The 60,036-nt window shown below is 44.5% G+C and overlaps 2 protein-coding genes across 2 annotated transcripts; both read right to left on the minus strand.

The window, feature by feature from the left end:
* Nucleotides 1–14,101: 14,101 nt before the first annotated feature.
* On the minus strand, nt 14,102–22,229 carry LOC308490771 (putative BPIFA4P protein; the record flags this gene model as incomplete). Its single annotated transcript, XM_081033366.1, has 6 exons — nt 14,102–14,185; nt 16,023–16,101; nt 17,879–18,028; nt 18,915–19,019; nt 20,838–20,970; nt 22,145–22,229. The coding sequence occupies 6 exons, from the start codon at nt 22,227–22,229 to the stop codon at nt 14,102–14,104; spliced, it is 636 nt and encodes a 211-aa protein (XP_080889492.1).
* A 13,562-nt stretch (nt 22,230–35,791) lies between these two features.
* Nucleotides 35,792–44,582, minus strand: BPIFA2 (BPI fold containing family A member 2; the record flags this gene model as incomplete). The annotated part of the gene is made up of 8 exons (XM_081033825.1): nt 35,792–35,915; nt 36,525–36,605; nt 37,476–37,539; nt 38,684–38,765; nt 40,823–40,975; nt 41,878–41,985; nt 42,630–42,774; nt 44,426–44,582. 7 exons carry the CDS (start codon nt 44,580–44,582, stop codon nt 36,565–36,567), a joined length of 750 nt encoding a protein of 249 aa, XP_080889951.1. The 3' UTR covers nt 35,792–35,915; nt 36,525–36,564.
* Nucleotides 44,583–60,036: the final 15,454 nt, after the last annotated feature.

Here is a 60,036-nt window from a genome sequence, read left to right on the forward strand (position 1 = left end):
TGTTTCCTTAGGAAGATAGAGCTACCAGATACCCCAAACCTCATTCATTACCAATCCTCTTTGCTATTTCAAATAATTTTCCTTAAAATAAGCTTCTTTACCTTTGGGCGGGGGGCCATTTTGAAAATGAGACGAAAACTTTGGTTTGTCTGTTCAGAAAAAAAAAAAAAGTACTTAGTTAAAAAATGTTTCTCACAGTAGCAGGGTTCCCATGGTCCTCCTAAGGTGTGCCCACTGACACAGGGTAAGACCCCTGCTCTTCTAGTGAATTGGCTTCCAAGTAGTGTGGCTTGGCTGAATATTTATTAACCATTTATTCAACCATTCTTTCCCGAGCGCCTTCTGTGTGCCAGGCACTATGCTTGGCTCTAGACACTAACAGATGCCCTCCTTCTCTAGCAGCTTACAGTCTGGTGAGAAAATCAGAGCAAGATGAAATAAACAATACAAGAAATAATTACAAATTGTATTAAGGGGAAAAGTGGAATGAGATTAGGAAAAGCAAGGAGGCCACTCTAGACAGGGTTGGGGAAGGTCTCTCGAGAAGGTGACATTTGAGCAGAGTCCAGGAGGAAGAGATGGAGTTGGCCTTGGGTGTATTATAGGTAGAGGGAGGGTGTGCCTGGCAGAGGGAACCACAGAGGCTAAGGCCCGGAGGTGAGAAAGAGTTTGGCAGGTTAGAGGAACAAATGTGATGTGGCTGTGTTTACTGGGTGAGAAGTCCCCGTAGACACCCCAGGTCATGTCCATGGTTCCTGGGAACGGAAGTCCAGCACTGTGGAAACAAGGAGGCAGGAGCCTCCCCTGGCCACATTGAAGACTGTTCAGTTTTCTGCACACGAGCGCCCTCCATGGGGCTGGCAGTTTCGCTCCCTCTCTGGGCTTTAAGGCACTCCTGGTCCCCAGCCAAAGGCCAGAGGTTCTCAAACTCCAGTGGACAGCAGAATGGGTAAAAGCATAAAATTCAGATTCCTGCCCCAGATTTAGTAGGGTCTGGGGCCGGCTTGAGCATGCCTCTTCTCGGGAATGGGGTTCATTATTCTTTTAAGCATTTATTTATCCCATCCTTAGTAGAAATATATAACAATCATAGAGGACTAGAGACTGGAACTTTAACCCAAAGACAAATGTCGTTAAAAGCGGCAGTGGGGTGAGAGACGCATGGGGTCCCTTTCTACCTGGAATATTGGGTTTGACAAAAGATGATGAGGACACCTTGTCTGGGTCCTGGGTTGGCCTGGAGAGGGTGAAGGGAAAGTGGAAAAGCAGGAGCTTCTGGGGCATTGCAGTGTTTTGGAGGAGATGGGTAGTGCTTGTAAAAATGCAGATTCCTGGGCCATCCCTGAACAGTTGAGTGAGAGTTTCTGGAGGTGGGACCTGGGAATAAGCTTAAGGGTGATTCTGCTGCATGTGGTGCATGAGGACAACTTAGCTGAAATAACAATAACGATATCAGCTAATGTTTGTTGAGGGGTAACTCTGCTCAAGAGTCAGTCTAAGTGCTTTACTTGTAATCATTTGTTTAATCGTCCACAGAGACCTTTGAGACAGGTACTGTTATTATTGGCCTCCCTTTGCAGAGGCACAGAGAGGTTGAATAGTATCCTTAAAGTCACCCAGATGGGGCAGGGTGGGCTGCGGCGGGAGCCAGGCAGCCAGACCCGCAGGACAGAGATCAGAACTATTGCCCATTCTCTATCAACCTCCCATCCCACACCCCATTCCACTCCCTAACACCATCCCTCGCCCTCTGCAGACATTGCAAAGAGAGGCAGGAGGGCCAGCAACAGTATACGTGTGCCAGGCTCTAGATTAACTGGATTCATTCTCCCAGTTACCCTGGAGGGTTGTGTTGTTACTGCCACGTTTCATAAATGCAAAACCTGAGACTCAGAGAGATGGAGACACCTGCCCAAGGGCGCACAACTGGTAAGGATTCAAAGCCATGCTCTCTGTCTCTGTGGGCTCTACCTTGTCTCTGGGTAGGTTCACCCACAGCCCTTCCCTTGCCTTTCATCCTGGGCTTTGAGAGCCTGCCTTATCCAGTGGCATTTCCTCTCCTACTCTACGGAGGCAACTAAAGACACTATCGAACATCCAAGGCAAGCATCAAAGATTTTCATGGTGATCACTTCTTTGGCATAGGGGATATAATCAACAATATGGTAATAATTGTATTACCGTATAGTGCCAGATGGGCACTGTTGAATAACTGTGATGTACACCTGAAACTAATATAATATTGTATTTTAGCTATATATATATATTTTTAAATTAAAGTTTATTGGGGTGACAATTGTTAGTCAAGTTACATAAATTTCAGGTGTACAACTCTGTAATACATTGTCTATATCTCACATGGTGTGTTCACCACCCAGAGTCAGTTCTCTTTCCATCACAAATATTAGACCTCATTTACCCTCTTCCAGACACCCCTTCCCCCCTTACCCTCTGGTTACCCCTAAACTATTGTCTATGTCTATGAGTTTTTGTTCCTTCATTTGTTTGTCTTTTTAAAAAATTTATTGGGGTGACAATTGTTAGTGAAATTACATAGACTTCAGGTGTACAATTCTGTATTCCATCATCTATAAATCCCATTGTGTGCTCACCTCCCAGAATCAGTTCTCCTTCCATCACCATATATTTCGTCCCCCTTACCCTCATCTCCCACCCCCCGCCCCCCTTACCCTCTGGTAACCACTAAACTATTGTCTGTGTCTATGAGTTCTTGTTTCTCATTTGTTTGTCTTGTTCTTTTGTTGTTTCTGGTTTATATACCACATATCAGTGAAATCATAGGGTTCTCTGCTTTTTCTGTCTGACTTATTTCGCTTAGCATTATACTCTCAAGATCCATCCATGTTGTCACAAATGGTCCTATTTCATCTTTTCTTACCGCCGAATAGTATTCCATTGTGTATATATACCACTACTTCTTTGTCCATTCATCTATCGAAGGACATTTTGGTTGTTTCCATGTCTTGGCCACCGTAAACAAAGCTGCAATGAACATTGGAGCACACGTGTCTTTATGTATAAATGTTTTCAGATTTTTTGGGTAGATACCCAGAAAAGGGATCACTGGGTCACATGGTAATTCTGTTCTTACACACTGCCTTCCATAGCGGCTGCACCAGTCTGCATTCCCACCAACAGTGTATGAGGGTTCCTTTTGCTCCACAGCCTCTCCAACACTTGTTACTATTTGTTTTGTTGATGACAGCCATTCTAACTGGGGTGAGGTGATATCTCATTGTGGTTTTTATTTGCATTTCTCTGATGATTGGTGATGTTGAGCATTTATTCATATGTCTATTTGCCATTTGTTTGTCCTCTTTGGAGAAATGTCTCTTCAGGTCCTCTGCCCATTTTTCAATTGGGTTGTTTGTTTTTTTGTTGTTGAGTTGTATGAGTTCCTTGTATATTTTGGATATTAGCCCCTTATCAGAGGAACTGTTTGCGAAAATCTTCTCCCATTCAGTTGGTTACCTCTTTATTTTGTCGATGGTTTCCTTTGCTGTGCAGAAGCTTTTAAGTTTGATATAGTCCCATTCATTTATTTTAGCTTTTACTTCCCTTGCCTTTGGAGTCAAATTCATAAAATGCTCTTTGAATCCAAGGTCCATAAGTTTAGTACCTATGTTTTCTTCTATGTTGTTTATTGTTTCAGGTTAGCTGTATTTTAATAAAAATCTTTAAAAAACAAATTCTTTTTTGGGGGTAAGCTGTAATGGATCCACCAGGGGGAGTGAAGACTGCAGTTCTCACCATAACCATGAACGCTCTGGACCACAAGGGGGCAGGCACTGGCTCTATCAAGCCCAGGATTCTACCTACAGCTAGAAGAGATGTCCTCAGGAGTAAAGGAGGCAGGCAGGTCATTCCCAACGACCAATCATTCAGAGCCACACCTGTCTTAAATGTCAGCCAGTAGGGAGGCGGAAGTGTGCTTGAGTTCTCCTTACTATGTATGCACAGCAGACCAGAAGCCATCATAACATACTAGAACAAGAAGAGTCAACAAAACCCAACACAAGCAGAAGCAAGGAAGTAATAAAGCTCTAGTAGAAATTAATGAAATAAAAATAGAAAAACAGAATCCATCATAACATACTAGAACAAGAAGAGTCAACAAAACCCAACACAAGCAGAAGCAAGGACTAGAAATTAATGAAATAAAAATAGAAATAAAAATAATGAAATAAAAATAGAGAAAATCAATGAAATAAAAAGCTGGTTCTTTTAGGAGATTAATACAATTGAAAAAACTCTAGACACACAGATTAGGAAAAAGAGAGAGAAGATACAAACGACCAATATGAGGAATGAGAAGGATGACAGTGTTATAGATTTTATAGATATTTAAAAAAGGAAACACTATAAACAACTTTATGTCAATAAATTCTACAACGTAGATAAAAGGAACAAATTCCTTGAAAACACAAACTATCAAAGTGTCTTAAGTAGAAATAGAAAACCTGAAAAGCCCTATATCTGTGAAAGAAATTGAATTTGTACGTAAAAACCTTAGCACACAGAATATTTTAGGCCCAGAATGCTTCACCACCAAAATACTGCATTATACCCAAGATATTCCGGAAAATTGAAGAGGCGGGACTACTTATCAGGTCCTTCTATGAGGCCAGCCTTACCCTAATAATAAAACCAGATTAAGGCCAAATATTACAGATCAATATCCATCATGAACATAGAGACAAAAATTCTCAAAAAATATTAGTGATTTAAGTGTTTTATGCAACAATGTATAAAAAGTATAATGCATCATGACTATGTGGAAGTCTATCTCAAGAATGCAAGATTGGTTTAGCTTTTGAAAATCAATGTAACTCATCATATTAACAAACTAAAAAAGAAAAATTGTATGATCATCTCAATAGGTGCAGAAAAAGCATTTGATAAATTTTCAACATTTAACTTTGTTAATAACTTGCATCCAACAAGAACAGAAGGGAATTTCATCAACCTGATAAAGGGCACCTACACAAAAACTACAACTAACATCATACTTAATAAATGAAAGACTGAATATTTTTCCCCTAAGTTCAGGAACAAGGCAAGAATGTTTACTCTCACCACTTCTGTTCAACATTGTTCTGGAGGTTCAATCTAGACAAGAAAAGGAATTAAAAAACATCTGGATTGGAAAGAAAGACGTACACTATCTGTAATCATAGATGACATCATCACCTACATAAAAAGTTTGATGGCATCTACAAAAATGTTACTAGATAATATAAGTGAGTTTAGCAAAGTTGTAGGATATAAGGTCAATAAACAAAATCAATTGTATTTCTTTACGCTAGCAATGAACACTTTGAAATTGAAATTAAATCTATCATTTTTGATAACAGTAAAAATAATAAATACTTTCAGATAAATATGGCAGAAAAGGTTTAAGAGCTGCATACTGAAAACTACCAAATGTTGCTGAAAGAAATTGTAAAAGACAGAGTTTAGCCAGGGCAGAGTGTGATGGGGAACAGCTCTGCCTGTGAGGAGTGCTGGGGTTTTATATTTTTCCATGCAGGACGTAGGATGTTTGTCAGCTTTCAGGGGGGCTGCTGGATTGTCTTCTCCTGGAAACTGTTCTGTTCCCATCTACGATGGATGTCAGCTTGCAGGGGGTTGTTGTTGCGACTGGGAACTGTTCTGTTCCCATCCATGACGGGTGTTTGTTAGTGTGCAGGGGGTTGCTGTTGCAACTGGAAACTGTTGTGTTCCTACCTATGGTGGATGTAAGGCGCTTGTCAGCTTGCAGGTGCAGTGCTAGTCAGGGGATTCAGAACCGCACCGTTAATGTTTAAGCTTGTTCCTGCCAGTTTACAAGTTCACTTCTGTTAACTCTTTGTCTGGCCCATCCTTCCAGCTCTCAAGCCCACTCCTGTTAACTCTTTATTTGTCTCATCAGCTAGCTTGATACCAGCCCCTGGTAGACACCAGTGTCTGATCATGGGCTATCAAATAGCTGTGTGGCCACAACTACTCCTCATGAGCTGGGAACTGCCAGAGCCAGCATATAAGCCAAAAAAGTCAGGTGAGCCCAGGAGCAATCATCATAAATTGGAAGTGTTTGTGTTCCTCTGAAATTTATATGTTGAAACATACCCCCCCCCGCCCCCGTCGCGATGTGATGGTATTTGGAGGTGAGACCTTTGGGAAGTGATTAAGTCATAAAGGTAGAGCCCTCATGAATGGGATTAGTGCCCTGGTAAAGGATACCCCAGAGACTTGCTCGTTCCACCCTATGAGGACACAGTGAAAAGATGGCCGTCTATAAATCAAGAAGCTGGCCCTCACGGACATTGAATCTGATGTTGTCTTGATTTTGGGCTTCCCAGCCTCCAGAACTGTGAGAAATAAATTTCTGTTGTTATAAGCCACCCAGTGTACGGTATTTTGTTATAGCAGCTTGAACAGATTGAGACATATGCAAAGGGTGTGAATCTTTGTATTGCAGACTAATGCCCACCAGAGAGCATTTACTCAGAAGAGGCACAAAAAACCGACTGTCTGGGGTGACTGTGCTAATAGATGTCAGCCAGCTTCTGTCCTCAGCCAATGAAGTCTCTTCATCGAAGAAAAATATCTCCACTTATGCCAGACCTGGTCTTCACCCCACCCATATTTACACTAGACAATTGGTCCCCGGTATTAAAGTGGCCACTACTCTTTGGTTACCTGTGAAGGGCGTGTCCATCTTGAATTTAGTTGACTTAAACATCTTTGCATCTACCGCCTTCAATGACCTTAAGGAAAAGTATGGATTTTCACTAATCAAAGTGGAAACCCTTTTGCTGTACCATTAGAAAAAAAATCAGAAGCAATATGATTTGGGATACCACAGTGGCGAATAAGGTATTCTGTTGGTCCACAGATGGTAGAATCATTAGGGACAAAGAAGGCAAGTCCATATCAAGAATATGTGTCTGTTACGTGTCTATTACGATGATTAGATATTACGGATTCTCTACCAACCAGCCATTACCTGGCTGAATGGTCTTCTGTCTTCCCCAGGAGTGGTGGTATATTAGGGGTTCATCACTGGTCTTCGCTGTTGAAGATTCGGCACTCAGCAATGACAATGGGCGTATCAGCCTTAGTGAGGAGAAGCCCATGTTGCTGAGTTTCTTTACAGCCTCCATCCCCGTCATCTCCATCCCTGTGACCCTGTCATGACCACTTAGTACATGGACTCATTGAACAAGCACCAGTGTTGCTCGGAAGAGAGGATCACTGACCTTCACAGATATGTTATCTTGTTTGCCTGCTAATTGAGAGCTTCTTCTGCAATGGATGCCCGGTGCTGTCCATTTAGGTGAGCTGTAAATATCTTTGCATGGTGCCCATTCCAAGAGATCCACCCATATACCTCTTCCCCAGACCTCCTCGTTACCAGTCTTCCTGTCCTGTTCTTTTTAAATCCCTCACCAAATTGTCAGACTGTTCGTCCCCGCCCATGAATCAGCTGGATCCATACTTCTGGTCAGGTTCTGTTCCCAGTCATGTGGACAACCAAATGCACTGCTCAAATTCTTCCCAATGGGAGAATTTTACTTTACCCTTGCCTCTCATGGATACTCTGGCTAGGGGTTGAAATGCTGTATTCTAAACCTACTTCATTTTGTATCCATCATAATGTGCAGAACCACCTGTAAAATAAGCCCAATATTTTCTTCTTCTCAGTCAACTATCATTAGGAACAGCCACATGAAGCCAAAGATATGTGCTGAGGGATAAGAAGCAATGAAATAAGGAGTGTGATATTGTGATTTATTTTATATATATACATACATATGTGTATATATATATAATATGTGTATATACATACATATGTGTATATATATAATATGTGTATACACATATATATGTGTATTTATATATATGCTCTTTGTCTACTGTCTGGGCACATAACTCCTAAAATTCCTATAATTTCCTATTTAAGAACCATAGGGCTGACTCTGGGTGGTGAACACACAATGGGATTTATAGATGATGTAATACAGAATTGTACACCTGAAATCTGTGTAACTTTACTAACAGTTGTCACCCCAATAAATTTTAATTTTAAAAAAAGAACTAAGGGGCATCTTTTGCTATAATACTTGGTCTTTTACCATTGGTTCCTGAAATAGTTCCAGAGCCATAGAGGTGATAGAGGTATCTTACAACACACAACTAAGTTTACATTAATGAGGTGACTTTGGGAAAGCCCCTAAGGATGGGGGATGTTTGCTGGGGAAACCAGCCATGTGATAAGAGGGTTGGAACTTTCAGTCTCACTTTCCTGATTTCTGGGAATGGGACAGATGCTGGAGGTCAAATCAATCACCAGTGGTCAATGACTTATTCAATTATGCTTATGTAGTGGAGTTTCCATAAAAACCCAGAAGGAGAGGGTTGGAGAGCTTCTGGGTTGGTGGATATATGGAGGTGCAGGGAGAGTGGTGGACTCAGAGGAGGCATGGAAGCTCTGCATCCCTTCCCACATACCTTGCCCTATGCATCTCTTCCATCTGGCTGTTCCTGAGTTATATCCTTTTATAATAAACTGCTAATCTAGTGAGTAAACTGTTTTCCTTAGTTCTATGAGCTGCTGTTGAAAATTAATTGGACCAAAGAAGGGGAACATGGGAACCTCTGATGTATAGCCTGCCAATCAGAACCACAGGTAACAACCTGGATTTGTGATTAGCATCTAATCAAGACTGAGGGAGCGGTCTTGTAGGACTGAGCCCTTAACCTATGGGGTCTGATGCTGTCTCCAGATAGGTAGTGTCAGAACTGAGTTAAATTGTAGGACATCCAGCTGGTGTCACAGGATTGCTTGGTGCATGGAACACATACAGTTGGTGTCAGAAGTGTCAGAATTAGTGTTGCAGTATTGAAGGAGCATTGTGTGTATATAAATAAAAACAATAATGTGTCTTTTCTTCACAAGGAGTCAAATACACATGAGTCACCTACTCATACAAATTACTTGTGACTTCAGGACCTGCTCAGGTCCAATCTCTTCTCTTCCAGTAGATGAAGGATTGCTGCTGTGCATGCCCAATATTAAGGCTTCATAGATCAGATTACACGTAGTCCATGAAGGATATCTCAGGTTGCGTAATTATTTGATGTTCCTTGGTTAGATATTCATCTCTACCAGACATCACTTTGCAAAGAAACTGCCCCAGCTGAAGTTATTACAGAGTAATCAAGAAATGGAAGGCTAGTCTCCTCGGAACTGGGAGGGTGGGAGACCTGTGTTGGCAATGCAAACTCAGAGTCACTCTGGAATTCAAGATTCTGAGCTGTGTTTGAATTCACCCAGATGTTCCAATTTCAAGTCTTACCACCCCAATCCTTCCCAATTAATGCTTACCTTTTACAGTAACAACTTGGTGAGGACATGGATTTAACTTACACTGTAATGATATAACCCCATAACTAAATTTTATTTCTGATTTTCTGTAAGACCAGCCTTGCAACTACAAGAAACAAATAATTATTTTAGATTCACCATAGAAACACTCTGCTTGTCTGAGCGCCATGCAGATTTATCCTTTGATTTCTGTAAGTACTCCAGTTCACTCAGAAGCAGCCATCCCATCCCACAGTTCTTGTGGGCATCATGAATGCCATAATGGCTAAGTGCAGCAGCCACCAAGTTTCCTAAAACAATTGCTTCAGAAAAGCACTTTATCACAATTCAATCAGAGGTGCTAATTTAATTACTAGTGATGCCACTGCATGCCACGAATCACTATCATTTCATTTTTTACTGGGGAAAAAAATCTGAACATTGCATTCAAGCCCAAGGATATAACCAAACTAATTTTGGAATGCCTCCTTTGAGGGCCTGGTTCTTGGAATTGCTCTTGGGACCAAGTACTGTATCAGTCAGGGTCTGGTAAAACAAAACAAAACAAAACAAAAGCCCACATATTTATTTTAAGAAATAATTTAATATGAAGAAATAGTTAAATAGTAGTAGAGGACTGAAAAGGCAACAACGCTGAATTATTACATAGATAGTAGCTGTAAGGAGTAGCTAGCTATCAACTCTAGGGCTTGGGAGCAAAGAGGCGATAAGAGTATACAAACTTTTAGAAAGCAAACTGAGGAGATTAGCTTCGGACTTCCAAGGAGGAGACACTGCTCAGCTGGTTCTGGTATCATAGGATCTTGGAGCCCAGTGCAGTATTCTGAAGGGGCATGCTAAGGCTGGACTGGGGAGTGTTAAAAAAGAACAACCACATAAATTCAAACCAACTTTCCCTGATTGAGTGAAGTACCATTGTTTGTTGATGCTTAGAAGAATAGTTAGCAAACAGGAAAGAGGGGCTTTCTTTTCTCCTCCTTTCACCTTGCAATCTCCCTCTAGTACTCCCTATTGGCAGACCCTAAGAAAGAGCAAACCAGCAAAGAAGATGTGTGGTATGCAGAGTCCCAGATCCAACGTCACAAAGTAGAGTACAGAAGGACGGATTTGGAACCAAGAGACAAAAGCTTTAACCAACACAATTTATTTAAAAAAGTAAGTGATGTATATGTGAAATGCACAGAAAAGTGCTAGGCGTGAATTAAGGTAGTGATGAGAAAGAAAGAGAGGAGGCAGAGCAGGTGGGGAGTAGGGTTGGAGTAATATCCAAAGTGTTCATTGCTAATGACTTGAGGAACATGAGCACTGAATAAGGGTTTATTGGTGTTGGCTATGAAGGAAGGCATAGATAACACAGGGCAAGTTATTTGGGACAGTTGGAGGAAGAAGCCAGATTATCCCAAGCTGAGCAATATATGAGGGTGAGGAAGTAGAGGCAGTGAATATCAATGTCTTTTGAGAAGTTTGGTGGTAAAGGTAAGACAAATGGGATTACCAGGGTCAAGATAAGCTTTCTCCCATAAACCACAACTATGTAGACTGCTCTTGCCTGAGGCACTTAGATGATGAGGTCAATATTCTCACTTCACAATCTGGTCAAGAGTGGGGAGCTACCCAAAGTCACAGAAACACTTCAGACAAGACAGGAAGCCTTGTTCCTTAGCTTTCGGTAAAATCTAGGCCAGAGTGTTCAGGTATTTTAAAAGTGAAATTAACCCAAGCATCCTACCCCACCTTCCAAACTTTCGTCATCCTGACCAGACTCACCACTCTGGCTATTTTTGCCTCTACCCACATGGAGCTATGGAAGCAGGACAGTCCACAGTTCAGAGAATCAAAAATTTATTGTGGGAAGATTATGGGGAATCAGCAGGTAGATTCTGGTGATTTACAAGCCTCCATACCCAGAGAACTAGGGGATCTTGGGGACCAGGGTGGGTAAGGAAATTCTAGGCAGCAGCTGAATAATCAACATGAACATCTACATAGGTGATGGCCTGGAGTGTGGAGGACATTCCAGAGAGGAGACCAGCAAGCAGGACCTGATTCTGTGTGAGATAATCAAGATATTAGTGAACTTCATCCCCTTGGCTAAGGAGGCAGTAAGCCAGAGCAGAGCACCTTTTCATTCTCTGCATTGTACGTCCCACTGGCACTGCTGTCCACTATCCATGGTGCTGAACCAAATTCTTCCCTGTACACCCATCCACTGCCTATTCCTGGATAACAATTTCTGGACTCCCTCTCATCAACTAAGATGGATCTTCCTCCTCATCTTGAACTACTTCATAACACAGGGAGGCAAAATATTGCCAGGTGCCCTGGTTGATCAAAATACATATTTCTTACTTTAATATTGGCAACTCATTTACATTTATAAAAAGGCTGAACCAAACATGTCGTGGGAATTCTGTGATCGATAGCAGCATAGATGTATTAGTAGGAATAAAATGAGAAGCTCTAAGTCTTTCAAGATTTTGCAAATAGCAGTAAATTAGCTTTGTTGGAGCTGTACTATCCAATATGGCAGGCCCTAGCTACTTGTGAATACTGAGCACTTGAAATGCAGCTAGTCCAAACTAAAATGTGCTGTATGTATGAAATACACACCAGATGCCAAAGACTTAGGACAAAAAAATAGGATGTAAAATATTTCATTAGTAATGTTTATATTGATTACATGTTGACATGATATTTTGGATCTATTGGGTAAGTAAAATATATTACTCAAAATAATCTGCTTTTTTTTTTCCTTTTAAAATTGTCATTACTAGAAAACTGAAAATCACATGTGTGTTTCATGTGATATGTCCATTGGATAGCATTGATTTAGAGTATTACATAACTCATCAACCCAAGGATATAGATTCAATTACGATGTTGGCCACTCAATTTTTTTTATGTTCTCTGTCATGGACTGTACCTTCCTGGTGGCTCAGTCCATCACATGCAACCTTGTCCTCAGAAATCCTGTGCACAGTTCACTGCAGAGGAGGACACCTCCATCTCCCAGGAAGCCTATGACCAGTCATATAGAGCTTCTCCCCAGTGTCCAGAGCACTAGGTGTTTTCCTACTCTTGTTTATTTGCATGTGCTGCATCCTCTGCTTTTAATGCATTCTATGACAAAGAAACTCTTAAGCATTCTTCAACATCCAGTTTAAATCCTGCCTCTTCTTTGAAGCCCTCCTGGAAGTCCCCTGTCAGGGCTGCTGAGTCCTGCCTCTCTACTTCCACTGAACCTCAACCAGAGCACCTCCATGCATATGAGGTCAGACAATTAAATTCGTAAACTTGTTGCAACGCTGTTGCTAACCTTTTTCAATATCAGAGGGATTATTCATTATGAATTTGTACCAACTGGACAAACAGTTAACCAAGTTTACTATTCTGAAGTGCTGAAAAGGCTGTGTGAAAATGTTAGATGACCCGAACTTTTCACCAATAATTCATAGCTCTTGCATCAGCTCACACGGCACTGTCTGTGAGGGAGTTTTTAGCCAGTTGATAAATAACTGTATTGGAACACCCTCTCTACTCACCTGATCTGCCCCCAATGACTTCTTTCTTTACCTGAAGATAAAGGAAATATTGAAAGGAAGCCATTTTGATGACATTCAGGACATCAAGGGTAATACGACGACAGCTCTGACGGCCGTTCCAGAAAAAGAGTTCCAAAATTGCTTTAAAGGGTGGACTGGGCACTGGCATTGGTGCATAGCTTCCCAAGGGGAGTACTTCAAAGGTGACCATAGTGATATTCAGCAATGAGGTATGTAGCACTTTTTCTAGGATGAGTTCACGAACTTAATTGTCCAACCTCGTATAAAATTACCTATTTATTTGTCCTATCACTTACTAGGCTGGGGGCTCTTGTGGTCAGGGGCCAGGTGTGATTCATCTTTGTAATTGTGGCAACTGGGATAAAACAGGGAATGAGATAAAGGCCTTGCCTTCCTGACGTCTGCACTCTAGTAAGAGAGACAGAAAAGAAACAAGGGAGTCAGGTAGTAATGAATGCTGTGAAGACAAATGAAGCAGGGAAGAGCGTGGCGGATGTGCCTTTTTGGAGAGACCTGAGATGGTCACACTTGAGCAGAGTATTCAGCAAAGAATAGTTGCAAATAAATACCTGAAAAATGAATAATAGCATCTCCTTTTACAGAATCCCCTGTCCTTTTCTTCACCAGATATCACCCTTGTAAATGTACCTCTTACAATTGAGCCCCTTCCATACTCTAACCACAATGCCCTCCTTTCTTTGCTTTGAAAAGGAGAGCTCATCCCTGCCTCAGGACTTTTGCACATGCTCATTCTCCTGCTTGTGATTTTCTTTTCTTGGGTCTTGGCACAACTTCTGCCTTATCATTCAGGACTCAGCTGAAATGTCTCCTTCTCAAAAAGCCTCTGCCTGCTTATACCCTCTTAATTTGATGCCTCCCTCCCTGCGCCACCCCAGTTACTCTCTCTCAGATCCTCCTATTTTGTTATTTTTATAACACCCACCCCTTATGGAATGTAGTTGACTGTGCTTAGTTCCTGGCTCATTGTAAAGCAGAGGTTTTGTGTTGCTCATGGCTGTCTCCCCAGAACCTAGCACATTGTAGATGCTTCACTGAAATTTAAATGAGTGAATGAATGAGTGACACATTTACAATGATGCTAAAGGCTAAGTGCCATCACTAAGAAATAGAAATATACTCTGGTCTCTCACCGGATTGGTACTGATGTGGCTCCTTCGCCTTGAGGATATTTAGACGGTGACTTGGAATGTGCCTGGCTGTAGTATCTCACCTAGAAGGCAAAACAGATCCGTTAGACCATGGTAATGAAGGAGGATCAGAGAGACCAAAGGAGTTTTCCCTGCTCCAATTGAGGGGGTTGGGGAACAAGCTTGGAGAAAAGAGGCTGGCCTGAAGGCTCTGCTTTGTCATTAGTTGTCTCCGATCACTTCAGTGATAGTTCTGGGTCCTGGCTTATTCACCCTTAAATTGGGAACAACTACTTCTCCCAAGCTAATCACTTAAGAGCTATACTCTGAAATGAGATAGTGAGGAAGTTGCATTATAACAGCCAGAGTCCCCATGCCATGCCAACTCTCCAAAGTGGTGGTGCAACATTGGCAGAGCAAAGGTGTTGGTCAAGCTACCCAACTCCCATTTACTTTAAGTGAGGCTGGGAACCGATCTTTGGGAGCTTCAAGACTCATCCAGAGGAACTGCCTCAAGCTTCCCATATCATAAGTAGTGAGCTTCCTGTCAATGGAGGTGTGTGAGCAGAAAATTGCTTGCTGGGAGAGTCATTTTAGAAACTCTAGCATCTAGCATTTGATAGACCTAGTGCAAATTCAGTAAATGAAAGAAGAGTCCCTTCAACCCAGAAATTCTATTGGTTTTCAGATTCCTGCTGGGGGCCTGAGTGGCCAAGATTCAATCTTGCATTCATTGCTTTGGGTTCTGGCAGACTTGGAAACTTTGGGTGCTTGGTGGTAGAGAATAGTGAAGGAGACAGTTTTTGTCTGGGCCAAAATCAAGCCAATTTTGTGCTCCTAATGCAACATTATACAATTTAGGAGGAGGGTAAAGAAGGTATTGGGCAGTTTTCTACCACAGGGAAGCTTCCATTTACATCTCAGCTTCTCTAGGCTTTGAGGACCAGAATAGAATTGAAACTGGCACGTACTTAGTTAGTGGTGGAGCTTTAACGGCTAGTGTAGACAGTGTTTACCCCTGGGCTTGGTGCACAGGACCCCATCAGTAAACTGGAGCTGAGTTTATTCGGATTGTTATTGTTAGGGACCATTCTTCCTCAGCAGGGAGGGAAGGGATTTTTGGTCTGGGAGAAGTAATGCAATCAAAGGGTGATGGAGGAGTCTGAACTTTCTCCTAGCGTTCCTGTCCCTTCCCAACTCCAGCACTTACTAATCAGTGTGTTAGTCAATTGTGGATTCAGGTCTTTGAGCCATGAATTAATGAACTGACACATCTGAAAGACAAAAAAAAAAAAAGAGTCAAGAGGAGGACTTTCCCAATGAAGCCTGGATGGGGTGATTAAGGCAAGTTCTCCTAAGCCAATCCATTCTAGGGAACAACCAGGTGGAGGGGTTTTGGGGTCAGACTGCCCTGGGGTCACATGTCAGCTGAGCCATTGCCAGCAATGTGACTTGGGTAAGCCACTGACCCTCCCTGGAACTTTTTCTTAAATCTGGAAAAGAAAAAAAAAAACACTGGAAAATGAAGATACTATTGTTACCTAGAGTATGAGATTGTTTGGAGGATAAGAAAATTCATGTAAGATACTTAGCACAGTGCCTGTGTGCTTAATGAGTGTTAGCTGTGAATTTTATGATAACTTATACTTATTTTACAGATAAAGAAACTGAGTCTTGAAGACTCAGTTACTAACTCAGCACCGATCTCACAAATGCTGATTTTCACTTGAAGAATTAAATAATGTCTGTGAAGTACTTCACCAGTATATGGTTACAAGTGGGAGCTTAATAAATGCCATTTCTTCACTCCCTAACTTGCCTCCTTGAAAGATTTCCTTCCGGGTTAATTAAGAAGATCCAACCCACCAAGCTCTGACTTAAGACTCAAAAAAATGAAGTAATCTGGTTTTGTATACTTACAAAAGCTCCCAACTTATTGACTATCAGGATTTTCATTTTTCTCTGCATGTTTTCCATAATAAATTTTGTGGCTGGGACTCTAAATGAAAAATGAAAAAGGTTTGTCGAATAACCGAATTTGTCCCAAACTCTTTTTTCTTCATATCACTTCTTTGCTCAATTGACCCCAAATTTCTTAGAGTTTACTCTGTTTCCACAATGCTCTATGACCCAGTCCTGCCCTTCTGCTCTGGTCTACCTCTTACAGCTCCTTAAAATTAATCCTTCCATTTAAATCACCTTGCCCTCATCCCTGTTCCCTCTCAGTCCCCATTCTGTGCCTATTTTGTTTCTCTTTCCTGGAATGACTTCTTTGGCTTCTACCACCCTTTGAGGTCCAACCAACTGGCTTCCTCCAGAAATCCCTCCCTGACTGTTCTAGCCAACTCTGACTTCTCTCTTTCATACACTTTTCCGTTTTTCTGATTACCTAATACTCCAATAGAACTTATCTCCTCAACCAGATGGTCATGTCTTCTTGGAAGGAATAGTATAATGTCACTCTTCAGTTGGGGGAGATGAGAAAGTATCAGGAAATAGCAGTGTAAAGGTGTCTTTGTCCCCAGTCCCCAATCCTTATAGATGGGGGTTAATCTGTCTAATTCCCAGGCAAAGTGTTTTTATTCTATAAAAAGCTTTCATATAAATCAGTTGATCTACCACTTCCAGCCTGAGGTCCCAGATTTCCCATAAAGGAAAGACTTGTTTTCTTCAACATATCAGAAGACATGGGAGCCATATTCACAGAGTTTTCCTAGGGGCAGATGACTAAGTCATGGATGCCATATCTGGCCTGGTTCTCACTTATGTTGGAACACGATAGCAGGACATAATCAGACCTGTAAGGGCTCAGAAAAGATTCCACACCCCGATCTTTCTTGAAATGGTGAGCAATTGAGAGATGAATCAAATTAAATAATTCATGAATTAAAAAGACAGGTATAAAATAGATTGGTGATGACCATTGGATTCAGTTAATCATACATGTCAGCCTAAAGTTTTTTTTAAAAATCTTACAAAAGAAGATTGTAATAAAGAAGCTTATAAATTTGGAAGAAAACACTAAAACGCTAATTAACAAAAGGGCAAACTTCTGAAGAGGAAATGTCACAGGCTAATAAAGAAATGATGACATCCTTGTTCTACTGGTAATAAGAAAGAGAAAAGGAGAGAGAGACAGAGACAGAGAAAGGGAGAGAGAGAGACAGAGAGACAGAGAGAGAGAAAAGAATGGCATCTGTGGAATTCTCTGCCTACGGAAGAGAAAAGTTGTGAAAATGAGAATAAATGGTAACGGTTGGGTATGGGATGAAACTGACCAACGCCTGCTAGAATCATGTCACGTAGCTCAGTTCTATTGGCGAACTGTTTGGTAAGTGATTTGGAATGCCTTAAAATAATCATATGCCTTAAAATTTAAAAGTTGTAAAACTGTTTATGCTTTTTCAATAATTTTAGGAATCTACAATAAGGAAACGATTCTATTTTGGGAAAAACTTCCAGTACCAAAAGGTTTCAGAGTATTTATAATAGCAAAAATCTCAGAAATAACCTACATGTCAACCAATAATCAAATGATCTTGCTTTCTTTGTCCTCAGTACCGTTTAGTGAACCTCTTTTCATGTCAATGAAGTTATTATTTTTATAATACACAAAATCTTAACGCAAAGGTCTATTTATAAGATACACATCCCCATATACACAAAAGGCTAATTTTAGAACGTATTGTTTTGCTGGTGACATCTTTCAAGTGAAGCCTCATTGTCGGCTTCATCATAAGCAGCTGGACCCAGAGAGAGGAAGATGGAGAACTCACGAACTTTCAGATTGGATCCATAGAGATTCAGGTATGAAACCGCAATGCTCAAAGGTAAGTCGGTAGCTGCCGTCTGTATTCTTTTCCAAATAAAGCTCGATTTTCACATCCATCCCCATGTGAAATTCGAGGGGATTAAAACCTGGGAGTCTGTGGGAAGGAAGAGTTAAGGCTGGTGGGAAAGAACCCCAGAGCTTACTACACCCCCATTTACTTCTAGAATGAGCGCTCACCATGTTTGCATAAGACCCTCAAAATTACCCTTAAAATCATTTCCTCATTTTTCAAAAGAGGTAATTCAAGATTACAGAATGGGAATGGCTTCTTCCAAGTTGTGCATCCAACTAGTGGCTAAGCCAGATAGGTCTGCATTCAAGGTATATGACTGATACCCACTACCTCTGGCTCAGGGGATAGTTGATTCTAAGTGTGGCAGCTAATCAAAACTGAGAAAATGTGACCTTGGAAAGTACTCTTCTAGAGGTCGCAATCTCCACTGCCTTTAGGGCCAGGCCTGAGATGGAAATGAATGAAGTAGATCTGGGGTTAGATTCATAGGGAGAGGTAAAGGCTGTGATGTACTGAAGAATGCCTGCCCTCTCTGAAAATATGTTGTGCAGAACAAACACATCTCTAGGAGTGGACAATCTCTAGGAGTTTCTAGGCAATGGTGCCAAGGAGGGCTGGAGTCTACAGCAGATTCTGTGTTCTTGTCTTAAGTTATATTCAATCAGAGCTGAGTGGGCTCATTAAATCCAAATAAGTGAAGATGGGCTCTCTAGATAAAGCAGGGAAAGAACCCTCCCACACACACCACCACTTTCCCTAGAGGTTGGAAGCATTCAAGTATTCTGCAGGCTCCTGATTCTACACAGAGGGGAACCCAGGCCCAGAGAGGGTTGGCACTTTATTCCAGCCACACATGAGTCTTGCTGAAATTGTGTTGGATACCTTTTAGTTATGGCTGCTTCCCACATCTCCTCATACCTGTGCAAAAGCAGATAGCACTGTGCATTGAACTGCAGCTGTTACTTACTTCAGAACTATGAAAAATTTGAATGGTACGTTTAACTCAGCCTTCTTGTTATCAGGGGAGTTCTTCAGGGAGACTTGAAGGATTTGAAAGTCTTTTACCTGTACGCTGGGCAAAGAAACAGAACATCAGGGAAAGATTGTGGCCCCAGCTGCAGGTGGACCCTGCTTTGTGCAAAGACAGGTCCCCTGCAGAGCAGAAGCTGAATGTATGCAAAGATGGTTACTCACTCATTAATCATGTAATCTATTGCACAGCTACTATGTGTTATAAGCACGGGGGATACAGCTCTGAGCAAAAAGAAGCTCTTGCCTTAATGCATCTCAGAATGATCATGTCCAACCCTTTGGCCAGCACTAAGCAGACTGGAATAAATGAGTGAATAAATAATAAGTAAAAGACTTAAAGACATAGATAGCACATGCTTGGAAAGTGTGCATATGTGTAAAACGATAAATCCAGTAAATGAATACGTATAGAATGTGTCAGGTGATAGATGCTGTGAAGAAAAGCCCCTGAAAGATCAAGGGATAAAGAGTGACATTGGGAAGAGTGGACATTTTAGACAGGGTAGTCAAGGAAGGCTTCTCATAGACGACATTTGGACAGAGTCATGAATAAAGTGAGGGTACAAGTCATGAAGACAGCCAGGGGAAGAAAGAGCCTGGCAGAAGACAGAGCAAGTGCAAAGGCCCTGAGGCTGAAACTTGGTTGGCATGTTTGAGGAACAGAACAGTGTGGCTGGTGGGCAGTGGATGAGGGGAGACTAGTAGGAGAAGAGATGAAATAGATAGACAGTCAGGGCCAGATCATGTGGAACCTTGCAGGCCAATGGTAAGGAATTTGGGTTTGGTTCTGAGAGCAAATGGAGGGTTTGGGCAAGGGAGTTACAGAGTCTGTCCTATTTAGAAAGATTCTTCTGGATACTGGTGTAACAGAATGGACGAGGAGGGGTCTTGAAGTGGAAGCAGGGGTATCTGGGAAAGTGAGTGAAGGAGGGGAGATAGTGGCTCAACCAAGGGAGGTGGAGAAAATGATTAGATGTATGGGTGTGTTTTGAAAGTATTGCTGACAGGGTTTGCCAACAGGATAGATGTGGTGTGAGAGGAAGAGAGAAACCAAGGACAATGGCAAGATTTTTGGCCAGAGCAACTGGATGGGTGCAGCTGTCATTAGCTAAGACGAGCTGGGCTGGGGAAGGACCGAGTTAGTGTGGGAATCAGCAATTGAGTTTTGGATGAGTCTTCTGTACTCTGGTGATCAGGTAGCATCAATTATTATAAATACCACATTATTATTGTCAAGGTTGTTCTTGTTACTGCTGATTGGGGGCTTACTGAGGGCAGGGAGCTGTGCAAGCACTTTACTTATATTATTTCATTTAATGTTCACAACAGTCCGATGGGGGTAGATGCTATAATCCCCTGTTTAACAGGGGCAGAAACTGAAGCACAGAGAGGGGAAGAGACTGGTGGTGCTCGTACAACTGGTGAGCAGCCATCCTCTTCCCAGAGAAAGGGACTGAACCCTTGTTTTCAGTGCTTCCTCAGCTCCTTAATGCCACCCCCCTCCCCACCCCCGTTAGAATTTCTCCCAACCGTGGATCTCAGGCCATTCAAGCTGGAAGGACTGTTAGCTGAGGGAAGGGCCGCTGCAGAGTCAGGAAATGCGTGGAAAGCGCTAAAAAAACCAACAAACGGGGGTGGGTGATGAGGGTAAGGGGGATCAAATATACGGTGATGGAAGGAGAACTGACTCTGGGTGGTGAACACACAATGGGATTTATAGATGATGAAATACAGAATTGTACACCTGAAATCTATGTAAATTTACTAACAATTGTCACCCCAATAAATTTAATTAAAAAAAAAAAACCAGCAAACCAGGACAGGCTGGACCTGGGGGTAGGGATCAGATAGCACTCACATAGAGGTGATGTCTTCCATGCTAAGCGGGATCTCAAACACCAGTTCGTTTACTGGTGTGTTGACGAGTCGCTGTATTGAATCTTGTAACTCCGGTAGTGGCAGTCTGGGGGGAAATTTCACTTCTGGGTGTCCTTGGGTCAAAGTTGAAAACCACAGGCCCCAAAATCCAGTTATACATTTAGATGTCAAAAATTCTTGGACACAGCCTGACCTCTGAGCATGTCCCACATATGGCACTTACTCTTCATTCATCTAGTCTTTCTGGCCTGTTTGGTGCCAGGCCAAATTCTAGACACAATTATTTAGCAAATATTGATAGGGGCCAACTATGTGCCAGAGCCATACCAGGGGGTAGAGCTACACCCGTGAGAACAAGCAGAACTCTCTGCCTTCATGGAGCTGGCATTCTAGTGGGGCTGAGGAAAGAGAGATTATAAAGCAGTGAATAAAGGGAGATGCAGGAATCAGGTGCAATTCAGAGCTGTGAAGGGGCTGATTTCAAAATCTTTAGCAGCCAGCTCGGGCATCAACCAATCAAAAAGGACATCAGCCTGATTTCTGTAGACTGGTTCAGAGGCTCCCAGGCTCTGCCAGGTATTAACTCTTTAGATTTTGGTTAGTGAGGAGGCTGGAGTGCTGAGGGTGAGGCTGGAATGGTTGGGGTGATGAGGGGGAACCGCCTGGAGAATCTCTGAGCAGAGGCTATTTCCCAGGGAGCACAGAAAGAAATTTCAATATTTTAACCACTGCAGCCATATTGGTACATTCTGCTCAATGCTATTTCTGCCTGTGAGGGAAAAAGAAAAGGCAGACTGAGGAATTGAGAGTACTGGATGAGGGTGCTAATTTATGCAGGGAGGTCAGGGAAGGTTTTTCTGCAAGTATGAAATCTTAGCAGAGACCTCAAGGAAGGGAGGGAGCCCTGTAGATAGGGAAAGAGTGTTTTAGGCAGAAAGAACAGCACGTGCAAAGGTTCTGGGGTGTGCTTAATGTATTGAGGAGGTTACTGTGGTAGGAGGGGAGTGAGTGAGTGTGAGGTAGTAGGAGAGGTGGGCAGGGACCAGTACAGCTAGGTCTGGGTACTTTGATGGTAGGTCTTAGTAGATGCAGCAGGGTAAGGAGACAGGAATATTGGGGAAAGCAGATTAAACAATAATAATCAAAACAGCTAATCATTAATGTTGTTAACTGTGTCCCAGACACTGCTAATTAGAACTTAACTGACTTTAGCTCTTGGCCTGGACTTCTAGGAGAGGCCTATAGGTCTGACAAGGCTAGGCATGACCCACGTCAGGACAGTCTCACCTTCGATCTGGGACAAGGGCAGTTGAGCAATGGATGAGCCAAGCAGCCCACAGAGGAGAATGAAGAGGCCAGAGACCTTCAGCATCTTGGGTCAGGTACCTGTGGGGGAGCAGGACAGAGAGGGCTGGTTGTGGGGTCATTCTCTGAGAGGGTTTCCCCAGAGCTTGGGTCTGGAGCAGCCACACAAAACTCATGTGGACCCATTTTATAGATGGGGCTGTTGAGCTCAGAGAGGAGACATAATTTTCCTCATAGTATAGTGCAAGAAATGGAAGGCCCAATAGTTGAAGTCACCTGTCCAAAGCCACACAACTTATATTTGTGCCCAAGAGAGCTAGACATACAACTTTTCCTGTGGGGATGCAGCCTTCCCAGCACAGCTGCTCGCTGCCCCTACAGGAGGCTGTATAACGTCTTCGTTACAAGAAGAGTCTCTGAAGCCCTCCACCTCTTACCAGGTGTGGGATTGAAGGATTTAGGGCAAGTTGCCTCAGTACATGACATTGTGTGAAGGATATATTATTCTCATTTTACAGGCAAGCATTGGTGGTGATGTGCCCTGGCTTCAGAGACAGATAGGCCTAAAATGGAATCCCCAGCTCTGCCACCTACTTGCTGCATAACTTGGTCAACACAGATTCTTTTTTTCATCAAAATTTATTTGAGCCAAACTGATGACATATGCCTGGGAGCAAGATCTCAAATGCTCCTGCAACACAAACTCTTGAAACCTCAGTTTCCTCATCTAGAAAACGTGGATGATACATGCTCAGACATTTCTCTCAGCCTTTTTGTAAGCACTGAGCATAGCCCCTTACACACTGGAAGTGCTCCATAAATGGTTGCCATTAGGCTGATGAGTTTTATGACTATGATGATTCTCATTTGGTGATTCAAGGAACTTATCTTCCTGAGTTGGTGGGAAGGAGTAGGCTCAGCAGCAGGGACATGTCCCTGAGGCTGAGGGAATAGGGCTAGTCTGGAGTAGGTGAAGACTGTGGTCTAGTGTGCAGTGCTTTTGGGTTGGAACTTTCTGCTTATATAGTGCCCTTCCTGGACTGGAATTCGTCTTGGGACCTTGACATTCGCCTCACACTCCCTGATGGGTCAAGGGCATGCATGTACGTATTGGTGAGACTTCCGGGGCTTCAGCTAAATGGCAGTGCAAATAGCTCCTATTGAGACCTGACACTAATAGGTAGATGCTGGTAGGACCTAATCCTCTCTTTAGAGGAACTGACAGATTCAGAGGAGACTCTAAGCCCAGACCCTAGTCACCAATACCATGTAAAGTAAGCCATTTGGTTTAGTATTTTTAATCAGCAGGTGATTAGAGGATTGGAGCTTTCAATGCCCCACCCCCACCTCCAGGGAGGGGAGAGGGACTAAAGGTTGAACTCAATCACCAATGGCCAATGGTTTAATCAATCATGCCTATGAATGAAGCTCCCATAAAAACCTAAGAGAACAGGGTTCAGAGAGCTTCCAGACTGGTGGCCACGAGGAGATTCAGGGAGAATGGCTCACCCAGAGAGAGCATGGAAGGTCCTGCTCCTTTCCACAAAGCTTGCTTTACACATCTTTTCCATCTGGCTGTTCCTGAGTTATATCCTTTTACAATAAACAGGTAATCTAGTTAAGTAAAATGTTTCTCTGAGTTCTAACAAATTAATTAAACCCAAGGAGGGGGTCGTTGGAACCTCTAATTTACAGTCAGTCTATCAGGACCACAGGTAAACACCTGGACTTGAGATTGGCACCTGAAGTTGAGGGCAGCCTTATAGGACTGAACGCTTAACCTGTGGGATCTGAGGCTATCTCTTGATAGGTGGTGTCAGAATTGAGTTGAATTTTAGGACTCCCAGCTGGTATCAGAAGTACTTGGTGGTGTGGGGGAAAATCCACACACATTGTAGTTGGTGTCAGAATCATTAGACTCTAAGACATCCAACAGAAAATAGCAGAAAAATGAAAAATCTGAGCAGAGATTTCAGCTCCTACACTGTGGTGCTGGGGAAACACTGGTTGGAGTTCAAGCCTGTTGGCAGACACTGGACTTTCAGTGAAGACACAGAAAAGTGTGCAGTAGGACAGAGGGTTGTACCCTAGAAATAAAGGCTCTCACCAACCCCTGAGGAGTAAGAGAAAAACCCAAATAGTTTCACCCTTATAAATCATAACTCTAAGCCTCAGCAGGATCAAAGCAATCCACTTATACTCTATCTTTCTACTATCTTCCTTTCTCTTTGAAACAAGAGAACATCATTCAGAGCCTCTACAATTTTTCACGATGATGTCCAGCATCCAAAAAAAATTACAAGATATGCTAAAATAAAAAGAAGAATAGACTGAAAATTAAGAAATTAAAGTATACAATATAACAGACTCACAGGTGATTCAAATATTCAAGTATTGAGCAGACAACAGGGCAAGCAGCACACAGAGGATGAGGAGGCCTGAAACGTTCAGCATCTTGGGACAATAACTGTGGGGATCCCAGGGAAGTAGAGTCAGTTCTAGGGCCACTCTGAGAGCTTTTCTATGGAGCAGAAGGAGTTTAAGACAAGGGAAAAGCAAAGGACACATCTGGACTTATTCCTATCCACCTCAATTCCATTTTACAGATGGGAAACTGAGGCTCCGAGCAGGGTTAAATTTTTCCTGAGGCCACCCATAGTTAGTGGCCAGAACCCAGCTTTCCTGCCTTTAAGTTGTGTATACTTTACCCAGCACCTCAATATCAATTAAATCCATCTGGTCTAGCATGTCATTTAAGGCTAGTGTTTCCTTGTTGATTTTCTGCCTGCAAGATCTGTCCATTGGTGTCAATGGGGTGTTAAAGTCCCCTACTATGATTGTATTACTGTCGATCTCTCCATTTATGTGGGTCAATATTTGCTTTATATATTTAGGTGCTCCTATATTGGGTGCATAAATGTTTACAAGGGTCATATCCTCTTGTTGAATTGATGCCCTTATCATTATTTAACATCCCTCTTTGTCTCTTATTATAGCCTTTCTTTTAAAGTCCATTTTGTCTGATATAAGTATTGCTGTCCCAGCCTTTCTTTTGTTTCTATTCACATGGAATATATTTTCCATCCTTTACTTTCAGTCTGTGTCTTCCTTTCAATCTGAAGTGAGTCTCTTATAGACAGCATATGTAAATGTCTTCTTTTCTTAGTCATTCAGCCACCCTATCTTTTTTTTTTACTTAGACGTTCATCATTTATATCCCTCACACTGTGAACCCCCCTCCCCCCATCCACTATCCCTCCGACCTCACACTGAACCATCACATTATATATATAAAATTATAGTTGGCATTCATTAATGTTTAGCTTCTGGTGTACAATGCCATGATCAGGTATCTACAGTATCCCTGAGGTGGTCTCCCAAATAGGACACATGTCCATCGGATACCCAACAAAATCTTTACAACATTATTGAATACCTTCCCCAAATTAATTTTCAAAAAAAACCCTGAGGCCATCTTGTGGTTACCAGCTGCTTCCAAATCCCTTCACCTTTCCCCTTATCCCCAACCCCCCCACACACACCCATCTAACAACTCTCGGTTTTTTCTTTGTGTCCCCAAAACTGTTTCTGATTAGTTCATTCACATAGTCTTTTCTTTAGATTCCATATATAAGTGAGATCATATGGTACTTGTCTTTCTCTTTCTGACTTATTTCACTTAACATAATGTTCTCTAGATCCATCCATGTTGCTGCAAATGATAAGATTTCTTTCTTCTTTATGGCTGCATAATACTCCATTGTATAAATGTACCACAGCTTCTTAATCCAGTCATCTACCGATGGGCATTTCGGTTGTTTCCATATCTTGGCTATTGTGTAAAGTGCTGCAATAAACATAGGAGTGCATACAGATTTTTGAATTGGAGTTTTGGATTTCTCCGGGTAGATGCCTAGGAGTGGAATTACTGGATCATAGGGTAGTTCCATTTTCAGATTCCTGAGATACCTCCATCAGCCACCCTATCTTTTGATTGGAGCATTTAATCCATTTCCACTTAAAGTGACTCTTTAAAAAAAAAAGATTTTATTGGTGAAGGGGAACAGGACTTTATTGGGGAACAGTGTGTACTTTCAGGACTTTTTTCCAAGTCAAGTTGTTGTCCTTTCAGTCTTAGTTGCAGAGGGCGCAGCTCAGCTCCAGGTCCAGTCTCCATTGCTAGTTGCAGGGGGTGCAGCCCACCATCCCTTGTGAGACTCGAGGAATTGAACAGGCAACCTTGTGGCTGAGAGGCCACTGGCCCATTTGGGAATCGAACCGGCAGCCTTCAGAGTTAGGAGCACGGAGCTCCAACCGCCCGAGCCACCGGACCGGCCAAATTGATTCTTGATAGTTACATAGTTGTTGCCATTTTATTATTCAAATTTATGTTTTCTGCCCCCACCTCTTCTTGTTCTTAAAGAAGTCCTTGTAACATTTCTTGTAATGCCACCAACATTTGGTGGTGATGAACTTCTGTAGCTGTTTCTTGTCTGGGAAGCTTTCTATCTATCCTTCAATTTTAAATGATAACCTTGCTGGGTAATCTTGGTTGTAGGTCCTTGCTTTTCATCACTTTGACCTGCCAGAGACTGCCTGTGACCTGCCAGAGACTGCCTGGTAGGAGTTACAAAGTAATTTGTGGTTGGTCGCTCCCTGTGCTGAACCTGGAGGCTCATGGGAGAGGCCACATGCCTTGAGGATAGCTGCCACCAGTACCAGGCCTGCAGTAGCTCTGCAGAAAGCCCAGGGCACCCCAAGGCCTGCTGCCACCTGCTGGCTCCCATATGGCTCATCCTCTGGTAGAGCCTCCTGCAGTAGGAGAGTTGGATGAGATGGGGTCTCAGGGAGTCACCAGGTGGAGAGAGTGGAGCTCACCAGGCCAATGAAGATTCAGATTAGGCTGTGTGGGCAAGAGCTCAGCGGAAGAAAGATGGTGCCTGGCTTCACGGGAGGAGGATATGACACAGGGAAAATGGTAAATGTGCCCCCAGTCCTCATCTTGAAGCCACACAGCTCAGTCTCTTCTTGTATGTCTGGGACTCTACCCGAGTAACTGTTCCTAGGCTGGAGTCCAGGGTTAGTGCCTGGGAGCGAGTGAGTCTGTGTGGGCTCTTTTAAGAGGACATCTGGGTTTCCTGAAGCCCTCTGTCTCACCTGGACGGTCAGAAGCCCCTCTGGTTTTCAAAGTCAGATGCTGTGGGGACTCTTCTTCCCAGAGCCAGTACTCTGGGCTGGGAAGCCTGGTGTGGGGCTGGGGTCCCTCACTTCTCCAGGAGAGACCTCTGCAGCTGAGATAACCTTCCTGATTCTCAACTGCCACATGCAGATGTGGGGTTGGCCCATTTTGAGTCTCTGCCCTGACCAGTCTCCATGTGGCTTCTTCTTTATATTCTTAGTTATAGGACTTCTATTCAGCTAGACTTCAGATGGTTCTCTAGGTTAATTGTTCTATAATTTAGTTGTAATTTTAATGCAGTCATGAGAGGAAGCAAGAACAACATTTATCTACTCTGCCATCTTTGAGTCTTTCCCTACCCTGCACCTCAATAAATAAAGTTACTATAAAGATTCACCAAACCTTTTGAAAATTGCTTAGCCCAGTGCCACTAAATGGAAGTTAATTTTGGACTTGGAAATTAATGTTTCTTTTCATCCCTTTCTGGTTCTGACAGTGCCTGTGCAAGATTCACAGACTAAAAAAAAAAAAAAAAAAAAAGATTCACAGACTAACAGAGCCTGAAGGAGGAGAGGGTGGCCAGGGTGCCTCTTTGGATGCCCAGAGTGTTGGGGGTCCACATTAAATCCTTGCAACAGACATGTCCTCTGAGACAAATACTGATAAACTTATTTTAAAGAGCAGGAAATAGAAGCTTGGAGAGCTGAGGGCACTTGCCTATTATTTCCACTTTTTTACAATACCTTTTGATTTTGAAATCTGAAATGAGCCCAACAAAGAAGCTTTCTTTCCCAACCTTTTTTTTTCTTGCAACCATGGATGGTCAATGAGATATAAATGGAAGTTGTAAGCTGGGGCTTCTAAAAAAGTTCCTTAAAGTGGGCTGACCCAGCTTTTGTTTTCCTCTCCTGTTTTTTCCTAAATGGAGGTCAGACATGATGGTTGGAGCTCAGCGGCTATTTTATTAGCATGAAGGTAAAAACCACAACCGAGGGGTAGCAGAGGGAAGAGCTGGCAGGAACCCCATACCATTGTAACAGTCTACCTCCGGACTTCTCATCATTATTGAAGCTACTATATTTCATGTTTTGTGCTAGAACCAATCCCAATTTGTAACTGGTAACATTTATGAAAAGTTTTAGTCTGATTTGGCATCTGATAGAAAGGCAGGTTGGAGAGGATCATTGCATTGTGCTCACCTGAATATCTCCAGTGTGCTGTAGAGATGCTCTGGGTCTCTGTCAGTTGATTCATGATGGATTTTGCAGTGGGTCAGACTTCATATATGGTGAGTGATCTCATCACTGGGGAAGACGTGGCACTAAATGATGGACAGGTGGGAAACTGATGTGAAGCCCCATCTCACCACATCCATCCAACGACTTCAAAGCAAACATTCTTGCTTAGAAAACCCTGGGGATTACGGAGGTAGGGACTCACTTAAGCCATGTGATGGATGTGTCAAAAACATATTTCCAACTGTACATTATGAATGTCACCAAATGCGTAGGTGTAGAGAACATGGAAAACACTGAGAGAGTCAGGAGACTGTGTTCTTGTCTCTCATTCACTCCCTGCCCTGTTCTGAGTCAGTTTCCTCATCTATACCATGAGTGAGGTGGACCCGGGAACTGTAAGAGAGGAAGCCACTCCGTCTGCTCTGAGTGGAGGTGAGGCAGAGGGTGCCCTGGCCTCAATTCAGGGAGGCTTGTGTTCTAGCCTGGCTCCACCCATTCCTTGCTGTTTGACACTGGACAGCTCCCATGCCCCTTCTGGACCTCAGTTTCCCCCATCTGTAATAATAGTAGCATTAGCTACTATTGACAAGCAATTTTCACAAATGCTGTGGAATCCTCATAACATCCTTATGATATAAAAACTATCATTAGTCCCATTTTACAGATGAGGAAACTAAGACTCAAGAGAGAAAACATTTTTCCCTTGAAGGTCATAGAGCTAGTAATAGTAGATTCAGAATTAAACTAGTTCTGCCTTATGCCTAAGCTTGTAACCTTGATACCACATCACAAATTTCTCCTTTTAGAGTGGAGCTGAGGCCTCCATGGTGGGCTAGAAGAATAGTTCTCTATTGCACTAAGGAGGCTTGTCCCTCCAGGTCCCAAAGATAGATGCTCTCCATCATTTGCACCCAAAGCTGGGACACCCCCTCCAAACCTTAATTTCAAAAATGTATGAAAAAATGTATTTCAGATTATTCAAATAAGGAATATTTTTAAAATACAGAAATGCATAAAGAAAACAATGCTTCTCTTCAGAGATAACCTCTGCTAACACTTTGCTTCATTTCCCTCTAGTCTTTGTTCTGTGTGACTAGATGTTGATACAGATGTAGAGACATAGTCAGCCAGCTACCCTCTTTGTGGCAGGTCCTCTTGAAGGGACAACTGAATGGTGCACTTCTTGGTCTCTCACATTAAGTAACTTAATAAGTCTGGGCAAAAATAAGACATCCTACAGAATCCCAACCAAGGGGACCTTGTCATGCTGATTCCCCACCAGCCATCCCCAAATGCAGCCCAAATCTACTGCTGCCAACTCGTTGATTCTCTGGAATGTCCTGCCCTTTCCTGCCTCAAGGCCTTTGCTCAAGCTGTTCTTATAACCTGCCTGGAAGACAGCAAATGCTCCACAAATCTGTGTTAAAAGAAAGAATGAATGAACAAATGACTCACTCTTTGAAGTCTTGCTCTAATCTCTGTTCCAGATATCCCTGGTAGAAATCAGTCTTTCTCTGATTGCAAAGCGACATTTGTCCCCCTATTCAACCCTCGGTCTGAGTATATCAACTTCTGCTTCTAATATGTTTTCTACCTACCGTGCTATAGTGCCATTTTAACTTGGGTCATTTGAGAGCAGGGGTCCCCTATGTTTCACATGACCACCCACTGAAACATCACTGCATGCCCCCTCTTTGTTGAATGTGGGTAAGGAAGCCCAGCAGAGGAGGCTGAATGGGCAGGCAGGGGTTGGGTTCTAGGGGAAACACAATGTCAAGATTGGAGCCTCCACCTTGGAAAGGATTTTATTTTTTTAAGTTTAAAATAAAGTCTATTAAGACTATTTTTTAGAGCAGTTTTAGGTTCACAGCAAAATTGAGCAGAAGGTGCAGGGAATTGTGGAATACCTCCTGCCCCTCACCCCCAGCCTCACCCATTATCAACATCACCCATTAGAGAAGGACATCTGTTATAATGACGAACCTACGTTGAAACATTCTAATGACCCAAAGTCCATAGTTTACATTTTGGTTTACTATTGGTGTTGTACACTCTATGGGTTTTGGACAAATGTATAACGACATGTATCCACAGTTATAATACCTATCGTATAGAGTAGTTTCACTGCCCTTTTTAAAAGTCCTCTGTGCTCCAACTATTCGTCCCTCTCGCCCTCCTCACCCCTGCAATCACTGATCTTTTCAGTCTCATCGTTTTGCCTTTTCCAAGATGTCACATAATTGGAATCACACAGTATGAAGTCTTTCCATGTTGGCTTCTCTCACTTAGTCATATGTATTCAAGCTTTCTCCACGTCTCTTCACGACTTGATCGTTTGTTTCTTTTTAGTGCTAAGTAATAGTCCATTGTCTGGATGTCCCATTGTGTATTTATCCTTCCACTTATTTAAAGGTATGTTGGTGGCTTCCAAGTTTTGGCAATTAAGAATAAAGCTGCCATAAACATCTGCGTGCAGGTGTTTTTAGACATGTGTACTCAATGTCCCTGGGCAAACGCCACAGAGCACAGTTACTGGGGGTGTGGTAATGCTCTCTAGAAGGTTTCACCAGTGTTGTGACATCTAGACCCATAGCTGCCGTTGCCACAGCCTGGCTTAGCTAGATACTCAGCCACCTTCCTCGTTTTAAAAATGCATTTTATTGTTTGCATAAACATTAACACAGAAATGTGTTAAGCCCCACAAACAAACTTTTGTCAAATTTCAGCATCCCTTTTGAGTTTTATCCCCGAGTTCCAGTTGTTTGCATCACTGTGATTCCAACAAAGCACAGTTTTGAGATCTGTGGGTTTTTTTACTCAGCTGTAAACCACGGTATTTCCCAACATTAAAAAAAAAAAAAAGTTCAAATAGGTTGAGTCAGTTGTTACAACTGACTCCTCTACTTTGGGACTTTTGGCTTTTCCAATGTGATGACGTTTATTCTATCCCCATTCAAAGAGCAAATATTTAAAATAAGTGTCCATCTTCTGTCAAATAGTTGGTGAAATGTATACACACTCTCATGATAGGGTAAATAGAAAGATCCGGTTTGGTAAAAAATTCTGTGATGTGTTCCTGGAGTCATAAAATGTTCCAAGGCATAGAGTTCATAATTCTGATCCTGAGATGTTATCCTGAAGGATGGAGCAAACATCGGAAAGATCCAGCATTTATTTAACTGGATTAAACCTTCAAAAGAGAGTTTGGCACTCTAGTTTCTGGATGACTCAGGGTCCACTCAGGTTTTGCCTTCTTTCTTCCCATATAATCCTTTATGGAGGACATCCCCTCACCCTCAACGTGTCCTCCTCTTCCCTGAAGCCTCCTTCATGGGGTGCCACCACGTCCAGGAAACCCTCACCTCTTTTTGAGGTCTGGGTCGAGTGGGCGAGAAGTTGGTCCAGGCGGTGCCAGGCTCACAGTGGGAGAATGCTCTCTCACTTCCTCACCGGTCCCCTTTCCCCCTCATTAGCCTCATCAGTCAGCAGTGGGACTAAATAGCCTTGGCCCCACTCACACTATGTCCTGGCTGCACTCACCTAGGAGCCATGCATTTGGTCCGTAGCCCATCACTTAGGTCCTCAATTACCAGGTATCTGGCCCTGGTTAACAAAAAATCGTGATAAGTTTTCTATACCTTTCACTCCAATCCTGGGTTGCTAGGATTTTCCTGTTCATCCACCCAATCAGCTGCCCTGGAGATGGCGTCTGACAGTATATAGTCAAGAAGAGACTCATTCATTCATTCACTCATTCATTCATTCAACATTAGTTAGTACCTGGACTGCATCTTGTCCTTCTCTGGGCACTGGGGCTACTGAGAAGAAGGAAGTACCTGCCCTCAAGGATCTCACAGGCTCGTGGGGCAGAGAGGTGAATGAGAAAGGTGAAAACCATGATAATGAGAGCTGACACTCTCTTTGTGTTGAACAGTAATGACAAGGGAGCTCGGTTAGACCCACAAGTCAGGAAGCACAGTGTCCTTTATGGGGAAACATTGATGAGTGGCCCCCACTTAACTGCGAAGTGATTCTGATGAGCAGAGTCCTACAGCTGACAAGGATTTAACCAGCTGGGGTGGGAGAAGGAAAGGTGTCCCCAGTGGATGGAACAGCATGGACAAAGGCTTGCCACTGCCTCAAGTTGGTTACTGCTTAAAGAAGCCCTGAATTTTCAAACCTCCTTGTGTATTTTTTGTGGGAGGTGAGATTGCCACAAAATGCAGTCAGAAGGGTAAATTCTCACCCTGCTTCCTTGGCTAGCAGGTAAGCGCCAGCTCTGGACGACTTTGGATTAAATCCAGCTTTGTCTCTGACCAGCTGTGTGGCCTTGGGCAAGTCACTTCACTTCTCTGAGCCTCAGTTGTCACACTGTCCCCCAAGAACCATTCACTGTATCACTCAGTAAAAATCAGAATTCAGTGGGATAATGTGTATAAAGGTTTAATACAGGCTTTTTCAATACTACTGCCATTTTGTCCTGGATGATTCTTTGTTGTGAGGGGCTGTCCTGAGAGTTGTAGGGTGGTTAACAGCATCCCTGGCCTCTACCCACGAAATGCCAGTAGAACCCCTCGCCCAATTTATGACAATTAAAATATCTCCAGACATTGCCAAATGTCCCCTGGGGGGTAAAGTCACCTTAGGTTGAAAAATAGCAGTCTAATACAGTGCCTGGCATGTAGTAGGAGCTCAATAAATGTTTATTCTCTCTTTCCCCTTTAAGTCTGGAGAGAGCATTTGACTCTTGCCCTCTTGGAGCAGGAAGGGCCTTCAGGGGTCACTGTGCAAATAGGGAAATAGGACTTAGAGAGGGGAAGTTAGCAGCTGAATGTCACAAGGCATGTCATTGGCAGAATGAGTTAGGTAGAACAGAGACAAAGCAACCTTAATAAGAAGACCCCAAAACACAATGATTTAAATAAGCTAGTTCATTCCTTTCTGCCAGAGAACCCAGATAGGAGTGGTCAGGGGCTGCTGGAGCAGCTCTGCCATTCTCAAGGCATGGCTTCTACCTCTCGGTCTCAGGCAGTTGTTCCACTTGTTCCCATTTCTAATTGGAGAGAAAGGAAGGAGGTCAGGAGGAAGTGGAGGGACTCCCCTTTCTTTTAAAGCACAAAATTGAATTTGCAGTATTACTTCTTCTTATATGCTATTGGCCAGACCTTAGTCACATGGCCACACTTATTGCAAGGGAGTCTGGGAAATGTAGTCTCTGGCTGGAGGCCATGTGTCCAGCTAAAACCTGGGGCAAAAAGTGGAGAACGATCACTGGGGGACAGTCTTGCCATAAAGACAAGGTGAAAACCCAAGATTTCCTAGGACTACGGTTCTCTTTACCACATCGGGGCTTTCATCAGTCACTCAACAAACACGAGGGTGGTGCTTGTAACAGTAAGTTCAGCATGTAGAGGCAGACATTCATCCTAAGTGTCAGGCCCTGGTTAAACACTTTCTGCTCATTGGCTCCTGTAATCCTCACAACAGCCTAAAGAGGGAGGTTTTACTGTTAATTTCATTTGACAGGTGAGAAAACAGGTTCTGAGATGTGAAATACCTTGCTCAAGATTTCGGGGCTAGAAAGTGGCAGAGGCTGACTCGAGCTCAGATATGCCCAACTCCTTGGCCTCACCCTGTACCCAGCAGCCCCCTGGCATAACCTGAACTGAGGTCCACACAAGACAGCTGGCTCAAGGCCCCTCCGGGTCACCCCAAGGGTGCCCTGAAGTGATTTGACTGCGTGAGGCAGCCTTCTTCAACGGGGAGGCCCTTGGGTGAAGTGGCAGCTGGGTGCAAAGCCTCTGTGTGACCTTGACCTCTCTGAAGCTAAGTTTCCTGTGGAGACAAGAGCAACTGTCAGAGTAACGAGATGACTGCCTGGCAAAACGGGCAAACATTCTACGGACCTCTTGGCAGGAAAGTCAGATGCCTTCTTGGAACGGGGCGGCTGCTGGGATCTGGAGGCAATGGCAAACAGCGTGCAGCCCATGTTGCATTTCTGCAGAGGTGAACGTGACTCTGTGGAAGGGGTGGTGTCCCCTTCCCTCTAGGGCAAGGGGGAAACTGAGGGCCTGCATGTGGGGAAGGAAGAACAGCCGCAGTGGACCTCATCTGTCCTGAGCAGAAGAAAGCAGGGCCTGCTGGGATCTGGGGAGAGGCAGCTAAAGTTTCTGGGAGCTAGGATGTCACCTCTTTGAGCAAAGGAGCTCATAGCCGTGTGCTCAAATCCTGGCTCTGCCACTTGCTCACCGTGTGACCTTGATGAGTCACTTTGCCTCTACAAGCTTCAGTTTCCTCACCAGTCAAATGGGGACAAGAATGGTATCTCCTGGTATTGGGGTGCTGTGAAGAATTAATGAGTTCATGTGTGCCGGCAAAGGCAGCCCTCTATGATGGTGGTGGCCTTAGAAGAAGCAGAGTAATGCTGTCCTGACTATGGCCTGGCACAACCTGGGTTGAGCTAAGTTCTGGGATGTGGATGGAGGAGTCTTGGGTGAAGAGAGGGGCTGGTCTCCATGGACAGTTCAACCAGGGCCCTTGGCCTCACCAGGCAGGCAGGGCTTTCATGCAGCCTGGAAGGTGGCACACAGGCTGTCAGGGCTGGTGATGGGAGAGACGGGTGAACAGTAGAGGCTGCAGACCATGGTGCTCTCAGGCACTGCTTGAAGAGATCTTAGCTGCAGTGGAACCCTAGCCCTCAGAGGGCATGGAAAGGCAGGCTGGGATGTGGCCATGTTCTCCCCCATACTCCTGGGTCCAGGCAGATCAGGTATCCCTGGACCCTCCACCAGGCCTCTCAGAGTCCCTGGAGGGGAATGGAGGAAAGCACCAGGTAGGGTTGTCCCCACAATATGCCTGTCCTGTTCCCACTGCCTGCCTGGCCCACAGTAGGTGCTCACTATATACCCGCTGAATGTGTGAATGGATGAATCAAGGATTCTGCCACTGCCACAGACTGGCTATGTGACCTCGGGTCAGGTTTTGGCCCTCTGTGCCTCAGTGCACCCATTTGTAAAGCAAAAAGTGGGCTGGATAGTCACAAATGTCCCTTCCAGCTCTGGATCCAGGTCTCTGCTACCCTACTTGCACCCCTTACACTCTCCAAATCCCAAATGGAAGGAATGCAACCAGTCACACAGGAAGATGCAGAAGTGGCCTTTATTGCTGGGGGTGGAGGGTGATGAACATAGAAACCACTGTCTTGACTGTGAGGAGAAGGAGTAGCTGAGAGGCGCCCTTCAGGCTGGGCTCAGGCTTTCATTCCAGTTGAACGGTAGCAGCCTCTTCCCAGAAGGAGATGCTTCAAGAGAACACGGTCAAGCTTCTGGGAATTAACCTAGAATGAGATCACAGGGTGTTAGGCCACTGACCACAAATGGGGCCCTTATGGGCACCTGCTAGTCACCAGACCCTGCTGTCCAAGCTCTTTCCTACAATACTCTGCAGGCTCTAAGGCCTTGGAGAAGGGACTGGCACCTGTGCTTTGGGGTCTTTCTCTGGCACCGGGCACTGAACCATTCTTATCCTCTCACTCTCCCCATCTCTCACCTTTGGAACAATGGCAGGTGTAAAAAGACTGATCAGAGGCCAAGACTGGAGCCAGGGTTCAAGGCTCAGTGTCTGGTCAGGATCATGGATCAGTCTGAGATGAACATCAGGTCTCAATCTATGGCTAATATCAGGGCTCAGTCAATAACTGAGCTCAAAACTCAGTCTGCGACTAGGATCTGGGCTCAGAGTGTATATGGGATTAAGGCTCAGCGTTCAGAACGTAACCAGAATCAGGGCTCAGCCTGGGACTAGGGTCAGGGCTCAGTCTAAGACTGAGATCGGGACTCTGCTGCTAGAAAAACAAGAGAATCCAAGCTTGCTTTGGCTTCACCGTAGGCCCCTGAGATGGAGCCTCATCCTCCCTCAACATGGGTCACAGAGCCTGGCCTCTCACCAGCTAAGGGCATCACAGTGGTCCTCTTCATCTGCCCTCTTCAGGGAAAGATTTGTGGGGTGAGTCCCTGATGAAGTTTATCTGGAGGAAAAAAATCAATAGCAGGCTTCAGGCTCCACGAAATAGAAACCAGACCCCAATGACTACCACTCTCCAGTGGGTCAGTCTAACAGCCATGGTACCTCAGGCATGTCACTCCACCTTTCTGAGCCTCAGTTTGTTCATCTGTAAAATGGGTACAATGACAGTACCTACCCCACTGGTTTTGTTGTGAGTATCTAATGAGATGGTGTGCACAGAGCAGAGAGTAATTGCCCAAGGAGCTGAACCTGTGACTATTTTTATAGAAAGGCCACCTCCACGACCCTGACATATTCGTATACCTCATTTCTATTGCTGCAGCATCCCCAGCAACTCCAGCCATGCCTGAAGACCCACAGGCCAAAGAAATCCCTCAGTGGTTAGGGAAGCTCCCACTTCTCATAAGAAGGGAAAGAGAAGGGAAGGTGTTTCTTAGCAATGCCCATTGGATATTAGGCTCTTTATGCATTTTCTTTTAATCTACTCCTCAACCCCACAATCTTGTTTTACCTGGTAGGAAACCAAGTTTCAGAAAGGCAGAGCCACATGACCAAAGACCCACAGTTATTAAGTAATAGAGCCAGGATTTCAACTCAGATCTGGCTCATTTTCTTTCTCACATCCTTCTGCCAGGCAGCTTCTACAAGTTTACTGAGGTATGATGTTAGAGAGCTCTCAAAGGCCCACAGAACCCCTCCATTCAGCAGGGAACCCTCCAGCCACATTCTCCCAACTTGCTCAGGACATTGGGTTTTTCTGCATCTCCAGGGTCTCCTGACCAGACCTGCCTGTGGCACAGGGACAGAGCTGCATGCCTTCCCTGGGGAGGCTGCACAGGGAACACCCCCACTTCCCAAGGCTGTGACTTACCGATAATGTTCTGAACAAAATCCACATCCAGGGTGGAGACGAACATGCGGACCAATGGGCACATCTGAGAGGGGGGAAATAGAAAGGGAGAGAAGACCCAGAGAAGGAAAAAGGACAAATCCATTATCAGCTGGGCACAAACTGCCAACCACTCACGGAGATGCACATCTCATGGGACCTTAGAACCTTTGAGCTTTAGAATTCCAGAACAATGGAAACCTAGAAGTCCAAAATCTGAGAACCATAGGACACTAGAATCCTAAAACCATAAAACATTAAATTTTCGATTCTTGAGAATCGAGTGTTAACATCCTAGAACTCTATACTCTCAGAAACCTTGAACTTGGAACCCTGGAATTTTAGAGTCAGATGGGGTGCTGAAAACTTCAGGGCAGTGTTCCTCACAATTTTGTGTGCAATTCCCTGGGGATCTTGTTAAAATGCAAACTGCAATTTAGCAGGTCTGGGAAGGGGCCTGAGAGTCTGCATTTCTAACAAGCTTCCAGGTGAGTCAGCCAGTGCTGCTGGCTACAGGACCACAGTTTGAGTAGCGAGGTTCTAGTTCAGTGAATCACAGAGCCACCTGCAGGATTTTTCTTTCATAAACCCAGATTCCTAGCCCCCTTACAGAATGACTAATTCAGAATCTCTGGAATTTGGGACACACAGTATATACAGTTTTGTATGATGCCCAGGAATTCTGCACATGGTACGTAAGATTATGGATGATGTGCAGATGAAAAAACCTATTTTATAGGTCTGTGTTTATTTTTTAAATTAATTATGTGATAAGTGACAGTGATTTCCATTCATGGCAGGGATTTAAATTTCCTTTTGGAAATAAATGTATTTAAGTAAATTTAAGTAAGCAAACTCTGTTGATTAAAGAAAAATATTACCTAAAAAAACACATTGGTAGTATCTGGATATGGCAAGTGCCTAAAGTTTGGGACTCAGCGATTTCAGCTGTCAGGCTTCTGCTCCCCAGCCCTTCCCCCTACTCCCCATCCCACCCCTCCCCCCAGGCCCCTCCAGGCTGAGTAAAGGAGGGCAGGTTCCAGCTGACAGCCCAGTGAGAAATTTACACCTCAGAAAGAAACAGGACCAGAAAGCATAGCCAGGCCTGCAAATGTCACAGTGACTCCCCACCACCAGCACCACCACCACCCGACCTGGCTCTGGGCCACCAGGAATGGAGGAGCACGCACCTGCTTCTGTATCAGGAAGGACACAGTCTTGCTCAGGAAGCTGGCCATCGAGTCCGCGACCTTTGTGGTCACATCACTGTGGCTGCAAAAGAGAGGGAACTCATCAAGCACTGTCAGGTGGGCAGAACAGCTAAGCAGCAGGCGTGGGAGAGGGTGGTAGATGGCAGAGCACCTTGAAGCCGGGTAAACAAACCCCAGGCACTCTGAGATGCCTTTATAAGCACAGTGTCTCTATACATCACTTAGAACCCTATGTCTGACCAGCCGCTCACCCCAATACCTCATGAGAGTCTCATCACAACCCCATTTATTCATCAAACAATTATTTACAGAGCAGCAACTATGTGCCAGGAACCAAACTAGGCGGGGACATGGGGATGGGCAAAGCAACTGGTACCAAAACATTAAACGAGTCTTGTTAAACCTGCCTCCTTCCCACTTTCAGCTCTCAGCATAACTGTCATCTCCTCCGGGCAGCCCTCCCTAAGTGCTTACCTCAGGGAGGGCTTTGTATCATAGTTCCCTGTTAAGTGTGCTTGAGGGCTCTTTATTGATGGACTGAATGCTTGCCTGTCTGCCTTTCCCTGAGGATAATAAGCTCCACAAGAACAGAATCCTTGTTGTTATCAATCCGTTCTACGGTGCTCAGAACACTACCTGCCTGGTGCATAGCAGGTGCGCAATACATTTTTAGCTGAAAGAATGAATGAAGTAAACATACAATTAAATATATAATGATAACTTGTGACAAGTACTCTGAAGGGTGAGAGTAGACACCTTCGAGAGAGAATCGGAGGAAACTTGTTTTAGATCCTAAAGGATGAGAAGTTTGTGGAGTGGTGGGGGGAGGTGTTCCAGGTAGCCAGAACACATGTGCACAGGTCTGGAGGTAGGGAAGAGCGAATTAGAGGCACAGAGCAAAGGCCAGCATGTCTGGAGCAGGGTGAGCAAAGGGGCAGTGTAGTGATATGAGGATGGAGCCAGATCATGCAGAGCCTAAGTGGCAATAGGTAGGGCTCGGGATTCCATCCAAAGTGGAAAGAAAAGCCCTGAGAGGATTTGGAGCAGCAGATTGGAATGCCATTTTACAGATACACACACTGAGACGGGAGGCAGCCTCCTGCAGGGCTCATGCTTATGAAGTTTCATCCCAGTCTGTCCAAACTAACATTAGGCCACGGAGATTTTCTTTAGTTTTAGGGAGATCTTTAGGCAACGTGTGATCAGATCCCTTGTGGATTAACTTGTGCTCATGGCCCAGCCTTACTCTCTGCCAAAGCCAACCTGCCCCAGTCCTCAGCTTCCAGAACATTTCTCCTCTCCCAGCCACAGCCAAGGTTGCCCTTTCTCCCTCCACCTTCTTCCAGGAGCCAAACCTACTCTTCCAGGAGCCAAACCTATTCTGCATAGTTTAAGATGTAGATTTTGTGGATTAACAGGGATCAATGATTTAAATGAAGAGGATTAAGTTTTCAAGGTCTCATTTCAGAAATTTTCCAATGGGTGGAGAACGACTTGGGTACAATCTGCAATTAGAGCCCATGGTGAGCATGTACTCCTCTTCCCCCCTCCCAACTGGAGGCAGAAAGGTAAATACAGTTGTTGCTATTGTTGATGATGATGATGGTAACTGAGAACATTACATAACAACGAAGGGGTAATTCTTCAAGAAGACATAGCAATCCTAAATATGCATGCACCTAACAATAGAGCTTCCAAAAGCAAGAAACAAAATTCTGATAGAGCTGAAAGATGAAATAAGCAACTTCACAACACTCCTGTCTCAGTAATGGAAAGAACAAGGAGACAGAAAGTCAGTATGGGTATTATTACTGAGAGCGTAGTATGTACCAGGTTCTATGCTGAACACTTGTATTTTCTCATTGCTCAGCAGCCTATGAGTAGGTATTACTGTCATCTTCAGTTTACAGATGTGAAAACTGAGGCTCAGAGAGGTTAAGTTGGTTACAAAGTTATAAGGTAGTGGCAGAGCTGGTATTTGAACCAAGATCGGTCAGATTACAGAGCCTAAACTCTTTTTCACCACATGTGCCACCTCCCAGGTATAGGGATAGGGCTGAAATTAGGGATCCTCAACTCCTCTAAGAGCTCAGCTCTACCGAAATGGATGGACCTTACCTGCCCTGCAAGGTGATCGAAATGCTGTCTGGGTCACTGCTGCATTCTCCCAGGACCACTTTGGAGACGCCAGTCTCGGCATCGGTTTCAATTGTGACACTAGTCAAGAGGTCCAAGAAAGCCTTCAGGTTGACCGTCTGGCGAACGAGAGGCCTGCAGGAAATAAGATTCACAGTGAAGACAGTTCCAGAAGGACCTTCACATTGCCAACATGGGTTCTTCCACCTGTGTGGACATTATCCAAAATATCTATGGATAATGTCAACATTGTCCATATTCTTTATGGGATTAACATATTTACATTAGGGGCTTCTTCTCCTGATTACATGGGTTTGGTTTATATGAAATTTTTATATAGCACCACACTAATAATTAAAATTATAATAATCGTTAACATTTATTGAGCACAAATTGTGCGTTAGGCAGTTTTAAAAGGTATTTTACCTGTATTAATCCATTTAATCATTACAGGAATACCATGAAGGAAAAGTACTATCATTATCTCTATTTTCAGAATGCGAAAACATTGGTGTAGAGAGGTTAAGTAACTCTCCCAAGGTCTCAGCTAATGAATCATGGAATCAAAATGCACTTAATTCATAAAGATTTTATCCACAGGTGCTCATTTTCCTATCTCTCTCTTTTACAGCAATTACTATACTTTAAAATTCTATTTTTCACGCGTGCCCTTTATGGTATACTATACATTACTGTATGCATTTATCTGTAATGTCTCTGCTATTTAAAGAGCATCTTGAGAGACAAAATAATGCTGGAGAAACTTTGCCAACAAGTTATAAGTGTTCATGTCTTCTCAATTTTTGCAAATTTTACAATTAGATAAATGTTTTGATTCCAGATATATATATTTAAAAACCTTTTTTTAAAGGTTAGAATTTTAGACTGGAAAGACCCCCTCGTTTATAGATTAGGAGACTGAGGCCTAAGGCCACAAAGCAGTGTGGAAAAGTGCCTGATTCCAGTGTGGAGATCCTTCAGCTATGCTGCACTGCCCCCCACCCCACCCCAAATCCCAGATTCTCATGCATACTCACAAGACCAAGGTGACATCAGCGGTGATGGGGAGCCTCAGGATAAGGCCTTTGCCGTCAGGAGTCAATTCGGTTTTGACATCCACAATGTGGGCATTGCTGATTTTCAATCTGCAAAAAGCAGAATTCCCCCTTGTCACTCCTCATGACAACCATTCTTTACGCCAGCCTTGTACTGGGCATTTGGTCCTCCCTAACCATGCCTACTTTGGTCTTTCCCGCAGCCTGCTTCAGAGGTTTGGTTGGCTCCATTTTATGGCATGGCATACTGAGGATCAGACAGAGGTGATTTCCCCCAAGATTCGAAAGGGGAATAATTGCCAGAGCCATGATTTGAACCCAGAACTGTTTGACTCCACGTGTAGATGTAGCGGGTGTGAATTCCAGTTTTCTCTCTCCTGAGCAGATTCAAGCTTTTATTCTCAGCTATATTTGGAGAAGAAAGTCTCATTACTTGGAAAATGGAATTCAGACACCAGCAAATAGATGGAGGTGAGAGTGAAGAGAATCTACACCCTGACCCTAAAATTACAGAATGTGGAAGTTCAAACCCATGCAGTGCCCAGATTGGCCCTGTGATGCCGCCTTTAATTTATTCAAGTTCTGGTGGACATGGCCTTAGACCAATCTTAGCTCTGGAGGAAAAACAAGATTTGTCACCTTTCTGTCTTTAATCTTAAACTTACATATCCCCACCAAAGATATGTGTTCCATTTTCTAGGAGCAAAGATCTCCACCATGAAGCACCAACTCACCCCAAAGACTGGTACTTAGATGAAATGACATTAGAAATGGCATCGGTCACTGTTTTTTCAACTTCCTGGAACTTCTGCTTAGCCAGTTGCCAAAGGTTGGATTCCTGAAGCTTGGACAACTCGACCTTCAGTTTCTCAAGGGCAGCTGAAAAAACAATTGCTATTTAGTGTTAGGCACCACTTATGAAGCGGTTACTATGCGCCAGGTACTAGATAAGACTATTTGCCTATGTTACTTCATTTAATCTTCATAACAACTTGATGAGGTAGGTATTGATATTATCTACATTTTACACATGAGGAAATAAAGAGTGAGAAGTTTAAGAAATGTGCCTAAAGTCACACAGCTACAGAACCCCTGTTCCTTCCATGCTGCCTTCATATTAATATATACTCATTATTCATCAACAAAGTAATAAATCAATTGACCAGGAAATTGATAATGATTGTACACCAGATTGTAATAGTGAGTTGGGGGACTATTGCTCTAAATAAGATGTCCACTCTAGTTTGAAAAACTAAGTCAAACGAAATGGGAGAGTAAACTAAAATACAGAAGATCTAGAATCAAGGAAAAAATATGGCTCTAACTCATAAAAGTGGGAGTCCCAGGGTAAACGCTTTGCAACAGGCCCAGAGAGCAATAATTCATACAGGAGCAGGAGGACATAGTGTCTTAATGGGAGGTCTCCAGAGAAAAGAGGGATTAGACAGAATAAATGACATGGCAGATGTAAAATGGTGCATATGTGTGTAAAATAATTCAAGTGAGAAACAACGAGGCAATTACTAACTCAAGGAAAAACAAAAGACCGTATAAGAAAAGATATGTAATCATAGGACTGCAACTTGGCTCTGCAATGGACAGTGTCTACCTAGTTATAACGATGCAAATAGAAAATGCAAATTTAAATAAAACTATGTCTGGTCCTATAACTCACTAGGTGACCTTGACCCAGACACTTCTGTCTCTGAGATCAGTTTTCTCAGCAGTGAAATGAGAGAGCGGGTCCCTTCTGTATCTTTGAAGGTTGACTGAGCCCTGACAAGATTTGAAAGGCAGGCACTTACAGAAGTTACTATAAAGGATGCTTGTCAATGTGCTGTTAATATTTCCAGAAAATGAAAAGAAAGCAAAGTTATTTTAAGAAATGAGAATAAAAAGGAGATACAATTATATATAAAAATGGGTATACAGTTACCTAGTCTACGTAGAGTTAATTTCCAATTAGTTAACACAAATCAATAAAAAAAATTAAAGAACCAGACAAGGTAATATGCTAAGAATATGAACAAAATGTTTGTTAAAATATATAAAAAGCTAAAAAAATATTTTTTAAATGAGTGGATTCTTCCATAGAGAAATGTAAAGTGAAATGAATTACGATCTTTCATCTACGAGGATGGCAAAACCCTTAAGTTGTCCATACCAGTGTCAAGGGAGTAGGAAGAAAAGTACTGTCATAGACTGTTGAAGAAAATGATAATTTAAGAGATACTTTATCAGCATCTACTATAATTTAAAATGTGCATGCCTTTCCAACTATTGAAATCTCACTTTTAGGAATTTATCCTATGCATATATTGGAAAAAGTTTACCATGATATAATATGTAAGAGGATATTTATTTAAACATTGCTTGTTTATAGAAAAATAATAAGTAAATCAGCCAGGAACTGAATAACCAACCACCTTTCCCAGGAAACCACCCATACAGGGCAGCCCATGGTAATGCAGGCATAGTATTTAGAAAGCTGGCTTCTGGGTGCCACCTATCATCACCCTTGTTGACTCACCGTCCAGTGATTTGTCAACGGTCTCAACTCCTTTACCGAGAGCAGGTCTCACATTGCTCACAATATCATTCAGGTTGTTGCCAAGATCCTCGATAACAGACCCCGAGGTCCCCGTGAGCAGGCCGCACAAAAGAACAAATTTCCAAAGCTGAATCATCTTGTCCTGACACCTGGACATTCATGGGAGAAACAGGAGTGAAAATTACCCGGAGGGAAAAGGAATCTCAATGAGCACTTACCACTCTTACACTTTACATTTCTTTAAGACAGATGTGATTGTCTCCTGTTTTACAGATGGGCAGGCCAGGTAAGAAAGCTAGAGAAACTTGCCCAGAGACACACAGCCAGTGAGTGGAGGAGCTGCGATTGGAAAAGTCACACTTGACTACAAGCCCATGCTTTTTACACTAAGGTCCTTTCCACATGCTGGTTTCTTTGCCTGAAACATCTGTCTTTTTCTTTGCATTTTTTACTTAAATTACTTCTTATTGACTCTCTGGCTTTAGTAAGACATCATACCCTCTATGAAGTCCATTCTAGCCCCTCCTCAGAGTTCAGGGTCAGGGGCTCCATCCCACCACTTTTCTGCTTTTGTTCTCGGATCAGAGTCCTGCATACCAATTACCTGCTGACCTGTCTACCTTTACCAGTAGGCTGTGAACGCCTTAGAGGAGGAACTGTGAGTTATTTCACTGTTGAATCCCCAGCCCCTCGTAAAAAGCCTGCACCTAATACAGTACAACAAATCAATATTTGCTGAATAAAAGTATGAACAAATAAACGGGCACCATATCATGACCCTGCATTGCCCATCAGTTTGACACTTCTCTGAATATAACCTATATCTATCTCTTAATTTTCTATATTCAAAATATTAGCAATCCAAGCAGCCCTATCCCTCTGCCTCTTGCCCTCACAGCCTTCAGAAGACCACCTTGTAAGGTCCCATCGGGGGAAGCCCATCACTCACAGGTTTGGAGGAGATGCTCACGAACACTTGTTCCTCTGCACGGTCTCCTGGGATTCTTCTAGGTGGTGGTGGCCCTTATATTGGTGGCTACAGGATGGGAGATTGCCCATGGAAGCAAGCCCTGGTTCTGGGGCCATCCAAGGAGAGGCCAAAGAAAATAACCCCTGTTCAGGGTGAGCAGAGAGACTTCCATCCAAAGGTCACTTAGGATGCTTGAATTGGAATGGATGGATATGGGGAGGACTTTCTGCCAAGACTAAGACAGGATTCTCATGGAGCCTCCAGCTGCCAAATTGGTGGCCATTGTGAGTGAGGGTTGGGGTGAAGACTAAGAGTGGACAAATTAGAGCATTGTTAGTGAGAACCTATCATGATCATCCATCTTAAGTCTGTCATCATTTGGAAACTAAGGCTCAGAGAGGGGAAGCAACCAGCTTGCGGTCACCCAGCAAGACATGGACAGAGATCGGACCAGAACTGTGACCCACAGAGAGTCACGGTCAACAAGCAGAAAGGTCACTCTGCCCTATTTTTCTCAGTGTCTGTGTGCTTTCTACAGCATCTCTCACAGTGGAGCCAGCCTCAATTTGAATGTTTGCAATGATGGGGAGCTCACTACTCCTTAAGCCTGCCTATGCCATCTAGTTGGTAGAGTTCCTCCTGAGAGTGAGCAAAATCTGCCTCCACTTGACCTCCATATGTGGGCAGCAGTGAGGACCAGAAAGGTTAAGCACCTTGCCTGAGGCTGCACTGCCTGTGTCAGGAGACACACACCACAGCCTTATCCCTGGTGCCCTCTGCACACTTGCCCTACCCACTCTGCTCAACACAGCAGCCGACGTGTGTCATTCAGCTTAAAACCGAAGTCCTACCACGCCCTGTAGGAGCCTGTGACATCTGCTCACTTCTTCTCCAAACTCATCTCCAACGTCTCCCTCCGGGCCCCTGCCTGTCTTTCTTCTATTCCAGAAGATTCTGACCTCTCTCCTGCTTTGGGCCTTGGCATAAGCCGTTCTCTCTGCCCAGGACTTTCCTCTCCTACTGTCCCTAACTCTTGTCGTCATCTCTTCAGAAGCTTCCTGACTTCTGACCTGGGGCGGCCCCTCCCCATTATCCCTGATTTCAGCTCCTTGGTGGCTTCTTTCACAGCAAGTCAACACAATTTGATTTTTTTTAACTTTTTAAAAATTGATTTTAAGTGTGTTTTTCCAGGACCCATCAGCTCCAAGTCAAGTAGTTGTTTCAGTCTAGTTGTGGAGGGCGCAGCTCACAGTGGGGCCCATGTGGGGATCGAACCGGCAACCTTTTTGTTAAGAGCACTGCACTCGAACCAACTGAGCTAACCAGTCACTCCCACAATTTGATTTTTTTAAAAACTTGTTCTCTGCCCTCAGCAAATTGTTACCACTCTGTGCTCTGAGGCTTTCCTCATATGTAGGCTTCAAAGACTCTGACCTGTCTCTAGAATATTCCAAACCTCTCTCTAAGGCATCCTATAAAACCAGTCACTACTTGGGAAGGTGGTGAGGTCCCCATCACCACGTATGCTCAGAAATTGAAATAGATAACTGCTAAGTTCCTGTGGGACTTGACGTGACTATGAGCTGTGATTCTAAATTTTCTTGGTCTATTGTTCAAAGACCACTGTGGCACATTTTTATGATTCTTCTTCTCAGGTTTTCTTTCTACCTGAGTCCAGATGCCCCACGTGGATATCTTTCCCTTAGGCTTCCTGTATCTTTCCTTTTCTCACCCTCCCAACCTCCCAAGACCCCAATTTCGACGTGCCGTGGCCCCCTGGAGCCACAGAGTGCTGGGTGCTGTCTCTCAGCACGGACCACGCCCCGAACAAAGCCAGTGTCTCCCACTGGCACTGGCTGCCTGCCTCACACAGCCAAGCTCTGAGGTAACACTAATTAGAAGTTCTCATTACCTGGGCATGGGTCTAGGAAAGAGGAACCTATCCTCTCACATGCAGCTCAAAAGTCCTGCTACCTAAGTCACCATTCTCAGGGTCACCCACCTCTCTGCAGCTTCACTGTCCCCAGCTCACATGAAGACAGGACTTTGCCACACCCTCAGGGGCCCCTGTCTGCTAAAGCATTTGGGTGACCCCCAAGTCTGCTCTACACTAGGCAAAGCTCCCAAAGTGGGGAGAAACCTTGCCCCCTTCTTCCTGAGGTCCTCTGGAGCCCACTCCTCATAGTGTGTGTGGAATTCTTGAACAAGCACATACATACTTACACGTATGTATATGTGCATGTCCACACACATGTGTGCCCATGCATGCAGGTGACCAAGGCAGCAAAGCTAGACTCACAGACAACATCTCTGTGCCAATAACGAGGAGAACTTTTTACAGAATCATGGAGACATGTTACCACTGTTCTGAATGAAAGGGCTCCCTACCCACAAAGGCGGATTTGGGTCTCCCCAGATTGCCTGGGTCTGTTTTTCCCCTTAAATACTTTAGATACACTTATCTGGCAAAGCCCATTGGAGAATGAAGCAAATATTAAAGGAATGAGAAAATATATCATTCAAGTGCCTGGATATAGCTTTGCCCGAAGTCATATAACCCCAGACTTTTCACTTCTAATACATTTCTCCCTCCCTCTTTTTTTGTTTTTGCCTAAGCCCCTGTGGATTGGATTCCTGTCACTGAAACCCACAGCAGTCCTGACGCACCCATTTGTAGACTCACATCGGTCTCTTCCCTTCTGATGGCTGCTCAAAGTTCATACACGACACTTGAAACATCGCAGACACCAAAGCCAGAAGAGAGCTTAGAGTTTATTAATTTAACCTCCTTGCTGGGAGGTTTGGGGAACCTATAGCTCAGAGAAGGAGAAAGGCTCATCCAAGGACACACAGTGACCTTCAACCCCTCTTGTTTTTCTCTTTTATTGCATAACTTTTAGTTTTGTTGGAATTTTCTACCCTGGGCTATAGCCTTAAAAAAAAAAAAAAAAAAAGATTGAACAGAATTACCTAGGAAACTTGTTTAAAATACAGATGCTTGCACTCCAATCCTAAATAATTTGGGTCAGAGGCTCTGGGAGCACAAGAGTGGCCTGTGTCCCCTGGGGGTTGCCCCATGGGGGTTGTTGACCAGAAATGGGAATGACTGGACTAAATGACTCAAAGGTGCCTTCTGCCCTGAGTTCTATGAGCTGTGACTCCCATCCCAACATCTGGAGCCCCAGCTCAGCCTAGACATGATCCTCATAACTCTGCAGCCCATGTGCACAGCCCTTTACAGTGTAGCCTAACTGACCCATAAGAGCACACTATTGATAATAAAAACTGCCATTTATTTGGTACCTGCTGTGTACCAGATGTTTTTCCTACTTCACCTGGTTTTATCCCCTCATAACCTTGCAGGGGATGTTACTATTCCTGTTTTTTGGATGAGGAGTGTGAGGCTCAGAAGGGAAGGACAACTTGCACAAGGTCATGCAGAAAGGAAAGAGCAGAGCTGGGAAGGAAAAAAATAAAAATCTTCATCCTCGCAGATTGAGAACTGCTATTCCAGCTCATGGCCTTCTGGGGGCAGCAGCGAGTCATATTCTTCTGCCCTCAGTGCCCAGCACCCAGTAGGTGCCTGGTAGGGCCTGGTGCTTTAGGTACTTTCTCCATCAGTCTTCACGACAACCTGTGAGGAGATTTTGAGCCCCATTTTCCACTTGAGGAAACTGAGATTCAGAAAGGAGAGGTGGTTTGCCCAGGCCTCACAAGGACAGGAACTGGACATTTGGTTCCCCAGGGAAGGCCCTTCCTCCCATGTCACACTGAGGCCAGCTGGCGAGACAGGAAAGGCCTTGGGCTTCAATGTCCTGTTTATCCCTCGGCCTCTGCTGTTTGAGTTGGTTGTAACGCCTGGTGCATTGGGCCCATGTCAACCTGAAACAGGCCACAGGAAACTCAGGTAGGTGCCCACTTGGCATTCAGGCACACTGGCAGAGAGCCCAGGGACATCCTGTGCCTGTCTCCTCTGCTCACCCACCTGAGACTCAGCAAGGACCAGGTGGGCCTGTCCTTCATACGAACGTGGGCAGGGCAAAGGGTGGGGTAGGACTGGTGGCTCAGGAGCTAGCTTTCCTCACGCTGACCATGGTTCCACTATTAGAGCACAGAGCAGGAAGAAGGCAAAAGCGTAGGTCCCCACGTCCGGGCTAGGACCTGGAGAACCCAGTTCAGTAGTCTTACTTGGTGGCATTGGACCAGTCATCAAGACTCTCTTCCCTGGCTGCCTGGCACCCAGTTCCACAGTGTCTGAGGCCCTTCTTCCTCCAGGTGTCAGGCGCTGAGCTGAGGGCAATGCTGAAATCTTATGAAGAGAGGTTTCCCCACCCCAGGAACACAGCCCAGGGGGCTGAGTGTTATGTGGTGCTTTTAGACCTGGTGTTGGCCTTAGGCCTCAGTTGCCCCATCTGTAAAATGGAGTCAACACCCCTTTGTCTGGATTCCAGTGGCAAAATGGAAATCAAAAGGATGCCCAAGGGGCTCTGAGGAGGGTGGTCAGAGCCTGGCTCTAGGGTTGGGTTCGAATCCTTAGTTCTCACTGTTGTTGGCTGTATGACTGGATGACGGGTGTCATCTCGCTGAACCTCAGGTTCCTTATCTGTGAAATGGGAAGAGCAACAGGACTTACTTCCCAGGAGTGTTGTGAAGATAAGGTGTGATAATGCTTGTGGAAAGGGTAGCATTTGGTAAGCGCTCAATACACATTAACAAAAATGATGATGTTATAATTATTGTTCGTTTCTGGTCACTTCACTTCTCTCCACCTCAATTTTCCCATCTATATGTCAAAATTAAATGAGACAGGCATCCAATGTGATTAGTGTTCAGTTAACAGCAACTACACTTCTCATTTTTGTGTGAAGTGAGGACCTGATGAGCTAAAATGGTTAGACCTCTGGGATACCAGTGTCCACCAATTCTGGCTCTATTAGCTGCTGGTGTATGTGTGACCCTTAGTAGACACATTTCCTGAGCTTCAGTTTCCCTCCTGGGCCAAGTTAGGGAAGTCTGAAAACTGTGATCTCATGCATGACTGTGATTGATTGCAGGGACTGGATGGAGAATGCTCCTGGGCTTGGAGGGAACGATTGATTAGTGATGTCTCCCCTGAGTTCAGAGGAGAGAGGAGAGAAGCACCACTTTGTCAGTGCCGGACTAGGGGATCTCTAAAGGTCCCTCCAGCTTGGATGGGCACATCTACACTGCATGCTCATGGACGGTAGGACTGTGATGCTGGGGGATGCAGGAGGAGACCCCAATCTGGATTCCAGTCTTGGCTTTGTGACTCTGAGCAACACGCTCATTCTCTCACAGGGTTTCAGTTTCCTAACTACAAAATGAAGGGCGCACACAGAATAGAAGTTCTCTGCTAGACAGCTGGCTCCTTGGGCTCTGAGAGGTAGTAAAGAACATCGAGGGGCTACTTGCTGTGTTCCCACCACCCTGAGGGATCCCACGCTCTTGCTCTGGGCAGGAATGCCACCAACTCCTGGGGCATGACCCCTTCCTGAGGCCATGAGAGCCCAGGCCACAGGGCATCATTCCCAGGGCTTGGCATACAGCACACACTCAATAAATATTTATTACAGTCTGCAGAAGCATTTTTCCCCTTATTGCGAATTACTTAATCTGTTCATTTTATAAGCCTGATTTTAGAGTTAGCATTGGGGATGTGTCCCAATCTTATCCCTTGTTGGCTCTGTGACAACAGACAAGTGCCATAACCTCTTTGAGCCTCTGTTTTTTTGTTTTTGTTTTTTACCATAAAAGGAGAATTAAAATGGTTTCTACCTCGCAAGAGCTTCTGTGGGGACTAAATGAGGACATGTCAATAGAAAGCCCAGCCCAACCCCAGCTGGAGAAAGAGCTCCATGAATAATAGCTACTATCATTGTTATTACTGTAATAAATAGTAGTGGGTAGTGACCTAGCATAGAGTTTAGGGGCCCAGGGAAATCAGGAGGGTGACAGGGGCAGTGTGTGCAGTACTTACAAGCATGACAAGCCTGGGTTCAAATCCTGGCTCTGTCACTTACTCGCTCCATGACCTTCCTTAGAAACTCAGCTTACTCATCTGTATAGTGGGTGCAATAAGTATACCTACCTCGTAGGACTGCTCTGAAGAATACACAAGTTAACATCTATAAACCCTCGTAAGCACTCTAACGATTTGTTATTTTCATTCTCCCTCTAGAATGTTTTAGTCCTTGCTGTGTCCTCAATGCCATAGCAATGCCTTGTTCAATAAATGCTCATTGAGTTGTGTTTATTATTATTATTCATGGACTAGGGACCTTGCCCATAAGTGAATTCCCTCAAGGGACAGTGCTGTTGCTCTGTTTCCACATATTTCCATGCATTCCTGCCTCTCCCCAGACATTAGGCTCTTCCTTTGTGATCCACCTCTCCTTTCCCTCTCTGGTCCCTCCTTATTCCTGGCGACCCTAAGTCTGTGTCGTAGCCGAGAACATGGACTTGGCTGACTAGGCGTGTTTCTTCCCTCTACTGGGTGGCCTTGGGTATCCCTAGCCTCTCTGAATCTGCTGTTTCTCTGTTCTGGGCGCTACTGCCAGGCCCACTGCTTCTCCAGTTGCTGTGATGGTGCAATGAGAGGAAGCCAGTCTGGGGCTGGCACAATGCTGGACTGCATCAGTGCCCCTTCCCACCCAGACAATCACGCTCCAGACCCTCCAGGACCAGGGTGTGGGAGACCATGAAGGCTCTTGGTGGTGGATGGAGAGGTTGGTGCTCTCAGAGGTCATCTGAGGTGTAGCCTGGCTCATCTGAGTGATTCCGGAAAGAGAGGCAGTGGCAGCTTCTCGTGCGTTTCACCCCTCTCCCCACTCCAGGATACAGGCAATCTCCTGTGCGGAAGGGATTTGCCTTTCAGGGACAAAGGCCCCAGCCATGAGGGTCGTGGGATGAATTTCTCATTGAAAATTTCCAGCGAGGCATTAAAGATTAACTGTCTCAGGCGTGGGACATGCTAATCTCGGTGTGACACCTCAGAGTGACTGTTAATCCCCAACCGTGGCAGCTTCCTGGTTCCACTGACGCAGCCCTTAAGCTCTGAACTGGTATCTTTTTCCAAACATGGCTCAGCTTCCTGGCAAGAAAGGTCCATTAAGGTCATCCAGTCTCCTGAGACCAGAGAGGGCCAGCGAAGGGGCTGAGTTTGGACAGGGGCAGGGGCACGGCTGGGCTGAAGCTCTGCCTCAGGACCCCCTTACCCCATTCCTTCCCCACGATGACAGACATATAGATGTGCCCCCACCTCCTGTCCATCAAATAAAATTTCTTTATTTTACAATAAAAAGTCTGAAAGGACTGTCACTTTGTTTTTTAAATCAGTCAGGTACAAATAATTCATCCAATTTATAATAGGCCCCACTTTCTCACAATTGAGCTGCGTCCTCAGGAATTCTTGGCAAATAAGAAAGATCAAAAGAACAAAAGTTTTCAAATATACTGTCATTTTTATGACTGCTGCATATAACAATTAATAAAGTTGTCATCATGTTACCGCCTAAAGACCTATAATTAAACTTCCAGAAATTTTGACATTGCCATTTTCTGATTTTGGAGGTAACACATTTTGTTTTTTCAACTCTCAAACATTTTCCTAAGCCCTGAGCTCTGCATCTAGAACACTGATTAGGTTAAACAACTCCCTCAGGTCCTGGCCCCTAGAAAATGGGGAGCTACTTCCCCTGGCCTGACTGATGGACAGGGGGTCTTGTCCCCCCACCCCTCCTAGGCTGGGGGCTTCTTTCTCCTGTTCCATGAAATGTTCCCTGAGCACTTGGCCCAGTCTCCCAGAGAAAATTCAACACACAGTTGGAAGCGTCTGGCTCTTTCCCTGAGTATTGAGGTCTGGACACTTTACTATTTTTCACCTTGGGTTCCCCAGAGCTGACATAGAGTCTGGTCTAAAGCAAGAATCAAATGATGTTGGTGGGAAGAAAGAAGGAAGAGCAGATGGAGAGAAGGAGGAAAGAATGAGAGAGGAGAGAGGGAAGAAGAAAGAGGGAGCAGGAGAGGGAGGTCAGCTGTGTCCCACCAGACCAGGAGATATCTGAGGGCAGAGACCACATATTTCTGAGGTCCCAGTGCCCAATGCAGGACCTGGCTTGCCTAACTGGCATTAACTGACCGTCTATCTGTCTGACTGACTGACGGACTGAATGAATGAATGAATGAATGGGCAAAAGAGTGAGATCAGCAGCCCCTTGACTTGAGCAAGCTCTAAGTCCCTCCTGGCCTAGCTGAGCTCCCAGAATTGGACCTCTTCATCTGTCCTCACTCTGCGTCATACTCCAGATCCCTTCTGCAAATTGATCCAGACCGCTCATCCATCTATCTCATCCCTTCATTCATTCCCTCATTTGTTCATTCATTTAACAAATGTAAATTATTTTGTTCTGGGATCATTCATCCATTTGATAGTCATTTATTGGGCACCTCCTGGGTGCCATGTCCTGTGTTAGGGTCAAAGATGAGTGGATCTTGGTCCTTGTTCCAGACCTGGGCCACTGTCCAGGGTAGCAGATGAGACACTGTGATCAGCTCAAGACTGGTAGGAAAGCATCGTCTCATCATTCACTCCTTCAAACAACAGAGACAGGTAGTATCCCCATTTTATAGACAGGGAAACTGAGGCACAGAGAGGCAAAATGAATCACGTATGGTCAAACACCTATAAAGTGGCTGAGCTGGGAAGTCTGGTCCCAGAGGCCATGTTCTGAGCCCCTCACATTATGCTGTCATTTATATCCTGATAATTGGCATCCCCCTTGGCCTGTGTGAGCCCTTCAAAGATAGGAAGCATTTTGATTCATCTCTGTTTTCCTAGCATCACCCAGGCCAAGACCTGTGTCAGAGGAAGCACTTCGTAACAGCACGTTGGTTGAAGAAATGTGTGTTAGTCCTTTCTCCTCTGCTAAATTGGATTTCCTCAATGTTAGAGATCAGGCTCTGCCGTCTTTGTGTCTCTAAAAGCCAGCCTAGGTCCTGGTTTGTGGTGGGTCCCAACAAACACTATTTTGAATTTAAATGAAAAGATTAAGTTAATTGATAGGCTGACCAACTGGCTGAATAGATGAATGTAGGGGATGAAACCCAGAATCCAGCAAGAAGAATCCAGAATCCAAAATCCCATCCATCTGTCCTCCCTCTCTTTTCTTTTCTTTCTTTCTTCTTTCCTTCTTTCCTTCTTTCCTTCTTTCCTTCCTTCCTTCCTTCCTTCCTTCCTTCCTTCCTTCCTTCCTTCCTTCCTTCCTTCCTTTCTTCCTTCCTCCTTCTCTCCCTCCTTCCCTCCCTCCTTCCCTCCCTCCTTTCTTTCCTTCCTTCCATTCTTCAGCCTCCCATTCTTCCATCCATCTGCTCATCCCATCATCCATTCATTCATCACATATTAAATGTTAATGGAGCTTCTATTCTGGCCCTGCCCCAGGCCAGGCTCTGGGCCCCAGAGAGCACTCATATGTGCATCCACCCTTGACCCCACCAGCAGTGGGTGGATGCAAACATACACACCGACAATAACTTTCCACAGAGCAGATAACGTTCTTGAAAATGTCTGCATGTTGGAAACCCCATGCAAATGGTCAGAATTTTCCCTCTTGCTACTTCCGCGTCTCTCCCTGGCACAGAGCCCAGTTCTGATGAAAACCCTTCATAAACACTGACTTGGTTTGAATTGAGTGCTTTGGGACTTGGAAGAGGATATGATATGACATTATGATGTAGCTGAAGACAGATAATAATGAGAGACAAAAATTGGCAAAATTCCCAAAGTTTGGGTAGCTCTGAGTGTGCTTGTCTTGCAGGGGCTTTTGGTAATTTCAGACCTCAATTTGAATCCTAACTCTGCTGCTTTCTAGCTTTGTGACATTGAGAAAGTCACGTCATCTCTCTGAGCTGCCATTCCTCATTTGCAAAATAGAGATCATGATAGCCCATTTGCTAAAGTTGGTGTGAGGATTAGATGAGATTTAAGCCCGAAAAGCAGTTAGCCCAGTGCCTGGCACGTAGTAAGTGCACAATAAAGATAATTCAACAGTGCCATGCCCGGGGGAAGGATCAAGGGTGGGAAACAGCACAGGGTCTCTATCCTGACCTTGCTTCTTACCAGCTGTGTAATTTTAGGCTAGGCAAGTCAGGTCTTTGAACCTCCTCTCCAATCAAGTGCTGATCCTGGTTACAAGGGACTGGGGGTGCATTAAATTAAGAGAATGCAAAGAGTCCCTGGAGTGTTAGGTAGAAGCCATCCAATTAAAATGAGGGGAGAAAGGATGAAGAAAATAGCAGAGGTTCTTTCCTGCCTTTCTTTGCAGGACTCAGGTCTTGTGGGATCTCTACTCTCCACCATTCTCAGGCTTCTCTTTGTCTTCTGGACCATCCCCAGGGCCTGCTCTCTGGCCTCCCAGACCTGCTTTGCATCAATTCCTCCCAGTGCCCACAGCCAGGGTGTCACACCCCACAAGTCTCCCCATCCTTCAGGGTGCCTCTTATGTGAAGCCCTCCTTGACTCACCCAGCTGGCCCTTCTCACTTTCTGCCATCTGGTTTTTGAACAGGTCTCTTCCTTGCTTACACACACACACACACACACACACACACACACACACACTTGTCAACTTTGGGAGGCCAAGGTCTGTCTGAGATTCATCTCTTATTTCTCACTGGCCAACACAGAATGAGGGGAAACGTGTTTGTCAATTACATCTGTCAGGATTAGTTGGGTTACTTGTAATGGAAAACACAACCCAAACTGACTTCAATGTAAAAGGGAGCCCTTGCCTCATGTAACTTGAAGGTACATGAATTTCAGGCGTGGCTGAATCCAAGTGCTTAAAAGAAATCTCCCGGACTATGCTTCTGTCCATGACTTGGCTCTGCTTTCTTTTTCATTGGCTTCATTCTCAAAATGACCCCGCCCGACCCCCAAGGGGAGGCAGAGATGGCCACCAGCAACTCCAGGCGCACACCCTCTTTTTTTTGGAAATCAAAACTCTAATTTATAACTACAAGAGGTTATTTTTTTTTAAGCACAACAACATATTTATTATTTGTTTTTGTTTTTATTAGTTTCAGGTGCACAAAACAAAGTAATAGACATTTATCATTTATACCCCTCACACTGTGTCAACCCCTCTCCCCCATCCACTATCCCTCTGACATCGTACACCGCCATTATATTATCTTTTAACAACTCTAGCAGAAAGAGGTTATCTCATTGGTCCAGCTGGGGTTGCATGCTGAGCTCTGAACCAATCACAGTGGCCGGGGTGAAGGAGTACACTGAGTGGCCAATATGAAAACATTATACCTACAAAGAAGGCCGAGGTGCAATGGTCAGAGGGGCAGGAGGACAGGCAGGGGAGCATGGCCAAGGGAGCAACTGGTTTCAAGGAGGGGGAAGGGGTGTCTGTACTGCAGTCAAGTAAGATGAGGTTGACAAGGTTCCACTGGTTTCCTAAACATAGAGATCGTTGAGGATCTGGTGAGGGCTGGGTTGTGGGGTGACCTTCGGAAACCAGGTGGGTGGAGGGCTGGACGTATCCAAAGCAAGCGTCCTGCTCAAAGGGTGACCCATGGACCAGCCACTGCAAAGGGCTTGTTGGAAATACAGAATCTTGGGCCCCAGCCCAGAACGGCACCAGAACCTGCATTTTAACAAGGGTTCCAGATGGTTCTTGTTCATGTTCAAGGGTGAGAAGCACGGGTCTGGGGAACTTGGCTGTGAAGGGGAAGAGAGGGAAGAAGGGAGCTGGAGGGAGTGTGGCATCAAGCAAGGGACCTTGATTCTTCCTAAGAAGAAAGAGACTGGCGAGAGTTTAGTTGTGCGTTCTTAACAATGAGAAAATTTAACTTTTTGCTCACAATGTGAAATATTTTACAGGACACTATTTGAAATTTGTATAAATCAGATTAACATCAAATGTGATCTGAATGTGTTTATTGTCTGAAGGAATGAATGTCTTGGTGGGGATGTTTCCTGACAGCCTCCCACTGCAGATGCTTTGGCAACTGGAGGTGTCCCCAGGGTCATTGGTTACTGGACCTAGGACACCAGGTACCATGGGCCCTGCCCAGACTTGGGTGAGAATGCTGAAGTTTGCTCCACTTCCCTCTTCTCTCCCTTCTTTGTCCCCCCACCTGGCTCCACGTGAGTCTCCTCCAGGCCCACAGGGCCCTCGGGTTTTTCACAAGGATGGTTCTGGCAAAGGAGATTGAGAAAACAAAGCTGTCATATGTGTGACCGGCCCAGCATGGCCTTGTGAGCCACCACAGTCATCGTGTCTGCAGGCCATGGGCCCCCACGACATGAGGGAGGCTAGAGAGGACTGAGCTCTGGGGTCACTTTGTGCAGGGTGTGGGGAGACCCTGTGGGGCTGGGGCCCTCCTTTCACTGCAGGGCTTCCCATGCCCCAACCCTGGCACTTCCAGGATGTGGTCTCTTGTCTGTCCCATTGTGAGTTTCTCCCCAGGGCAGCCAGAGAACCCGAGTGGTGACAAAGGGCCCTAGTGTCATGTATCCCAATTCCTTATGGTTTCAGTGGGGAAACTGAGGCCAAAGCAGTATGGAGGGCTCAGCAAGGACACGGTAGGGCAGTTGTAGGCCAGAACAAGAACCTAAGATGTCTCTCTTCACGGGGGCCCTGGACACCCTGCACATCCTTCTGCTCTCTGTCAGGAGACCTGGGTTTGAATATCGCTTTGCTTCATTCTAACTGTATGGGAAGGGGCTAGGCAGCCAACCTCTGTGAGCCTCAGTTTCCTTATCTGCAAAACCGGACATTAACAGCCACCTCCTCGGGTGGTTGTCAGGACCACACGAAGTGATCCATGTCAGGTGTATAGCACAGGGCTGGACATAGAACAAAAATAGTTACTAGTCACAGGTAGTAGACTTTAGCTATTTGTTTATTTTATTCTATGTCCATTTTTCAAATGGGGAGACTAAGGCACGGAGTGGTTAAATATCCTAGTAGGTTGAAGAACTGGGGTTTGTCCCCAAGAGTTCTGACTCCCCAGCTCACACATTTGGTCATAAGCACTTCTCTGAGCTTCAGTTTCCCCGTCTTTAAAATGTAACTAATGAGGGATGGCTTTGAAAATTAAACGAGATCATGAAAGCCACATGCTCAGCACAATGCCTGGCATAACAGGTACTGCTTTATTCAAATGTCTTCCAGTCTCAGTGTAAGACACTTGGATTAGCAGCGTCATGGCTCCACCTTGTGGTGTCGTCTGGGAACTGCGCTTCCATCACCCAACCCCTACCCACCCTGGGAGCCCTGCCTGTACATTCTTGTCACTCCTTCTACATGGCGGTAGAGCCCCAAGGCTTTACACCTGTTTTGGGGACCTTTGAGAAAAAACTACTCAACACTGAAGCATTTGGGGACATAGGGATGGGTATGAGAAGAAACAACTTACGTTTAATCAGCCAGTAAATTAACGAAAGAGGCTGGGAAGCATTTGTCCTGGGAAAAACAGAAAGCCCACGTTAATTGAGCACCTACTGTATGCCAGGCTCTGGGCCTCTCATTCAGTCCACTCAACGACATTGTGATACAGGGATTACAAACAAGGAAGAGGAGACCCAGACATGTGAACAGCTTTGCCCAGGTCATACAGTGAACTGGTGGCAGAGCTGTTCCTGAAATCTGGACTCTTGACACTGACCCTGGACAGATAAGTGCTGGGAGACAGGGGACCTGTTGGTCCCAAAGTTCCTGAAGTTCCTGTTTTGTGGAACAAAGTACATTCCCCCCAATTCAGGACTTTCCATGAGTCAGGGGGGTGGCAGGCTTGTGTCAACCTTAGAGGAATCTCAGTTCAGAGTTGAAGCCACAGCATTCTGGGACCCCCATGTATTGTGATGCCAAGAAACTAACTTGATTGTTTGCTTTATATATTTAAATCAAGGGCAAAGGGAACAAACCACTAGTTTTTGAGTTTTTTTCTCTGTGCTGGACAAAAAAAATAGACATCTTCTTATCTAATTATTATCCTATATTTCCTGCATACCAAGATACCATTGATTAATATACACATTATTTAATGTGCCACTAAGAAATTTTTTTTAATTGCCAATTAAACTATGGCATATGTGCAGACAGTCCCAGAGAGCAGTTTCCAGGCTATCGGCCTCACATGGAAAGGTGAGAGTCAGAGAGTCAGAGGTTATTAGATGGCCGTCAGCTGGAATCAGATGGCCATCTGCTGTGACTAGTTGGCCATCAGCTGTTACCAGTGAGCCATTAGCCATTAATATAACTGCCGTGGCTACTCTAGGAGGTTGGTTGGTTGGTTGGCTGGTTGGCTGGCAGAGAAGCGGACGGCAGATTGCGCATCGTGTGGCTCCGGCTTCCTGCGTCTCCAACCCAGCCGCCAGCGAGACTATAGTGGTATGACTCCCTATCTATAACTCCATGGGTGTTCCTTTTTGACCTCACCATGTCCTACATTCTTGTGCAGGGAGAGGGACCAGAGTCCCTACGTGACAGCATACTATTAAATATAAGACACATGCCAATTTTAGAAATGTTACAATGTGGGGAAAAGGTACATCTTGGAAGTGATGATCTATGATAACTTCATATGAG

The sequence above is a fragment of the Rhinolophus hipposideros genome, assembly GCF_964194185.1.
Source record: "Rhinolophus hipposideros genome assembly, chromosome: 22".
Taxonomy (NCBI): Eukaryota; Metazoa; Chordata; class Mammalia; order Chiroptera; family Rhinolophidae; genus Rhinolophus; species Rhinolophus hipposideros.